We start from the raw sequence: 72,089 nt of genomic DNA on the forward strand, positions 1-72,089 counted from the left end.
TACTGGACAGGGTTTGATTTCTCTCCGTCTTTTGTTCTCCCCCTGTTAATACCAAATGTATTGAAGCTCTGGGTGTCTGGACAGTCTAATGGAATTGGTTCCCACAGCATCTTGGTCTCCGTGGTTGCTAGAGTGGGAGGAGGAGAATGGGCTGTGCCCACCCACAGGCTGTCTTTGACATGTCCTGGGGGGCCTCACAGGTAGGGTGGGCAGATATGTGAATTCCAGATAGATAAGGCATAATGTCTTCATATAGGTATGCTCCACACAAAATTCTAATATGCATTGCTTGACTTACAATGATGTCACTTCCTGATAAACTCATCATAAGTTGAAAATATCCTAAGTGGAAAGTGCGTTCAATACACCTACCTTACCAGCCATCCTAGCTTAGCCTGGCCCACCTTAAATGTTATCAGAACACTTACATTAGCCTACTATGGGCAGTCACCTAACACAAAGGCTATATTATAATGAAGTGTTGGTATCTCATGTAATTTATTGAATACTAAGTTGAAAGTGAAAAACAGAATGTTTGTATGACTACTCAAAGTATGGTTTCTATGGAATGCCATGCCGTTTTCGCACCATCTAAAGTCCAAAAATCTTAAGTGAAAGCTTCACAAGGCAGGGACATCTGTGTTCGACGAGGCAACCCTCCCCAGAGGCACACAGACCGACTTTCTCCACTCTTAGGAGATCAGCATTTACTCTTCTGTGCAAGGAAGGCCAATACCGTGTCTCCGGTCCCAGTCCTCCAGCAGACTGCTGATGGGACAGTCTCCACTGCACACAGACCCTGCTGCTCTCTTCTCTGCTCCAGAGGTTCCTATATTACCATTAACCTCTTGGGCACAGGATCTTAGCTCTCCATGTCAGTCCATTTCTCCTTCCACACCAGGGCCTTGGGGGTCTCCAAATCCCCCCAAATGGGATTTATCACAGTATTTTATTTTACAACAGGACAAGTAACCTGGAGATAAACCACCGTTTCCCCGGCAGCCTGCAGTGGGTGACCGTGGTTGTCTCACTTTTGTTTCAGTCTTCATCTCCCCTTGTCTCGTGTCAGACAGGATCATTAACGAAACACCTGTGAGTGCATGCACACACACACTCTTGAATGCACACACATGCACACATATGCATGCACACACACATGCACACATACACACATGTGCAGACACATACTCCAGACTTCCCCTTTAACTCTGAGCTTAACAGTCATTAGAAGCCGTAGGCCCACTCACAAAATCAAAGCTGTAGTTGGGCACCAGGACAGGCTCTGGGCAGCAGGAATGGTCTATTGGAGTGGGCGCTGCTGTTGCTATGACTAAACTCCAATCTAGGAACAGAGTTTGGTTGGGGGACACTGAACAAAAGCCCAGGCCTTAGGACAGTGTATTAGGCCATTCTTGCATTGCTACAAAGAAATATCTGAGACTGGGTAATGTATAAGAAAAGAGGTTTAATTGGCTCATGGTTCTGCAGGCTGTACAGGAAGCATAGCACAGGTATCGCTTCTGGGGAGACCTCAGGGAGCTTTTACCCCTGGCAGAAGGCAAAGCGAGAGCTTGCACATCACATCAGGAAGGCAGGAACAAGAGGGAGTGGGGAGATGCCACACACTTTTAAATGATCAGATCTTTCGAGAACTCACTATAGGGAACTCAGTATCAAGCCATAAGAGATCCAACCCCATGACTCACCCACCTCCCACCAGGCCCCACTTCCAGCACTGGGGATTACAATTCAACATCAGATTTGGGTGGGACATCCAAACTGTATCAGATGGTGTGAGGCTCCTCTAAGAGTGGCTTCCAACGTCATGGATGTGGAGGATCACGAGAAGAAATGCCAACATAAACAGCACCCGGCTCCTTCTGGGAGGTTATGCGTCATGACATCCTGTTCTGTTTGTTTGCTTGTTTGTTTCTTTGAGTCCCACAGTGAATTTTTATTATCTGAAAGTTTGGGAGAAATCGCTCCAGGGCTGAGGGTCTAGACAGACCATGATGGTGGTCATGATGAGGGCCGGCTCCCATCCTGGAATCTGCACTTTGTCCCTAGAGTGAAGGTGGCAGACAGCGGCTGCGGGGACCACGGCTGTGATCTACCCAGGGGTGGGGTTCAGGCCCATGACCAGCCTGGATTTCCAGTCGCAGCTATCTGGGGTTCCACATTGGGTTCTGGGAGCCGAGTGACATGAGGGCAGGCCGGGTTAGCCCAGGGAGGTCATCCCGCCCTCCATCTCCTCCCATTCCTCCCTCTAAAATAATAAAAACAGTGAGTGGAATGAAATCAACAACAACAACAAACAGCAGTGACAAAATCTGTCCCATCCACATGGCTCCTCCTGATTCGTTGGCGGAGAGGGCTGCATGGATCTCTGATGCTCTAGCAGATGGCTTTATGTAGCAAACAGTGGTTCCAGCTCCCTAGGCCGTGCCAGCGGCATGTAGCCTGCAGTGGGCTGAGCTGAGTTCCTCAAAAAGGCGAGTTCAAGTCCTAACTCCTAGTACCTGTGAATGTGACTTGACTTAGAAACGAGATTTTCACGGATGTGACCAAGTTAAGATGAAGTCATACTGGATTACAGCAGGCTCTGCCCCCAATGATGCGTGTCTTTACCAGGAGAGACTTGAAGACTCAGACGCACAAGAGAAGATGGCCATGTGAAGATAGGAAGAGAGGGGAGTGATGCTGACACAGCGAGCATGGAGGGGCTTGGAGAGGCAGGGAAGGGTCCTCCCCAGAGCCTTCAGGGGAGCATGGTCCTGCTGACACCTTGACTGCAGACGTCTGGCCTCCAGAGTATGACAGAGTGCATTTCGGTGAAGTCACCCAGTTTGTGGTAAGGTGCTACAGCAGTCACAGGAAACAAATACATGGCCCGTTGAAGCCAAGCAGTAATAACCAACTGGTAAATGAGGTCCGTCATCCGGCTGACCCAGAAAACGTAGGGCTAAAATGGGCAAATCTGATAGCGGGCACCTGGGAACTAAGCTTTGATTTAGACACATTATATCAGGCAGGATCTGACCCACTAGCCAGGCAGGAGGCTGCAACGACCATCTGGGTCTTACGGCAGAACACTCCTCTGGGTTCAGGAAAACAGAGTGCTCTATGTTACTGGTCCCGTGTGGCTTTGCCAGAGCCAGGTATCGGGCAACGTCCTGGGTTGCTTAAGGCTGGAGCCACTGGTGGATCATTGGAGCCCACTAGGAGAGGGTCTTGAGTGGGGAGGGGGATTTTTTTCCGTCAAGTGCTATGGAAGCCTTCAAGCAATGCGCCGGAGTGGGGAGGAGCAGAGGTTCCCTGGGGCAGCTCTGGGAATGAGGACATTGCACAATTAGAAACAAGGCAGAATGAGGCTAGCCACCTTGAAAAGCTGCTTGGAGGGTGATATTTTAAAAATCAATATTCAGAGCCATCTGTTTTATATTCTGAAGGACACACACTGATTTAACATGGTTCATCTAGAAAAGGGCCTTTGAATCATCTTTTCTTATAAAAAGGTGTTCTGTCTTTTGTTCACTCAGGGTTTCGTGCCCTGTATTTCAGTGGGTAGATATTGGTGGTCAGTGGCCCATGCTTGAAGAATGTGGATCACAGGACTCCATTGGATGCCTTCTCCTTGGTGTTTTACCAGGACCCATACCTGAGCAAGGATCATATATGATGCACAGTGAAGACAGAATCCTTTCCTGCCCATGCAGGAGATCCCTCGCACCACCAGAAAGGAGCAAAGAGGATGAGCTGGTCTTGCCCAGCATGACACGATGCTTACCTTGAACAGAGCTTCAGGAGGTGGCCAATCTAGATGAAGTGAGTGACAGTCCCTGGTCCCATCCAGGCATGGATCCACGTGGAGAAAACCCTCAGTGCTGTGTGCCATGGGTGGGGTCAGGGCTGTTTGTCAGTGTCACTAACCTGACCCCTGTGTGAGTTGGGTTCACATTCCACTCTGGGAGTCTTAAGGCGAGCAACAGCCAATAAATCCACATCCCATACCTCCCTGTCGACAACCATATCGCCACCATTTTTGCAAACTGCCCTTTTCCCACTCTTCTCTGAAATGTAGTATCCTAAATTCATGAGAACTTTTGATCCAGGTCCTGCAGTAAAGATTAAAAAAAAAGTGAATCCCTGTGTTTATAGAGATTATCTGTTCTGTTCTATTTTCCAAACTGGTAAAAATTGCCAGATCTGTTTATAAATATTGGAGTAAAATTAGTTGCTGGCTAATTCAGGAGGAGCTTTTAAGATTATTTAAACAGTAGGTGAAGATTTTGAGGCCAGATTACGGAAATAAAAAGACTTTTAGGTTAAAACGCCACCCCACTGCTTGTTCGTCTTTATAGTAAACGTGTTTGTAGCTACCAGCTCTGTCGCTTCCAGTTGTGTGAACACAAGCAAATTGTACTTGAACTTTTTAAGCCTTCATTTCTTCATAATTAAGTTGTGAATAATAATAATAATCAAACATGGTTATGGTAAGAAAAAATATCAGATGGCGTTATCACAGCTCTAGAAACCCAAGTTCCTTACCTCAAAAATATATTTATCCTCAAATCTCGAAAATTGTCTCTTCTTTTTTTTTTTTTTTTTTTCCATGAGTAAAAGATTTGTTTCATCTGTTATGGCATGTAATATTCAGACTTCTGTCTGTGAACAGCAGCTCGTCAGCTTGCACAAAGACCTGAGTCACGGGCTGCACGTGCTTGCCAGGGTCTGGATGACTCTGTTATACTTGTTTTATTGACAACTCTCGCTGTAAGTCACCATTACTGTTCTGGTCATGGGAGTTCCAAGTAGCCTACCTTCTCAGTGCTGCGTCCAATGTTGCCAAGTGCAGTGGATATTCTGTTAAAACATTGTTAGACTTCTCTTTTCTTCTTTATTTTCACAATCTGGATGCTCATCCATTCATGAGTTTAGTTACTTTCTATTTGATATTTTTCTTGATTCTATTTCCTCTAGAGTCCATTTTATGCATTGTTACGTATGCAATATATTATTATATATTTTATAAGAAGTATTAAATATATGCATATTTTAAATATTATGCAATATCTTACATCATCTCTTTAAAATGTTATGATCATGGCTCTTCCTGTTGCCCTTCAGCTTGGTATTCTGGTAGACGTGGCCAGTCTGGCCAGCCCTCTGCCTTCATTACACCAGCCTTGCATCAGTCTGCAATGCTTTTGGCTCAAGTGTCAGAGAAGCGTGGAACTAACTGCCTTTAGTAAGAGGGCAGCTTGCTATGTCATAGAACTTGGAGTCTGGAATGAGAAGGTACACATTTCTTTTGGGAATTCAACAATGGATGGAAGGTCCTTGGCTCCACCTTCTATCATTGTCTGCCTTAGCTGGCCACCACAAGAGTGGCTGCCCAGCTCTTAGCAAGCAGCTGACAGTTCCTTCCACCCACTGCTTCCCTATCCTGCACTCACTGTCATCTTTCTCAAAGACAGGCCTTTTGTGCTTTTACTTGACATAGAATCATCTCTCTATCTTTCTAGGCCACATACTCCTCCTTCAAGGCCAAATCATTGTCTCTACTAAGCCTTCCTGTATTCATTATAGTCTCTTATTTTCTGTAGTCTTAATGCTCTGGATTCAGGGGTCCTGCTGACTGGGGAGAGAATTTCTAGAGTCAGCTAATTCCTAGAGGTAGCAAACACTTCCCAAGAGTGTGCCTTTCGTATGCAAAAGAACCAATCTAGAGCCCAATCTTGCTCATACCCTCTAGCCAATCTTCTTCTGCCTTAGTTACCTGAAGATCAGGGACCAGACAACTCAAAACAGAGCCTATACCTGAAACCTGTTGAAATTATTCAAGCCAGATGATCCTAAATCTGCTTAGCCTGCTTACTTTGCCTTGTCCATTTCTTTCCACAACCACCACAATAAAAGCTCTTACCCACCTTTTCTCCTCACTCTCTCTGCCTCCTGACAGACCCCAGGCTTCCCCATGTGGTCCTGGTGGCATGGCGTGCCCCCACTTGGGATCTGTAAGTACAAAATACTATCTTTTTAATGCAAGTCATCTCTACATCTGTTGGCCTTGCCTTACCTGAATCATAATAAAACCTGTGTTTTAAAACACTTCCCAAGCTAGCTTTAGGATTTCTCTTTACCAGGGAAAGTTCTTGTCTTTATGTCTTGTGCAACCCTCCACCTAAAATAGGAAAGGAAGCTGATGGACACAGTGGCTGAGGAAGACAGAGAGCTGTGGAAGAAGGCCAGATGGTCAACAAGATGGCAGCATTATCCTGTCATGAGGAGGCCTGAAGAGAGAGAAAGGTGATGAAGAAGCCCACAGTTTGTTGCTAGGTAGAAGCTAAAATTAATAAGATGAGAAAAATTAATTCAACTTACACTCAAGAAATAAAATGAGAAGCTCCCCAGAAAGTCCATTCATCAGGCTTGAGAGGGAAGAGAGAAATGAGCAAATAACTTACTCTAATCTGATAATGTCAGCATGTGGTACCAGAAAGAGTGGCTCGGCCTTGGGAGTTGGATTTCCAAGATCCAGGCTCCTAGACGAGTGGCTTGTTGACTAACAGGGAATTAGATGTTAAATCTGTTACCCAGATGCTACAGGCGCCAGACTAATGGGGAGACCAGTATAACTTTGTATTTCAAGATTTTTACAAAAGCCAGTCACTCCTCTTTTTCCCCACCAAGAACTTTACCTCTGCTGAGGCACTGGCTCCAGGTTCCTGCCTCTGATAAGCTGTCTACCATGCCATGCCTTGTTCCTTCTCATCCTGAGAACCCCGGTGTCCACCGCCCCTTCTATTGGTTGCTATGCACAGATTTGATCCTACCAAGGCTAAAGCAGTTAGGATAGAGCTCAGGTGAGAATCAGAATGGCTGACATTATGGCAGCTTAAACCAGAGCTTCTCAGACTTTAATGTGCACAGGAAACACCCCATGATTGTGTTAAATGTAGATTTTATTACTGTGCACCTCAGCAGACTTGAGGAAGAGTGAGATTCTGAAACCTGAAAGGATCTGCTGATTCAAGGAACATACTATAAGGACATCAACAGCACAGACACTCAGTTCTCTTTCCCAGGAAAGGCCTGGTGTGGAGACGCTGCTCAGTGGAGTCCTTGGAGAGTCAGGTGACTTCCATATTATTGCTCCATCATGGGGCCTGCATTCCCAAAGTCACCTCAGAGTACAAAATGGCTGCTGGGGATCCCACCATTGTGTCCACATCCAGCCTGCAGAGAGGAAGAGGGATGAAGAGGCAGAGGCAAGGCTGCCACTCAGATGTCTTTTAAGAAAGGCTATAGTCAACTGTTCCTCGACACATAGAGTGTCAAAACTTTGCTCAGATCTGTCAAAGGAAGCAGGGAAGACTGCCCTCGTGATGGGGACTGTGTTCTCAGGTAATAGCTGGGGATTCTGTAACTATGTAGACTCAGTGGATGGATACCGAGAAAGCCAGGCTTTTGTGTGTGTTTGTGAGGGTTTAGGAAGGTGCCAGGCATTTATAAGAGGTGTATGACTATTTTGATGTAAATAAATCTAACAATAACAGCATCAATAACAGGTAACACTTACATAGTGGGTACTCTGTGCCAGGTAATGTTCTAAGTGCTTTACAATTTTTGATTGATGTGGTCCTCAAAATAACCATTTGGGAAAAGTGAGGCCGAAGAAGATGAAATGACTTGCTCAGGTCACACAGCCAGCAACTGACTGAGCTGGACCTTCAAGTGGCTGCTTCCAGACACTGTGCCCTTGACCCACTGGCTCACTGGTAGAAGTTTAATGACCTGCTCTCCAAACAAAAACGCCCTGGTTTGAAGCATTTGCCAAATCCTGTGATATAAATCCTTCAAGCTACCAATATGACATCACGGAGCGGAGTCTGGGAGAAATTCAGGTGCATTATGTTACTATATAACGCCTTATTATCCTGTTGTACAGTGTTTACCCAGACATACGCTATAGAGTTCAGTAACCTCAGAAGCATAGGTTTACAGTGTAGTGAAATTATTAGAAACTGATATGTTTTGAGTATTTATCTTCTTAAAAATGTGGTTTATTTCATTTAAAACTTCCATTATTTAATCTTGAATAATTGCTAGGTTTAACGACTCACCTGTAACATTCCTGACAAGTTAAAGTTGGCTCTTGTGACCCAGTACACGCTGGCTCCAGGCCTCACTGCCGCAACCAGGATGCTTTACAGAAAACTTAAAACTAAATCTTACACATATGTGCCCCTTAACAACTAATGACCTGTTGCCTCTTCAGTCAGCTGGAGCTTTGGCTTCCAGAACAATGTCCTATCTTTCTGCTCCAGTTCTGACTTCTGAGTTCCCAATATCTAAGAAGTAACAAATAAAATTGAACATACATGTTTTTTAAAAACCTCATGTTCCTAAGGAGAATAATTCCTCTCTTTGCTTTCCCATTTCTTGTTGACTCGCTCCCTCTCTGACTCACTGGCTGTGCATGTGAGTCAGAGTCACTAGCGGTGGAAATGGAGTCCCTTCCAAAAAGGCATTTTGATCCAGCTCTTAATGTTCCTCCTAGTGTTTTGGAGTGGTCCTTTTCAGGATGACTGGCGGTAGGAGTAATTTTCTTTAATTTATGGGGCCGTATCTCAGTCATGTAGACTCACGGTGAAGTGAGTGCATGTCTCATAGCACAAAGGGATGCCCTTGCACTGGGGCTGCCTTGGACAACAGAGGACGTGATGCTGCCAGAGTTAGGAGAAAACTTTGAACTGAGACTGTGAGTTTGACAAGGAGATTATTCCAAAGGGAAGGATGGTGTTCTTCAGCTCCACTCCTCACATTCCCAGAGCCTCTCCGTTGTACCTACTGGGTCTTCCAAGAAACTTGTGTTTGAAGCAATTGTTTTGCTTCCTTATTTTATGTACTTATTTATTTTGACACAGGTCTCACTCCCCTTGCTCAGGCTGGAGCGCAATGGCTTGATCATGGCTCACTATAGCCTCGACTTCCCTGGACTCAGGTGATTCTCCCACTTAGGCCTCACAAGTAACTGGGACTACAGGTGCGTGCCACCATGCCAGGCTGTTTTTTGTATTTTTTAGTAGAGACGGGTTTTTGTGAAGTTGTCCGGGCTGGTCTTGAACTCTTGGGCTCAAGTGATCCACCCACCTAGGCCTCCCAAAGTGCTGGGATTACAGATGTGAGTCACCAGGCCTGGCCTGTTCTGTTTCTTTAAAAAAATTATGTGAAAATCACTGATCTAGCAGATGAAAGGGTGTATTTCACAAATGCTGCTTTCTCTGCTCGAGACACCTCATCCTTCTGATGAGCAAAGCTCTATTCTTCACCCTTCAGTTCACTTCATCCTGGGAAGCTTCTTTGCTGCTGAAGTCAGGGACCCGCATCCCTCCTGGGCTGTCGCAGTGCTGAACATTCTTCTCTCATGGCCCTTATCTCATGCATCATAATTATCGTTTGTGTGTCTTTCTCACTAGACTATAAACTTTGTGATGGGCTGTGATTATGGACTTTATATCTCCTAAAAGGCCTGGCACCAAATGGGTGATCAGTCACTCATTATTTAACTAACTTGATGAATAGATACAATGCAGTGCATTATTTTATTAGCTATTACACTGGTGCAAAAGTAATTGCAGGTTTTGCCATTTGCCATTAATGGCAAAATCCGCAATTACTTTTGCACCAGCCTGATAATTATTAAAGCACAGGAGGGAAATCTTTCATAAAAACCAGAGTTGTCCGGAAGTCAAAAGTAAGTGGACCCTATTAGATTATAGAATTATGTTTCTTCTAGTCTGCTGTGGAAGGCAAGGTCAGGGTTAGCACAGGAAAGATTCCAGAAAGATAGTGCAATGCAACCTGTGCAAAAACCTTCCTCATTTTACGGTGTCATAAAATGCACAGCAGTGATTCTGGCAGCTTTGAAGTTTTATCCCCTATTTCTCTGTAAAAATACAAAGTGACATGTAATATATTTACAAACCCTTAGTTGGTGAATTGAGGAAAGGAAATCTCTGGATTCTGAGGGCAAGTGTTGAATTCAGGAGAATATGGTTGTGTTCCTCCAGAACCACACCTGACAGCAGATTCAATGCATGTAGTTTATTTGGGTCATGATCCTGGGATTGAAATACATAAACAGAATACATTTAGAGGAACTCTAAGAATAGAATTGGGGTCATGGTAGGCTTTTCCACCTTTTGTTCCTAGAGCCGGTGTTTACTCCCAGACTAACGGCAGAATGCCTGCTTAAAGAGGCTAGGGCTCCTAAAACAACAGAGGCCCTGAGATAGGGCCCAGTTTGGTATCCAATGCTTCAGTAGGCCTGCCTATTCCTCTTGTCATTGTTTAGACCCTCAAAGGAGCCACCAGGTGATGTATCTTACCTGTACTCAGACCTTGCAAGAAGCCCTCAGATCCCCGGGAAAGACTGAAAAATGAGAGTAATGGTAGAAGAAAACCTTGTGAACTCTCTGAATAAATCATCCATATGATTTATTTATAAACTCATATTGCAAGAAAAAAATCAAAGGAAAAAGAAAGAAAAAAACAGGGTCTAGGAGGGAGTGAATAGAATTGACCCCAGAAGAAACAAGGATAATCGGACGGGCATGGTGGCTCCTGCCTGTAATCCTGGCACTTTGGGAGGCCGAGGCTGAGGTCAGGAGTTCGAGACTGTCCTGGCCAACATGGTGAAATCCCGTCTCTACTAAAAATAAAAAATAAGCCAGGTGTGGTGGTGCACGCCTGTAATCCCGGCTACTCTGGAGGCTGAGAGAGGAGAATCACTTCAACCCAGGAGGCAGAGGTTGCAATGAGCCAAGATCGTGCCATCACTCCAGACTAGGCAGCAAGAAAGAAGCTTCGTCTCTAAAAAAAAAGAAAGAAAAAAGGAAAACAAAAGAAACAAAGATAATTCAGAAAACTAAGAGGTATTTTTTAAACCTCTTTCAGAGTTAGAAGAGAAGAAATTCCATCCACAATTTAAGAATAGACTACTCTTCAGAAGGTATGAAATCAGAACCTAGAATCAGTTCATGGGATTTAAAATATTGTACCTAAAGAAAACAATTCAATAGAACTAATTTAAAAAGTAGGAAATCTGTCAATACAAAGAGATGAGAAACATGAGAGAGAAAACTAGAGACATGGAACCCAGATTGCTCATTCAGAAATGCTATCTTCTATTAGGAGTCTACAAAAGTAAAAGAGAGAGAAAAAAAGGGGAGTATATTATGTTTTTTAAACAATGATAGAAAAAAGGAATATATACATATTCAACTAGATTTTCATTGAGGCACATCCTAAAGCAATTTCAGAAAACTAAGAATAAAACAAAGACACTAAAAGATTCTAAAAGCAACATGCATGTTACCTGCAATGGAAGAAGAAAAAGACTGGTAGAAAAGTTTCCATCAGTAACACTAGTTTTTAAAAGATGATGGAACAGTGTTTGAACGTAGTTAGGAAAATGACTGGGAACTTAAAATTCTATTCCCAGTCAAACGTAGATCAAATGTAATTGAAAAATTAAAAGAAAACACACTTTTAGACATTCAGGGAGGGATTAGAAAGTTAACTTTTCATCTGTGTACTTTTCTGAAGGTGCATAAAAATATTTTCTAAGATCTCTTGAAAATATACTGTTGCAAAAACAAACAAAAGGAGTGCAACCAAGAGAATACAAGGCATCTAATAAACAGGGGTCATAACCTAACGGCTCCTGAAAAGCATCCTCAGGAGGTTAGCTGGCACTCAGATCTGGAAAGAAGACAGCAAAAGGAGAAATGGGTTGTTTTTCCTCTTAATGGTCACAAACTAGGTAATTTCCCCAATATGATAATACTTATGCCGAGATTCTACACTCACAAAAGAAAACAAATAAACTTAATGGATATATACACACAGAATAGGTATAAAATTGTGCGTGGAAAGTATGCTCCCATCTTGATAGGGGTTACTTTGGGGAAATGGCATAGGAGGTGAGAGAATAAGGGAAGGTGAGGAGGTTAGGAGAGATGCTTTCGCAATATTTTCATTTCTTTTACGAAAAGATACTATGAGAATGTCCAGCGACATAATCTTGGCTGTGGTATAGACTGTTTTATAGCTTTGTGGAGATATAATTTGCAAACAATAACCTGCATGTTTTTAAAGTGTACACCTCGAAAAGTTCTGACATTTGTGTACAGCTGTGAAATTGTCACCACAATCAAAGTGAAGAACATGCCAATCTTTCCTAAAGTCTCCTTATGCTTACTCTTAATCCCTCCGCCCAACCCTCCTCCCCACCCCAAGCAGACACTAAGATACTTTCTGTCACTATACATTAGTTTGCATTTCCTAGAATTTTACATAAATGGAATTGCACCAGATGTATGCTTGTTGTTCCAGTGTAATTATGAATAGCATCCCTTTCCTGTTTGGACAGTACACTGTACTATAATCAACCTACTACTAGCAAGTAGCTAGTTGAAGCCTGTTCTTGAGTCCTGGTTGCCTTTTTCCAAGGAGAGACCACGCTGACGCTTGCTTTTCCTGTCTTTCCACTTGATGCTTTTACTCCCTTGTAGGTACTCTGGTTCCTGTCTGGTGAGAGTAGTGACTTGGGCTGGTCTAACCTGAACAAAAGGACCAGCATGGAGTGCTTTGAACATTTTGACAGATTCAACTTTCAATGTTGTGATGAGTAAACATAGCCTTGAGTATAACCAAAGTTAGAAGCTCAGAGACACTTGTAGTTAAAGTAAGCAATTTGGAACCTTTTTACCATGGAGAATAAAGTTGGAGGGTGGGCATAGTGGTTTGTGCCTGTAAACAGCTATTTGGGAGGTCCAGGCAGGAAAATTACTTGAGCTCAGGAGTTGAATACAAGGCTGGGCAACTTAGTGAGAACTGGTAAGCAAACAGACAGAGAGATAAATCAATAAATGTTGAAAAGAATTTTTAAAAATTAGCCCATATGGTGACTTACACCTGTAGTCCCAGCTACTCGGAAGGGTGGGGCAGAAGGATCACTTGAGCCCAGGAATTCGAGGCTGTAGTGAGCTATGATTGCACTGCTGCACTCCAGCCCCAGCGACAGAGCAAGTCCCCATCTCATAATAAAACTAATAAAACGGGGAGAAAGAACACAAATAAGAAACACTGTGAACTCTGTTCTACAGACTTTCATTAGTTCACCCCTGGGAGGTTTTCCCTCCTATGTTCATCTCTGCTCTCCCTGCATCTCACAAGTCAGACAGGGTGGAATTGATAGGGTTGGCCAGGTAACAACCACGGAGGAAATTTTCCTGGAAGAAATGTACGTTTCAGTTACCATGGATGCACACACGAAATGCTCCTACTTGATGGCATAAATGACCATTTGACTCTGCTTGCAGATTCTGTGGTTGGGAGTTCAGACACGTACTGCAGAGACAGCTCGTCTCTGTTCCACAATGTCTAGGGCTTCAGCTGGGACAATCTGAAACTTTGTGGTTTACTTGGCCAGCTAGAGGCTGGAACCATCTGGAAGCTTTCTCTCTCACATGTCTGGTGCCCAGAATGCAATGATTCAAAGGCTGGAATCAGCTAGGGCTCTGTGCCTGCACATAGCATCTCCATGTGGCTTGAGCTTCTCATAACCTGGAGGCTGAGCTCTGAAAAGGAAGGTTTCAAACAGGATCATCCAGACAGCAAGTGTCCCAAGAGAACCAGGCTGAGGTCTATGCTTTCTGACCAAGTTCCTGAGGCCAGCCCAGCTTCACCAGGGGGCCTTTAGTGGGGACTAGGATGGCCACATTGAAGAAGAGCATGGAGGATGGGATGTGTATGAATCTACTTGGGCTGCCATAACAAAATACTGTTGAGTTGGTAGCTTAAACAACAGAAATTTCTTTTTCACAGTTCTGGAGGTCAGAGGTCCAAGATCAAGGTTCTGGCCAATTTGGTTTCTAGTAAGGGCTCTCTTGTTGGTTTGCAGGTGACTGTTTTTTCACCATATCCTTACATGGGGTGGCAGCGGGGAGGAGAGAGAGCTTCCTCTTCTTACAAGAAGGACACCAATTCTATCACATCAGGCCTCCATCTTTATGATCTCATTTCCTCACTTAGCCTTAATTACTTGAGGCCCCACCTCCAAATAAAACCACATTGGAAATTAGGGCTCCAGCATATTAACTTCAGGGGACCCAAATGTTCCCTCATAACAGGATATTGTTGGGTCTGTCGTTGATAAGCACAGTCTTCCAAAGCCAGTGACATTAAAAGTAAAAAGGAGAAGAAGGAGAAGAAAGGACCAAAATCTTTTTTTTTTTTTTTTTTTTTTTGAGACGGAGTCTCACTCTGTCTTCCAGGCTGGAGTGGAGTGGAGTGATCTTGTATCACTGCAAGCCTGCCTCCTGGGTTCAAGCAATGCTCTGCCTCAGCTTCCCAAGTAGCTGGGTCTACAGGCGCCCACCACAACCCCCGGCTAATTGTTTGTATTTTTACTAGAGATGGGGTTTCACCACCTTGGCCAGGCTGGTCTTGAACTCCTGACCTCATGATCTGCCCGCCTCGTCCTCCCAAAGCCAAAATCTTATAGAATAATGTAGTCGTCCATTTTCTCGTGCTTATAACTGAATACCTGAAACTGGTAGTTGATACAGAAAAGGCATTTGCTTCTTATGGAGGCTGGGAAGTCAAGATCAAGAGGGAGCATCTGGTGAGTGCCTTCTTGCCGGTGGGGTCTCTCTGCAGAGTCCTGAGGCAGTGCAGGGCATCACATGGTGAGGGGGCAGAGTGTGCCAGCTGAGACCTCTCTTCCTCTTGTTGTAAATCTGCCAGTTCCCCTCCCACCAGAACCCATTGACCTATTAACCCATGAGTGGAATAATTATTTCATGAGGGAAGAGCTCTCATGACTCAGTCATCTCTTGAATGTCCCACCTCTCAGCACTGCCACATTGGGGATAAAGTTTCAACATGAATTTTGGAGGAGGCATTCAAACCACAGCAAATATACAGTGTTGAATTACCTTTGAATTACAAAAAGAAAAATGCAGCCAATGAAGAACAGTTCCCTGGGGAAAAGTTAGAGCCTGCTTTGGTGGGGGAAGAAAATCTCTGAATTAAGTCTCATTGGATTCCACCGGCTTCACTACTAATTGTGAGACATTCTGCAATCATTTGACAGAATTTTCTCATCTACAAAATAAAAGGTGCCTGGGCAATCACCATGAGTCCTCCTGTCTCCAAAATTATAGCTTCCTGCCTCCAACAGCCCGACTTCTTCTCTCATAGCTCATGTTATATTTCCCTATAATTCTCTGCTTCCTTCATCCTCCTGCCACAAAAATTAACCTTTATGCTTTCTTTTGACACCATTCAAATATCATGCTTTCAAGGAAAATGTTGATTTCCTTTATAAAATGTAATACAGCTTGTGCTTATACGTGCAGCACCCTTTATTTTAGGTAGCTGGTATTTTTCTCTGGACTCATGGTGATGGCATTTGGGTTAAAGGAAAGAAGCACCCTTTTTTTTTATTTTTATGTTTTGGTTAATAGTAAAAACAAAAACTTGTTTTTTACCCAAAATTCGAGTCTCTTCCAGTTTAACTAGTCTCTCACCAATAAAAAGAAAAAGACAATTTTAACTTACTTGTCAAAGCTATTGATTGCTTCTCTCCAAGTTTCCCATCTCTTTCCACCTTCCTAAGTGGCAAGAGAAGATTCCACAGCCCACAAGGTGAGCGCTAAATGACAGGAGCTTCTGGGTGACACCAGGGCTCTGGCCTGATAGAGCTGATGGTCTGGTCCCTGAGCAGATGGAGCAGACTACTGAGGTGTGATAAGACCATCTGCCTCTCTGGGTGCTGTGCTGGTCCCACTGATCAAGGGTATGGCCCCGGGGAAGCACCCCTCACTGTGAAGCATGAGCCCAAATCTCACCTGATTCTCACGTGCTCTTAGCTCTTTCTGGTCCCCTACCTACCACCCCAAGAGGTGAAACAAAAACCCCCTCAGGTAACCAGTTTATTGAATGAAGAGGACTCAGTCAGGAAAATCCCAGAGAAGCTTTATTGTGTCTAATCCCTGCATGCAAAATTCCCTCTGTGAACCTGTTTCTCTTCTGCTTACCTCTCAATTAACATCTTGGACAGGTACTGTGGCTTTCTGGTGCTTTTGGTTATAGGAACAGTCTCATCTCAGTAATTGCATTGGTCAGTCCAATGTAATGATCAAACTCCAATTACTATCACATTAAAATTGTTTTCTGGCTGGGCATGGGGTGGCTCTCGCCTGTAATCCCAGAACTTTGGGAGGCCGAGGCGGGCGGATCAGATCAAGACAATCCTGGACAACATGGCAAAACCCTGTCTCTACTAAAAATACAAAAATTAGCCGGGCATGGTGGTGTGCACCTGTAGTCCCAGCTACTCAGGAGGCTGAGGCAGGAGAATCGCTTGAATCCAGGAGGTGGAGGCTGCAGTGAGCTGAGATCGTGCCACTGCACTCCAGCCTGGGTGACAGAGCGAGACTCCGTCTCAAAAAAAAAAAAAAAAAGTTTTCTTTGCCAGCTTGGGCTTGTTTCAGGGCTAGAAAGTTGCAAGGGAATTGAGACCAGTGTGGGCGGGTCCTTTTTCTCGATGCAATGTCTCCTGCCGGCTAGTGAGGCCCGAAATCAGAAAAGGAGCAGTTTGCTCCAAAAGTTGCAGAGTCTCTACTCTTGTGAGCTGAGCATCATCAGCCACGGTCTCTGACTGCTGTGCTTTTTCCAGACAAGTCTCCGAAATCAGGTCTCATGGCTCTCAAGTTCCAAGACGGACAGCCAGTGTCTCTCGGTGGTGTCTGGAAGCCCCTTTGCTTGGTGGGAAGGGTGAGCGCCCTCCTCATCCTTATGGAGAGTGCACAGTGGCACAGTGACAGCTTCTGAAGAATTATGCTTTAGCCAGCCTTTTCCATCATTTAGACCCTGCAAGTGGGTGCAAGTTAGGCCGATCCTGACTATCTTAGTTTCAAATTCACAAACCTTAGGGGCTGTCCACAGTGAATGTAACTCTTTGCCTTAGTGTTTGGCATTGATTTCAATGTTCTAGACTGGTGACGACTGTGGTACCACTAGCCACATGTGGCTTTTCAAAACTTAACATGTGGTTAGTCCTAACTGAGCTGTACCGTCATTTAGAAAATAACCTACCAATTGTGATAATTTGGTGAGATAAAAATGTAAAAAATGTCATCGCCAATACATTTTAGATTGGTTTTGTGTTAAAATAACACTTTGCATATATTAGATTAAATAAAATATAGCATTAAAATTACTTTCACCAGTTTCTGCCTATATTTTTAAAATATGACCACTGGGAAATTTGAAACTACCTATGTGGTGTGTTTATACTTCCATCGTGTGGGCAACTGGTTTATCAGATCCAGCCAGAGTCCCACTTAAACAGGAAGTTTTATCATCCAACCACCTTGAGGATGAGGGGACTAGTTCACCCTATCAGATTAAAATGTCCATCAGTAGGCCGGGCATGGTAGTTCATGCCTGTAATCCCAGCACTTTGGGAAGCCTAGGTGGGCGGGTCACGAGGTCCGGAGTTTGAGACCAGCTTGACCAACACGGTGAAACCCTGTCTCTACTAAAAAAAATACAAAAAATAGCCAGGTGTGGAGGCAGGCGCCTGTCATCCCAGCTACTCAGGAAGCCAAGGCAGGAGAATCGCTTGAATCTGGGAGGCTGAGGTTGCAGTGAGCCGAGATTGCACCATTGCACTCCAGCCTGGCTGACAGAGTGATACAATGTCTCAAAAAAAAAAAAAAAAAAAAAAAAAAATTCAACTGTAGTTTCTAAACTACTCCCTGAGCTGACATCATGATGATGTAGCACCAAGTTGAACTTCTATAGATGCTTACAAGTTTCAGGAACTTGCAACAAGGAAGGACCTTGGTAAACGCCCTAGGTTTTGTGGGAACTCAGAAGTGTCCGCCTTAGGAGTGAGAATGCCCTGGAAACAGCCCTCTCCAAAGGTTCGGGTTCCTCAATTCCTGGTTCTCTAATTGGATGAAGGCAAGGCAGGAGTGCTGATGCTTCTTTTTCTAGCTTCTTGACAGAAGCAACATCTTCCTGCAGGAAGATTTTTATCCTCTAGAGACCAGAATGAGAACTACAATTTTCTATCACCAAGTTTCTCATTCAATCAAAAATAATTGGGCATTCAAGGAGAGAAAACCTGACCTGAACAGAAAAGAAAGTAAACAACAAAAAGAGATCCACAGAACATTCAGATGATGAAGTTATCAAGCAGGGACATTAAAACAAATATAATTAATATGTTGGAGGCATTAAAACACAGGATTGAATGCTTTAGCAGAGGACAAAAATATGAAAAAATAGAATAGACATACTGGAAATAAAAAATATAGCAGCTGAAACTGAGAGAAATTGGTGGATGAGTTTAACAGCCATTAGAGAGAGTGAAAGTGTGAGTTACTGAAGTAGAAGGGATATATATACATATATTTTTTTTCTCTGCCATTTCGTCGGAAAATGAAGCCATTACCAGAGATTTTTTTTTTTAAACTGGAAGCTTTATACTAAAATATGCTTTATACCAAAATATACCAAAAGAATATACTTTCTTCTCTCTGTTGTGTCACAAAAATTTTGTTTTTTCTCATAATAGGTCCTTGTACATGTGCTATTGTGTTCTAAGTATTTTTTGCTATTTGCTATCATGAATGGGACATTCTTAGTAAATTATTCTGAGTAAATTATTCTAAGATATATTCAGTTGATTCTCTTGAACTGTTAAAGTATAATCTTGGCTGCAAATCAGGGTACGTATGTTCTTTCCAACACATAACTGTTTCTTAATTTACAGATATGATCCCATTTCTAGATTAAACACTTGTGGTAACTATTTTTAAAAATAATTATTAAATTAGAAGTCTGCTGCAGATTTTGGTATATATATATTTTATGGGGTCCAGGGGTTTTATTTTATCCTGGACTTCCTTGTTTGATTGTTTCACAGTGAGAATCGATGTCAAATTTTACCCATTGCTCTCTTTTCGGGAAATTTATTAAGATGTTCTAATCTCTTAATATAGTGGATTTTATCAATACAATTTCTAATGATGAACCACTTTCTATTCCCAAGATAGTCCTTTAGGTCATGAGATATGATTGTTTCACTACACTGCCGTTTTTTTCTTGCAGTTGCATCTATGGTAGTATTATTGCATCTATTTTAAGAAGTAGAGTTTGTCTACAGGTTTTGTTTTGTGTGGTATTCTTGTCTACTTTTGATATTCCAATTATGATAGCCTCATAGAATAATGAACTTGAAATCTTTCCTCTCTCTGGAGAAAATCTGGAAGAAACAGAAGCCAACATTAAAATCATGTGTGCTGGATCTCTTTTAAAAAGCAGACCTTCCACATGACTCTCTTCTTCTTTTGCATTTTTCTATTTTAAAAATCCTCTCTAGCTTTCTGTAACTTCTTAAGGCTAATGTTGCCAATTTAGCCATCTTCAGGAAATAACTCATTTCATTTGAGTTTTCAAATATGTTGGCAAACACTTCAATATCCTTCCCCAGATTTGTAAGCATTATATATCTGTAATATAATGTGTGTGTGTGTGTGTTGAAAGATTAGATTTACTGAAATCTAAGTTGTTCTTGATTAAAAGATATATCATTATTTTATGAATTACAAAGAAACAATAAAAGCTGCTGGCTGCCAGTTTACCTATAACAAATGCATTTTTGATCATTTAGAATATTTACTTTAAAATAGTTGATAGAGATCTTTTACTTAGGCTTCTTTAGATGTGTAGAGTTCTGGTGCAATGGCGTGGTCATACACACATAAAAGGGACAATACGCTGGTTAAAATGTCCCTAAAGCACCCTTACAGCAGGGGCTTCTGCTCTGAATTACTTCTGGAGCTGCCTACTCCATTATCTCCCCAGCTCTTCTCTTGGCTCCACCCCTCCCTCCTCTGGAACTTCTCTCCGCCACTGGGCTTTTCTCAGAAGGACATCTGGTGCTGGGGTCCAGAGTCCCACAGGCACTGTGTCCCAGGGCAGATGTGCCGAGTACCAGGAGGAAAATGTCAAAGCTCCCTTTTTTATGTTTCCCTCCTATGAGGGCCTGGTTGCCAAAGTCACCAGCCCTACGCAAGCAGGTTGAAGACAGAACCTGTTACCTTAAGGGATTCTCACAGTGTCCTTTCAGGTTTGGTGTTTCCCCTGATAGGGAGGGAACCAGGAGTCAGGCTCCTTCAGAGGCTTTCACAAAGCCTCTCCTATGATAACCTTTGGTTTTATAGTAGCAACTTTGAATTGTAAAATGGTGGAGTTAAAATAACAAGCAACTTTAAAAGGCAATAAAATACCAAGATTATACTCTTAATGGAAGTGGCAGACCTAATTTTGAGGACGACTTTAAAAGAAGGGTTATTTTGTTCTTAACAAATAAGATGGAGACAGTGTAATATTTTCATAATGTGCAATGACTCAAATTTATTGCTGGAGAAAAAGCACCATCTTAAACATTGATCTGAAGCATCTTATCTCACATGCTGGAGGTCTTGGAGTTGTGTGACTTCTATTGTTCTATGTAATTACTGACATGGCTTGAGGGGAAAGTGGGACTGCTCTAGTGGGGAGAACAGATGCAGAGGCTCTGGAACATTTGAAGAATCTCACATACACTGAAGGTGCTGCTTTAGGAAAGTCCTGGCCAGGCACAGTGGCTCATGCCTGTAATTCCAACATTTTGGGAGGCTGAGGAGGGTGGATCATTTGCGGTCAGAGTTTGAGACCAGCCTGGTTACCATGGTGAAACCCTGTTTCTACTAAAAATATAAAAAATTAGCCAGGTGTGGTGGCAGGCGCCTGTAATCCTAGCTACTCAGGAGGCTGACGCAGGAGAGTTGCTTGAACCCGGGAGGCAGAGGCTGCAGTGAGCTCAGATAGCACTATAGTACTCCAGCCTGAGTGAGAAGAGTGAAATTCCACCTCAAAAATTAAAAAAGAAAAGAAAAGAAAGTCCTGTGCTGAATGCCAGGAAAAGGAGCCAGCACTGAGAAGTGCTAACATGAGCCATAGGAGGGAGTCAATGCCTAATGTTTCACTGCCAGTGAGGATAACAGCAGTACTGATTTTAGAGGATAATTTGGAGCATTAAATTAGGCTCATGTAAAAGTGTCAGCTTGTCTGTTTCAATATTTTCATGCTCTTCTCATGTTTTATCTTGGCTTATGCACTGATCATCCCCACGATGGGGGTGGGAATACACTACTGCCAGGTTATAAGGATGAAGGAAAGCTGAATACCATCTATGCCAATCTTACTAAGCTGAAAGTTTGTAGGATGGGGTGGGCCCATAGAGGAGAGCCTTAGGCATCATAAAACCATAGCCAATCACTTCTCCCCACACTATGAAGTGCTTAGCTATGGGAGAGGCACTGGGTAAAAGTCTAATACATGTTAGCTGCATTGCTGTGTTGTTATTGTCATGAATGTTTGCTAATGTATAACAGCTACATCTCTTTGATATCAGCTTATATTAAACCCACAATTACCCTAACAAGTTCTCACCTGTAGTTTTGGGAAGAGTATTAAACATCTGGTTCCAGGGACCTAAATAATATGATTATCTCCTCATCTTTATAAATGGAGACCAATAGTTTCTAAAGATTTTGTAACCCTCAAAGCAAATTCCTTCAGTTTTCTTAATGCAGATGAGTAAAGAAAACAATCTCTTAGGAGTTTAGAAACAGGGAGCTTATGTTTATTTATGTATTTATTTACTTATTTATTTTTTTGAGACAAGGTCTCACTCTGTTGCCCAGGTTGGAATGTAAGGGCATAATCATGGCTCACTGTAGCCTTGAACTCCTGGGCTCAACTGATTCTCCCATCTCAGCCTCCAGAGTAACTGGGATTACAAGTGCACACTACCATGCCCAGCTAATTTGTAAGCATTTTTCTTTTTGTAGAGATCAGATCTCGCTATATCAGTCGGGCTAGTTTTGAACTCCTGTCCTCAAGTGATCCTCCCACGTCAGCCTCCCAAAGTGCTGGGATGACAGGTGTGAGCCACCTCACCCAGCCAATCTTTATTTTTCATTTAGCTTTAAAAAATCAGCTCATGCTTGCTTGAATTTTGTTAACTTAAGATAAGTTGCCTCAAGCAGCAGCAGAGTGTAAAATGCACAGACAAACCCCGCGATGAAAATCTCTACTTGCAGAAGATTGTAACAGCTTGAACCTGGCAAACAGTAAATAAGACTGGGTCATTTTTATCCTTTTACACCGTCTGGTGGTGGTAGTTGGTTTTCTAAAAAGGTAGAGTACTCCGAAGTTTCTGTGGTCTGGGAAATTTTGGGTCTGTGGTTACACGACTGATTTTAATCACATCTCCACTCTGGGATACCCCAATACCTGAGGGTTAACTGTCCAGGTACCCAGTAATATCACTGCATCTTCAAATCCTGGACAGAAAACTCAGTTGAAGTGGTTAGTCACTGTGTCATGGCTGGACAGTTAATGGGTGCTTCATTCTAGCTGGGCTGAATCCAAGTCGAAGACCTAAACAAAAAGGTGAAGGCATAGTGGTAAGGGCCTTTTTTATTTTTTAATGAACTTCTCCTTTGACAGCAGAGGGCTCACAGCTTTCAGGGTGGGGAATTTCTAGGACCTTGCCTGGTAGAGCGGGGGAGACTTCTCAGCAGTAGGACAGGGAATCGTACTCTCTTCCTTCATAACCACCTTGGGGAGTTCACAATTGCTTTTCCCCTAGAGAAGAGGCGGACTATAATTACAGAATGAAACTAGAATCTTTTCTCTAACAGGGAAAATTATTTTTTCTCCTCCTCCTTTTTCACTTGACTTGCTTTTGGGCTAAACAAGGTTCCTGTGCTTCCCCCACAAAGTTATTTCTATACTGACACAGTGACTACTGGATCGTCCACCTTCCCAAGAGAAAGATGAAGGAAATTGGTGGTCTTTTAAAAAGGCAAATCAAAATGCATTCTTGCCAGGTTCTTTTATTTTTCCACATCATTTTCCCTAATATTAGAATATCCTCCCTAGCTACTCAGGTTCAGTTGAAAACAAAGCTGAAGTACAACAGTTTTGATCTCAGTGCTGGCTGAAGCCCTCCCTACTGCCAGGTCTCCTTTGGGGAAAGTGGGAGACAGAGGACATTGGTTTTCAGAGGCTGGGGTCCCTCTCACCTCCCCTATTACAGGGGGCCATGAAGATCCTGTCCCCCATTCCCCTCCTTCCTCTGCTTCTCTCCTCCTGAAGTCCTGAAACCCAAAGCCAATACATTTGCTTCTGTATTCAGCAAATGCCTAATATTATTTACATTTAGCAAAATGCTAATGAAGACCTAATTATAATTCCCCATTTAAAACCATCAGACCCTGAGATACTGTATTATTCACTCCCCTACTCCCCCAGTTGTTTCTTAAGTGTGGGGAAGAAAGGCAGAAAGAGGTTCTTTCCTAGTCTAGGTGGTTTAAGTAAAAGCCATCCTCAGGCCCAGAAACACAGAATTGCAAAGGCACTTAGGTTTCAGAATTTGAGCTGGAAGATGTAACCGCACAGTGGACCAGGAGCAAGGTGACTGAGGGAGGCGTTGGCTGGAAATCCATCCCACCTGCCCGGTGGTGCAGCTTGTGCAGAAGTGTTGGGGGTAGGCAGCCAGCAGCTTCTTCTTCACACAGAGGCCCCCCTCCCAGCTGCCTGGCTCTGCCCGCCTGAGTGTCCACCAGAGCATTGATATGGCTCTCGTGATTCACGGTGGCCTGAGCTCACTCTAACTGAGCAGGGCATTTGGGAAAGGAGGTTTAAAAACTCAACCGCTTCTTCCTTCTGAATGTCTGCAGCAGCCCAATTTTCATCTGGTCTAGAACATTCTGCCAGGCTCTTCCATAACAGTGAAACCAAAGGCCCCACCCTCTGAGATGAGCTGGCAGGGCAGTGAGAGGCAACTTCTGTCTGTTTGCACTCCGTCATCCACACGGTGCAGCATGTCTGACACCTGTGAAAGGAAAATAAGAGCTCAGGACCCCAGTTCACCGTGCCAAAAGGAGAACATGAGCAGAAACCTGAGGCATGCAAGAAGCTTCCTTTCATCTTGTTCCTAAGCAGACAGCTACAGGTCAAGGTTCAACATCTCCACAGGTAGCTGCTCTGTGTTCACCTTATCTTATGCAAAGTGCTAACTTACTGAGCCCAAGATTAATATGTCATGGACTATTCCTCTGCCGGCTCCTTTTCTCTTGTCACATGTGAATTCTGTTATGTGACCATATCCTCCCTCTTCCCCCTCCAGCCTGATTGTCTCATTTAAATACTCAAAAACCCTCAAAAGCATCTTTGGAAAAAGGCATAGACCAAAGTCTTTCTATGATTCCGTGTTTGTTTCTTCGAGGCGTGTTCTTAACATTGGCAAAACACACTTTTAAAGTGATAGGGAGCTGCCTCAGATACTTTTCTGGTTTACACACCCAACCTGTCAAGTGCCACCTGGCCAGCTATATGGGGAAGAAGTAGTCTCTATTGCTGATGTCATAAGGCCTCCATGGGTCCCTGGCATCTGGTTGGCCATGGCTGAGGGTGGTGTCCATTTCAAGGCTGCTAGGGGACACTGATGGGAGATGAGAGGAACAAGTAATGGGGTGGGTCTAGGTCTCTCTGGGACCAGCCACCCCAAAGAACACAGCCAGTGCATGCTGCAGGCTGATCTTGTCTTCTTTCAGACCCTGCAACTTCCATGTCTTCTTTAACCCAGGAAGCTTGTTACATTTGCAGAATCTCTGGGGAGAATATTATCATCATCTTTATTATTAGCAGGTGTTTGTGTGGAGGTGGTCTCAGCTGGAGGACTCCTGGAGTCTGCCCAAAGGGTGCCCTTGATCTCTGGGCTCCACTCACTTCACAAGCCTTGCCCCAGCTCCTCCCGGGCCTGAAGCTGTGTCTGGTGCCTCATGCCTTTCCAGGTGTTGTGAATGGCACAGTGATGTTGGAGATCCTTGGCCATCCACATTATGAACATCTTTGACTATTTAGCCAGGTATCAAAGCTCAAACCATAGTCTACAGAAATACCAGTTCCAGGACTGGGGGTCTTGCCAGGTGACGTTGAGCCAGCAAGGCTTTCTGGCCACAGCAATGACTGTGACATTGACAGGTGGGTCAGACTGCAGGATTCCATAACCCTCCAACACTTGGGTTTTGCTGAACTTGCTCCCAACACTGTTGGTGACACACAGGGACACTGTATAGAAAGAGTAGTCTCCCTCTGGCACTGCCACTGGCAGAGCTTCTGGGACTCCTGAGAATACTGGCACGGCTCCTGGAAGAGTTCTGCCTGACAGTTCTGAAACTTCCTCACCAATAGAACAGCTTTGACTCAGAACCTTGACTCCGAGGACTCTATTCACAATCAGTGTCACTGAGAGGGCTCTTCCAGAAGCAGGAGAGCTGGGGTTCCTAGGAGAAACATCCACCAGCAAAGCACAGACCTGCTGGGCAGCCAGCCCCGCAGCAAGAGTAGTTTCCAGAGTCACAGAGCTGCACCGACCTCAGAAGCAGCCTCCTTCCCACGCCAGCCCATCTGCTGGGGCGTGAGCCTGCGCCGGGAGTCCTGTGCAACCAGTGGACAGTGGCATGATTTTCAGGTTCTCCCTCTGGGCAGGTGAGGGGAATGCAGTATCCTGGTCAACACATCACTCACTACCTCCAGTGTAGGCTACCCTCCTGGGCCAGCACTGCCCGCAGTGTGGCCAGCAGCACTCAGTGGATGGCCGGAATTCTTCCTCCTTGGCTACTGCCCAGTGGTCCCAGAGAGGTGGATGGACTGGTGGGAACCAGGAGGCAGAAGCGGTGTGACAGGTGGGCAGGCGGGCTTAGGACAGGGGGCAGCCCCCATGCGGCTCCCTCGGGCCCTGCCCAGCCTGGCTCAGTAGGTCTCAGTGCGATTTCCCACTCCCATAACTTGGAGCAGTGGCGGGTACTGACAATGTAGGAAAACATCTTGAAATTCACTTTGTAAGGTGACTTGGCTAGACCAATTTATTTTCCCATCAATAGTGAAAAAGAGGACCTGTTTCTTCCCAGTCTTGGTCTATTAGTGAGATAGGAAATTTTGAATTTTTGCCAGTCTAACAGGTATAATTTTAATTTGCATTCTTTTATAATGATATTCTAGTATTTTCTGAACAATCTAAGTTCTTCATGTAATGAAGCAGACAATTTTAAATTTTTTATGAGTTTGTAAAACTTGAGTCTTGTTTAAAGAGCTTTCTCATCCCCAAGCTGATACAGATAACTTCCATCATCGTCTAATAGTTTATAATTTTGCCTTTTATAATTGCTTACAATAGTTTTATACTTTTTTACTTGCTTTTCAGTTAATATTCGAGGCTCCTCTCAATGTTCTCAACTCTTCACACAAGTGTTCTTTCTGGAAAAGGTATTATTCTATTTTAAAGTTTATCGGTTTCCTGCCTGCAGTTGAGAATACCATGCCGGGTGCTCTGCCTGATGACGTCAATGTGTATTATACTCTTTAGCACAGCTATAAGATCATCGCATAGCAAAGACATGCTTTGCCTTCTAATCTCGTAACAAAATGATCTACACTCCACTCTGCCTTGAAAGTGTGACTTTTGGAGTCCGCTTTTCTCATCCTTTCTTGGCGGATGTAAGAAGATGCACTGAAATTAAATGAATAAAATGCCATAGTATGGCATTGCAAGCAGCGCTGGAAGGCCGTCCCTGCAATTTGTAGTGCAGCAGAGTGCAAGGCAAGGAGAACGCACATCTGGTGTTGGCCACACCTGCTCAGCCCTGTTGTTGTTGCCATTGCCCTGGGAGAGCAGCCATGAACAGTACACAAGTGAATGAACAAGACTCTGTGTGCTAATAAAACTTTACTTACTGACACTACATTTGAATTCCACGTAATTCTCACATATCATAAAATGCTATTCTCATTTAGATTTTTTTGAAAAAAAAAAAACATTGGAAAATGCACAAACGGTTCTTCGCTAGCGAGGATACAAAAGCAGGCAATGGCGCTATAGTTTGCCAACCTCTGCTGTAGGATATCTTTTCCTACAAGAGATTTGTGTAATTATGCCAGCATCAATTATAAAGTACATTATGCTTTTTATACTAAGTGCAGCTTCATTAATTCATTGGATAAAAATGTGTTCAGTGCCTGGCAAGCGACAAGGGACAGACCAGGCGTAGGGATATTGCAGGAGTGAGGCGCTCAGCATGGCTGCCTTCACAAGGCTTTCAGTCCACGCTCAGTGCCATTTATGCATAAAGTTCTGGAAATAAATGATGTATCGTTGGACTTCCACTGAAATTGGTCGGTAAAATCAACAAATAGCCATTTCCAAAATGATACGATAAGTATTGAGATCGAGGTAAGCACCACACCTTATATAAGCACATGAGAAAAATTCTAACTTAGAATGAGATAGTAGAACCATGACCATTTTTCCTAGAACTGAATATTGAGCTGCCTCTTGAAGTATAAGAAATATGTGTCAAACAATGGAGGAAGGAGCATGGTGGGAAGTAGCATTTGTAAAGTGAGATCAAACAGATAACAACATCAACCTAAATATGGGATTGTAGCATCCATTTTCTTATGGGATTCTTCAGGATCAAGCTCAAGTTCAATCAAAACCCCAGTCTCTGGTTACATTTCTTTTCCAAGGAGGTGGGGCGGCTTTGAAGACAGATGATTTTAGACCATACAGTAGGACAAATATCTGAGACTTATTAGGAAGACTAGAAATAAAATAATGTGTTTTGGGTGTGGGGTTGGAGGTTCTGATTATCTTTCTTTTTTTTTTTCTTTTTGAGACAGAGTCTCGCTCTGTTGCCCAGTGCAATGGCAAAACCTCGGCTCACTGCAACCTCTGCCTGCCGGGTTGAAGCGATTCTCCTGCCTCAGTCTCCCAAGTATCTCCCAAGTAGCTGGGATTACAGCGCCACCACACCTGGCTAATTTTTGTATTTTTGTAAAGACAGGGTTTTACCACGTTTGGCAGGCTGGTCTTGAACTCCTGACCTCAAGTGATCCACCCACCTCGGCCTTACAAAGTGCTGGGATTACAGGCGTGGGCCACCGCGCCCGGCCGGTTCAGATTATCTTAAGCACCGTCCTGCCTCCTGCTGCTCTCTAACCTCAACAAGCCACCTCATTGCTGACAGATGGTGACAGAGCAGTTTGGATTATAGAACAAGTGGTAATCGAGGGCAGTTTGTAGCAAGTAGAGTTGTGTATAGCAAGTACAGTGAGTTGTATGGAACTCATTTTCAAAATAGCTCTCAGACTACTGATGAGAAAATGTACATCAATTTTGATACCTAAGAGTCACAAAATAATCAAATTATTTACAAATTTAAGCCACCTTATTATTTTAGTTAATCTGGAATGTCAAATGGTTTGCTGAGGGTAAATATTAGCATTCCTACTGACTGTATGTTTGGAGTTTTTTCACTATGAAATTTGAGACATTCTTCCAAAGTGAATCCATGCATTTGTTATTATTTAGGATTAAAATGATGAAGGGCAGTGATTTCTTGGTGTAATTACTCTGAGTAAATAATTGATAAAATAGCAAATATCTTGAAGGATATTAAGGAAAATGCCCTCCAGATGCTATTTTCATAATGGCTAAAATATTGGTAAATGCAAGGACCTCCCAATAAGTGAGTTGTAAAGTTGAGACTCAAATGTTAAAACATTGCACAATGCTTAAGAATACCACAAATATTTTGAAAGAGATATATTTGAAGAATGATCTCCAAATCTAGCAATTCTCACAATTGTTTTATATGACTCTCTTTTCAGACTGAAGTTTATTAGACCTTCCTCTGGTCTAGTTATAAAGGCCATAGGCTGCTAGGAATACAGTGGACACAAATGAGTTGCAGGCATGGTGAGCTGGAAACAGCTGTCCCTTGCATACCGGAAGTACCTTGTGTGCATGCACTGTGCTTCTCAAGGGTCTTCCTGCCCCACAGTGGCCCACGTCCTGGGCTTTCCTTTATCGAATAGGCAATGCACGCTACCTTATGTGGAATTTGCACTGCCATTGGCTGTTCGTGGTGGAGATAAGAGGTTTAACAACAGGGCTGGGTGATCTGACCCTAGCATTTTTGTTTCCAGTGTCTCAAACAGTTTTTGCATGTGCTGTGTTTACTAACTCCAATTTTATTTTGCCCAGATTATTTTCCTCTTAGTCTTTTCAATCCATCTGTGTTTTATGAGCAAGTGGTTTTTGTTTGTTTCTCCTTAACATTTGTCAAAGTGTGGGTTTGGTATCTGTGCAGTGTTTGATGTTTGAGAGCACCCTGGAACCCTTCGCTAACACTAAGAATTCACATGTTGATGAGGGTAAGCCAGGTCACTAAGGAAGTGTTTTTGCATTTTGTGCTGATTTCAGCCAAGCTTCCTCTTGCCTTGCCGCTTTGCACACACAGCAAGCACACTATTGCTCAACGGCCCAGCAGGACCCAGTCATGCATTCTGTGATGGGCTCCTGTGCTTCATCTCTCTTTACCCCATAAGTCATTCTAGCCCATATGGTACTGGGGTGGCAGCCTGGCCCAGCGCGGTGTGCCTCCTCATCCTGTCTCTAGAGTCCTCAGTCAGGCTGGGAAGGGTGGTCTTTAGAGAGCAAAGCCTTTCATTAGCTGTCCTGGGTAAAGAAAAGTAATTAATTTTCAACTAAATTAATTAGGCTGATTTTCTTATTGTGGTATGCTATAATTAGAGGGCTGTCTCTTGTCTTAGAAAAGAAAGGAGACCAAAATTAATCATTCAGATTTAGAGTTATGTTCTTTGAACCCAGAGGATTCAACATTGCTTATGTAAGAGTCAGTTCTAGGAGGTTGTCAGAGAGCAATAAACTGACCTACTTGATTAACACATTCACGCACACACACACCCCCCACATATATTTCCTTGTTATGAAAGGCAAGACTGGCTGGGCACGATGGACACCTGTAATCCCAGCACTTTGGGAGATGGAGGCAAGTAGATCACATGAAGCCAGGAGATCGAGACCAGCCTGGGCCAATTTTTAGTAGAAACCTTGTTTCTACTAAAAATACAAAAATTAGTGGGACATGGTGAGGCAAGCCTGTAATCCTAGCTACTTGGGAGGCTAGGGCAACAGAATTGTTTGAACTCAGGAGGCAGAGGTTGCAGTGAGGTAAGATTGAGCTACTGCCCTCCAGCCTGGGCAACAGAGCAAGACTGCATCTCAGAAAAGGAAGAGAGAAAGAAAGAGAAAGAGAGGGAGGAAGGAAGGAAGAAGGAAGGAAGGAAGGGAGGGAGGGAGGGAGGGAGGAAGGAAGGAGAGACAAACAAAGAAAAGGAGGGAAGGAAGAAAGGAAGGAAAGAAAGAAGGAAGAAAGGAAGGAAGGAAGGAAGGGAAGGAGGGAGGGAGGGAGGGAGGAAAAAAGGAAGGAAGGAAGGTAGGAAGGTAGGAAGGAAAGGAGGGAGGGAGGGCTCTTGGCATCATATGGAAAGATTTTATAAATGTTCTGCCAACTTTCATCTTGGGCTTACTGAGAAATTCTAAAGAGAGTACTTGCATTAACTCACCTCTATTTTTGTGCATACTGTGCAGTGTGTGTGAACAAGTTGAGATACCATGGGCTAGATGGAGTCTGTAATACTCATTAATTTTCTACTTAAAACTTCACTGAGTCCTATCATTGGTTCCTAAAATTATACCTGAGATACCAGGAGAAAAGCCCCAGAAGTTACCATTGTTCAACCCCACTGGCTAATAGGTGAGAAAATGAGACCTAGAAAAGTCGAGGTCTTTATCCAGAGACACAGTTTGCAGTAAAGCTCAAACCAGAGCCAGGTCTCCTGTGTTCCTGCAGCTTTTCCATTACAGATATGATGTCAATGACTGTTTACACTTTGTATGGGCTCAACTCATACAACTATTCATTCCGTATTCTTTTGGGAGGAAGAGGAAAGAGGGACTGGAGGGAATCTAGATAAATCCTAGAATCACCACTGAATTTTTTTTTTTTCTTTTTTGAGACAGAGTCTGGCTCTGTTGCTCAGGCTGGAGTGCAGCGGCGCGATCTTGGCTCACTGTGACCTCTGCCTCCTGGGTTCAAGCTATTCTGCTGCCTCAGCATCCTGAGTAGCTGGGACTACAGGCGGGTGCCACCACACCCAGTTAATTTTTTGTATTTTTGGTAGAGACGGGGTTTCACCATGTTAGCCAAGATGGTCTCAATCTCCTGACCTTGGGATCCACCTGCCTCGACCTCCAAAAGTGTTGGGATTACAGATGTGATCCACCGCGCCCGGCCTACCAATGGATCTTTTTTCAGGTCATCAGAGCTATCTCTTCCCTTCCCAACCCAGACTGCCCTCCTGTGCCCCTGTAGACTTCTACAAGGTTATTTCTACATGAAATTCATGTAGATGAAACAGATGGTCAAACTTAAAACAATGCTTATGTCAAGATGGCAGCCGTCCTCTCCTGCAGTTTGGTTTTTGTCTTGATGAGTAAGGGCGTCTCTCTACTAGCCAGCAGGGTGCATCTGCTACTTGCTGGGGTTGGATTGCTTGGCCTGAGATGTGAAGATGAAATCAGAAGGAAAAAAACCTGAAGACACCAAGACTAAACTGAAGACCCCAACAGCAGTTTCAGGAGTCCACAACCATCCCGTTTTGATCTGTATCCAGCTCAAGTTGACAGATGCCTCCAGTCGGACCTGATTCTTTTCCAGCCAAGAAAATGTCTACAGATCACATTTGTCCTACTGAAACTCACTACTGTGGAGGGGGCCGTGGTCCAGCCCTGATTCAGCTTTGTGGTGGAAAGAAACTTGTCCCTCTGCCCTCATTTTCTCTCATCCATCACCAGAGGGACAGTTGTCAGCCTTTGTCACGGAGCCACAGAGAAGGGGTCAGGCCGGCCTGGTCTCACAGAGGAGCATCTGGAACCAGTCTTCGGGCTTTCTCGTGCGAAAGTCCGGCTACATGCAAGCAATTACTTTTTATTACTTGTCAAAACCTCTGTAAGGCCAGTGGTTCCTTCTCTTTTTAGGTAGCTTTTTTGTTTTGAAATAATTTCAAATTTACAAAAGTGTTACAAGGTAGTGCCGAGAATTTCTGGTCCTTCCCCAGGCTCCCTCTAATGTCAATATCTCAGAAAACCATGGTGCACTCATCATTGGTACAACACAATTCACTAAACTACAGACTATTCAGATTTCACCAGATTTTCACTCTGGCCTTTTCCTCTTCCAGGTTCCCATCCAGAATATTACACCATATTTAGTCGTCATGTCTCTTTAGTCACTTGGAATTGGTGACAGTCCCTCAGGGTTTGTTATGACCTTGATACTTTTGAATAATACTCATCAAGTATTTTGTAGAATTTCCCTCATATTGGGGTTGTCTGTTGTTTTCTCCTGGTGCCACAGAAGTTGTGAATCTTGAGGGAGAATTCCATAGGGGGGCTGTGTCTGCCTCATTTCGTCACAGATGAGGAGGGGAGTGATATCAACCATCTGTGATGTTAATATCATGTTCACCCCTTCACTTGTTTGCCTGTTCACCCTCATAACTTGGTTAAGGTGGTGTCAGTCAGTTTTCTCCACTGAAAAGTCACTATTTTTCCCATACCATGCTTTGTTGCTCAGGAGAGGGCAACTAAGTTTCAGTTCCAGGAAAGAAGAATGCTAAAGTATTTGTGGAAATAGTTTTAAACTACCACAGTAATTAGGAAATATTTGGGGGTAAATGCTTTGAGACTATGGAAATATCAAGCATTTATCAGTGGGTCTTGCCTGCAGCAGTTATTGCTGTGGGATTCTCACGGTGATTTCCATTTCTCTCAGTCCTCTTGCATTTATTAATTGGAATCATTCAACAGGAAAAATGTGTTTCTTCTCTCCTATCTTATTTATGTAGTCATTTATTTATATCAACATGAACTCATGGCTATTTATTTTATTCTTTAGGTTACAATCAAATACAATAGTCATTTCTTTTTTTTTTATTATTATACTTTAAGTTCTAGGGTACATGTGCATAACGTGCAGGTTTGTTACATATGTATACTTGTGCCATGTTGCTGTGCTGCACCCATCAACTCGTCAGCTCTTGCTAAAGTTGTTGCAGCTATGACCATTGGTAGCTCCTTCAGTTTTGTTCCTTTTGAAATACTCTTATGACCACCTCCAACCTCCAATTGTTTTTAAATCACTTTCTCACTTTCTGGCACAATAAGAGGCTCCAAGCTCACCTTCTGTTTTCCCTTCCCCAGCCCTAGCATCAGACATTGTCTGTGGAGTCCTGGTTCTTTTTATTGGAGAATGATTTTAGACACCAAATTCTAGGTGCTGGTGTGTGTGCTTATTGCTACTAGGATGTCACAGTTTCTAGGTCCTCTCAGCAGGCAGAAATAGAAAAAAAAAAGTGTATGTGTATTAACCCATGTGTAAACATACATATGTGTTTATTTCTGCATATTCCTTTGTGCACACATTAAAATAAATAGAATTCATATTGATATCTCCAACTACAAACCAGAAGAATAGAGTCTATTCTAGCATTTTTTTCCCCTCTTGCTTACTTGTAACTTCTTTCTCTGTGGGTGAGAATCCTGGGTCTCATCATCTATCATTTATTTGCTGATCTGTTTAATTCTAGTACACAGGTAAAGTTGTTTCAGAATTGCTAATCTCTACTCCCGTGAGAAACAAATGTATTCACTAGAGTACAGTCCTTATGTAATGAAAACCTCTTGTCTTTAGCCTCACAGTATCCAGTCAAAATAGACCCTTTAAAAATAATAACCTCCAAATAACCGCCTCATTCTACCACCCTATCTTCCCATTCTTAATTCCCTTTAACTTCCTCAATGTTTTTCATTAACGTTACCACCTTTTGGTGTACTGTGTACATTTTGCATAGATATTAAACTCTATCTCCCTGACTAGGATGCAGACAGGGATATTTGTGGGAACATCATGGTTCTCAACACACATTCATTAAATCAAGTGACCATGGGTAACTGAGGGTGAATATCCATGTAAATTCAGAAGTGGATTCCCAAAGGAGACATTAATACTTCCACAAGTAATCTGGAGAACCGGTCGGAATTTCTCTGTTTTACTTATTTGCAGCATATCAGTTTCTTCAAGGCAAGCCTCCTCAACTCCACTGAAGCCCCAATGGAAACCCGCTGACCTCTCATGGCTGTGAAATCACCTGAGGCACTAGCTCCCCATCTGGGCTGTACAGCGGAGCCTGGTACCTGGGATCTGTTTCCAGGAATCCAATTAATCTGGGGTAGGGACTAAACATTAGGTTTTCAAAAATTGTGGTAAAATAAACATAACATAAAATTTGCCATTTTAACTATTTTTAGGTGCACAGTTCAGTGACTTTAAGTGCGTTCATATTGTTGTGAAACTGTCAGCACAATCCGTCTCTGGAACAATTTTTATCTTGCAAAACTAAACTCTATACCCATTGGACAGTCTATACCCATTAAACCACAAATGCTGATCTTCCTCTCCCCCTAGACCCTGGCAGCCTCCATTATACCTTCTGTCTCTGTAGATTTGATTGCTTTAGGTAGCTCATGAGTAAAATCACACAGTATTTGTCTCTTTGTGACTGGTTTATTTCATTTAGCACCATGTCCTCAAGGATCATCCATGTTGTAGGATGTGTCAGCATTTCCTTCCTTTTTAAGGTTGACTAACTTTTGATCGTATGGACAGAGCACGTTTTGTTTATCCATTCATTGATCTATGGACACCTGAGTCGTATTCACCTTTTGTTCATTGTAAATAATGCTGCTATGAACATGGGTGTACAAATATTTGTTCAAGTCCCTGCTTTCAATTATTTAGGGCAGGCTGAGCACAGTGGCTCACGCCTGTAATCCCAGCACTTTGGGAGGCCAAGGCAGGCAGATCACCTGAGTTCAGGAGTTTGAGACCAGCCTGACCAATGGTGGTGAAACCCCGTCTCTACCAAAACTACGAAAATTAGCCAGGCGTGGTGGTGGGTGCCTATAACCCCAGCTACTCGGGAGGCTGAGGCAGGAGAATCACTAGAACCTGGGAAGCAGAGGTTGCAGTGGGCCGAGATAGTGACATTGTGCTCCAGCCTGGGCGACATGTGCAAAACTCCATCTCAAAAAAAAATTATTTAGGACAATATCCAGAGGTAAGATTACCTAAACATTGGGAATTTTAGGTGGCTTTCTAGGTGGTTCTGATGTACCACCAAGACTGTAAGCCCATGTCCTAATGTTTTCATCACACTGCTAAAGAGGGAGGTTGCTGGAATTACAAGGCTTAACACCACTCCATTCATATTTTTGGAATGGATGAATTCACAATGAAGTGTTCGTGGGTGCCATACAAAAAAATTAAGATTTTTTTTTTTTTTTGAGATGGAGCCTCACTCTGTCGCCCAGGCTGGAGTGCAGTGGTGAGATCTTGGCTCACCACAAGCTCCGCCTCCCAGGTTCACTCCGTTCTCCTGCCTCAACTTCCCAAGTAGCTGGGACTACAGGCGCTCGCCATGGTGCCTGGCTAGTTTTTTGTATTTTTAGTAGAGACAGGGTTTCACCGTGTTAGCCAGGATGGTCTCCATCTCCTGACCTCATGATCTGCCCGCCTTGGCCTCCCAAAGTGCTGGGATTACAGGTGTGAGCCACCGCGCCCGGCCAGATTAATTTTTAAAGATAAAAGTGGAGTTGAATGTTTAAACTGAAGGAATTTTGACAATGGGGTGTCAGAAAGTAGTCATAATATCAGTGTGTCACCTGCAGCCCCGAAAGCGAAGTTTGGTTTTAGCTTAACTCCCATCTCAAAGTCTAAGTCAATTGCTAGTTTAGCTAACATATACTCTGATGGGATGAGAAAAGGAAAATGCAAGTTGTAAGATGTGACTCTAACTTATTCAGACCATTTTTTAAATGCTTAATGTAAGTTCATCACAGTTTAGCAAGTTTCTTCCCAAAATATTTCTAAGAATGCCTTTGCAATGAAAATTTATTGGGTAAGATCTTTTGTCTTCAGATAAACATCAGTTTATTTCTTTTGAACTCCAACTGCCAAAAGAAAAAAACAGAATAAAAGGAAAAGGAAAGCGAGATATGTATTTCCCCATCTGTCCAGACATCCTGCTTCCCCCAGGCTTCTGGTAGAAGGGAGAAACCCCAAGCGCCTGAAAAGCATCGCCCTGGAGGGGAGAGGAACATCTTAGCAGGTCTCCTGCCACCATCTTCAAGGTGCTAGGTTTCCACAGCAGTCGTAAAACACAGCTTGCCCTGAGCTGCGAGCAAGGGGCTACAGAAGCAGCTGCTTAGCTGCTCACCTGGATGATGTCTTGCCTGGCAGCCCAGCCCAGGGGAGCTGGCCAAAGTCAGGCACCAGCTGCATTCTCTGGAAAGCAGGCTTCCCTTCCAGCATCTCAGGCCAGATAGATGGTCCTAGTTCTCAGGAGTAAGGCCTGGGAAGTTGCACCATGGACCAGCAGCGGAGGAGCAGGGAGGGAGCTTCTGCCTAAATGACCATGGTCTGTTCATGGCTCCAAGCCCAACTGACTCCACCGTACCACCGGGAGAGGGATGACTTCCCGGGAAGTGAAGAGGAGGGAGTGGCAGCTCCTGCAGTATGTCCGTGCTGGACGGCTGCCGGCCCACCAAGAGGAGGGTGGGACATGTATTAAATCTTTGTGGCCCCTGCTCCCAGGAGTCAAGGTCATTGTTCAGTGGAATGAGGGCCAGTGTGCTGTGACAGCTGGGCCTGCGTCCCCAGCTGTGCAGGGCTGGGGTGGGGGAGGGACTGAAGCCACCACCCGGGGCAGTCACTATTTCTGACAGTGTTGGCAACAGAGGGTCTTCAGTTAATTAGATGGGCTCTTGTCCCTGCAGCCCAGTGACCCTTCATCTCAGGCTATCACCCAGCCATTCATTCCCATTTTGGTCTGTTCAGGTCACTCATATTCGCTTTTTCTTCAAATATTAAGACAGGTGATGCAGCACTAGTTGACAATTCCCCATGCAGTCCTAGCTAAGAATTCCCTGGCCTCCTTCATACACTCACACCTCTCACATGTCTCTCTCTCTCTCTCTCTCTCTCTCTCACACACACACACACACACACACACACACACACACACACACACTCACACAGCACTACTTCCTGATGTCTTCTGAGTTTTAGACTCTTTTCTAACTACCTGCATGATAGAACATTATGGCAAGAAAGTAAGTAAGGCGGGTACCCCAGTCCCTCTTCTTTATCCATGAGCAGTCCACTAGCACTCCCAGTTCCTCGCTCTGGGGCCTCCTGTGGTCCCACTGGCCCTTCAGGGGCTGGTTGAGTACATGTGGTGTGCTGGCCCACCACTTCCCTTCCATAGAGCTGAGAAGCAGCCACGCCACATGCTAAGGTAGTGATCTACACCCTGACCCAACGAAGATGACTCCTCCCTCCGTTTCACTGTATCCACCATTAACACTGATGCCAGAGGGACAGAGGTGGTCGCCCTGACTTTCTAAGGGACAGATGAAAGGACAAAGAAGGAAGGAGGAAAGAGACAGATATTTATTGTCCACCTAATACAATATTTTTCCATTTTTTGGGTCTACAACCCCAAGTAAGAAATACATTTGTGTCTGAGATACAACAGAAACAAAAGTGTCGTGAAAAGCGTACCCTCACTATGTATGATAAAGAAAAACTATAACAAAGTTAACATCAAATATGACTCAGAAGATTTAAATACAAACCTCCAGTAAATCATTTAGAATCAACAACAAGTCAATTCGAACCATCACTGACTGGATTGATTTTCCTTTCCACTAATGGGTGGCAACCCACATTCTCAAAACTGCAGCATCAGCCTGGGCCAGATGCTACCTGCAGCACGTCTCATTTAACACCTGCAAAATGTATTTGAAAGCGGTATTAATAGCTCCATTTTACAGAAGAAGAAACTAAAAGCTCAGTCAGTGTAAGTGACTTGGAGAAACACTTAACCTAATAAAAGCCAATTTGGCATATAGCGCCATGTCATTCTTGTCCCCCTCTCGACTTCCAAGGCAGTGGGCATGTCCCCTGCTTGGGGTGGGGTCGTGCGGCAGGGGGGCGGGTAGCACGAGCTTCCTGATGCTGGGTTGGCTCAGGGTCTCCACTAGACCCTGACATAAGTAAGGGAAAAGGCCAGGTTCACTTGGAAGCAGCCAAGAAGCATTGCAGAACAAGGCAGTCCCCTCTTTCAAGCCTTGGTTTTCTGTCCAGCTAATGGGGACATGCTGCATTCCCAGAGCTAAACCAAAGCCTGTGCCTGAGAATGGCCTGCAGCCTCTGCAACAGCCTCTGCAGGACTCCGATGCTGCAGGGTTGGTGATGAAAGTCTCACCAATCCAACCTGGAGCACTGATTCTGCAACGATTTCTTCAGTAACTATTTGGGTTTTTTGGTTTGTTTTCTGTCTGTGTGTGTGTGTGTGTGTGTGTTTTCCTTTGCTCCCCTTTTCTAATTAGCAAGATCCATAGCACTGTAGGTTTAATCTTGTTTTATTAATAAAAGGAATATTCCCAAATTCAAGACTGAGCTGAAGTTAGTCCTTTATTTCTCTCCAGAATCTGCTCTTCCAGGAGTCTTGCAGGGGCAGGTGCTGGTCCTGCTCCTGAGTGTGGAAAATAACCTTCATCACCAGATGTTCTCTTTCTGGAATTTAGTACAATGTTTCCATCTGAAACAAGGTTGAGGAGTGAAGCTGAAATGACTTGCAGAGTCCCTTTCCTCCCACAGCCCCTCCAAAAATTCCACTTGGATCACTTTTTGTGTCCAGCAATACACTGGGCCTAAGAAATCACGGTGGAAAGGAGGAAATCACACACTTCTGGTCCTTATGTGGATAATGAGCTTGTTCGGTGTTTCTGAAACCTCAGCTCGTCTGGGAATCCTCTGAGAGGTTTGCTCCAACACAGATTGAGGGACCTACCCGAGTTGCCCACCCACCAGGCATGGAGTGGCTAGAATTCACATATCTGACCAGTTTCCTGGGGCTGCTCCCCATCTGGGGACCCACTTGGAGAACCATCGATCTAGTGGAGAGTTTTCCCCTCATGAAATGACTTGAGACTGATCTGAAGCCGAGCCTGGGGCTCCAGGAGCTCCTGCAAGGTTAGGGGATCACTGTGGGCCATGGCCAACCTGTGTGGAACTGTGCTTCTGCAGCTAACCTTGCCTTCTCCCGGGCTTGTTCCCTCCCAGAAGCTGGAAGTCAGTGATTGACAAGTCCAAGTGCACCCCCACCCTTGCCGAGGCCAGCCCATCTGTTGGAGCATATGCTCTGAAACCCACAGGCTTCTACCAGGAGCTCATTATCTACAAATTACTAAGCTAGCAAGCCGTGAACAGCTCCTCTCTGCCCGCGACAGTAAACCGCGCCGGCTGCCGCTCTGTCGCCGCTGAGACACAAGTCTGACAGGTGCTACCCAGCACCTGCCCCGAGGTCTTCCTCCCCAGCTCTGTCCCACTGCCTGTGGACACTCGCAGAGAAGTGTTGCACAAAGACAATTCTGATCTTAGTAAACTCTCAGGAAATGTGGCACTGACACCTCTCTCTGTTTTGGTAGCAATTATTACTGACAGTGAGGACTACATTCTGCACACCGTTGGTTTTCTTATGTGGAGCCTGTTTAACATTGAACAGGGATGTCTCCGAAAAAGTCAAACCTGCAGATGCCCTCCAAACCTTGGATAGGTGGGAGCTCCCCAGGGCGGCTGTGACTCAGGACGCTGCTGCCTCGCTGAGTCAGAGGACGTCCTGGAGCAGCCCTGGGGAAGGCAGCAGTTGCTCGGCCGGCGAGCTTGGGGTACACCTGTCCACCTTTCTGCCCTTTGCTTGAGTTTGTTTGCTGGAGTTAGGTCACACAAACACCATTACTATTAATATATTATTATTGTTTGAATGTGTAGGAAAAAAACTGAACAAGAGGGGAAGAAAACTATCTTTTTCTGTTCAACATGCAAACAAGTTCAGTGTGATTAGTTCCAAAGAGCTCACACGGTTTACAAACCGGCCTGTGTGTGCACTGGGGCCACACAGTTACCTACACCCCAGGAAACACACCTCAGAGGAGAGAAATTCTCCTGCACCTCATTTTATATCAACCATGGCTCCAAACAGGTGCAGTGCCTTCCAGACGATTGCTTTTCCCTGGTCGAGCAGGGAAGACGGCATGGTCTGCGCCGGAGAGTTGTATGGTTGAAGATAGCACTTGGAGGAGATGCGAATCCCTCCAGCGATGCAAACCCAGGTAGTTTTTCCAGAAGTCTAGATGCCTTGTTGGTCTCCTGAACTTGAAGTTATGGGAACTGTTCTTTGGCTCCTGACGGGGTGGAGAAGTTGAGTAACCACAGTTCTGTAGACAGGTGTCTGTCTTGAAAAGAAACCCTGGCGGCACACCCGAATGTCTTGGCATGCCCGGCAGCCCCTCAGAGGGCGACGAGAAGTCAAGAGCTGCCTTTCTGGGAGAACAAGTTATCTTTAGTGATAAATAGTGTCTAGAGTCTAACAAACGCGTTCAGTGTATCTATATGTGTCCAAGCCAAGGCATCTCACCTGCAGCCTGACCCTGCAGTAAGAGGAAACCAGATATGTATAGATTGTGACACAAATAAGTAAGGAAAAAGGTCAGGTTCACTAGGGAGCAGCCAAGAAGCATTGCAGAGTAAGGCGGTTCCCTCTTTCAAGCCTTGGTTTTGTGTCCAGCTAATGGGGACGTGCTGCGTCCCCAGGGCTAAACCAAAGGAACACTGGCACCAGCAGGCTTGTTCCGAGGTGAAGGGTAACATTGGTACAATGTGCCCAGGCCCAGAATGTGGGTGAACGAGCCCAGCGCTTGCTGTCTCCCAGGCTCCAAAATAAACAAATGCACACCAGGGATGGAACCGAGAGGCCACCCAGGGCAAATTTCTCAGTGTTCCTATTAGAATAGTTAAGTGTTGACACCCCAGCTCTGCAGAGCCGCCACAGCTTATGCTGTCTCACTTTCCACAAGGCCAAGGGGCCAAGCCAGCAGCCAGGAGCCTGCAGAATAACTCCTGCAAGACGGGGCGATGGAGTGGGGGGCCGCTGGCATAGGGCGCTGGCGGGGGGTGGGCGCTCATGCACTGTGCCTTCCAACTGGCAGAAATGCCAGATTCCCTGCGTTGCAGGCTGAGCTCTGAGGGGCTGTTGGAAGGCGAGGAGGAAAGAGCAGGCTTCAGCCCAGATGAGGGGATGCTGGAGCAGCGGTGGTTCCCAGAGAACACTGTCCATGCCAGCAGCATCAGCAGACACCACACCCACGGCTTTAGCTTACAAAGTCTTCCCAGACACATGATCTCACTTAATTCTCCTAACGCTCTTGGGATATGTAAGGCAATGTGGCCATTTTATAGAGGAGGAAGTGGGGCTCCCAGAAACCCATACAGCAGTAAGCAAAGTGCTCTGGGGCACTGTAACCCCTCCAGGCCACAAGGGCACCTAGGCGTTTGTGGGTGTGTCCTCCCTTTCTTCCAACACCTTGTTTGTTCGTAAACCGCATTTTTATCTGGAAGAACTTCATTATCAACCTCTCCCAGAACCTTCTTATCAGATGCCCCAGGCTAAAGGATTGGGGCCAGATTTTTCCATTGTCCTTTCCAAAGAAGTGATACCAGCACAGTAATAATTACCCCCCACCACCAGCAGAGAGGTTACATCAGGGCCGCTGGCAGTGGAGCCCTGAAAGAGTGCGGCTGCACGCTCACCTGTCCACAGGTGAGAGGGGAGAGCGGTGCCACTTACTCAGCTGGCTTCCCCCAATCAATGGGAGTTCATAAAAACAGACTTAAAAGGCAATGCACATTGCTTTCTCGCTGGCCAGTGACAATGACAGAAAGCACAGGAGTTTAGAGGAGAAAGGCCCTCTAGCCCCGCGAGGAGCTTCCATAGAAACACGCTCCGGCCCAGCTCCTCTTCATTTGATGGTGACCCAGATGGGAAGTTTGGAAGTGAAAGACTGGGCGGCGATGATGCCAGGCAACTGTTGCTGCCGAGGGTTCGGGCCTCTGTGTGCTGTTGCTGAGAAGCATGCGCCCTGGTCTCCAGGGGCCGGACTCACTGAGGGCTGAGCCTGCTATTGTCACTTGAGTGCCCAGGCCGGGCAGGCACTGCTTCCTAAGCCAGCAGCTCCTCTCCTCCCAGTGGCGTCTGGGGGGCAAGCGCTCCCCAGAACACCTGTGCTTCACACACACACATACCACATCACACACAGCACACACTACATTACACCGCATATCACACACACTCCACATACCCCACATCACAACACACACCGCATACCCCACATCACACCATACACCACACCCCCACATCACACCACACGCCACACTCACACACCACATCACACCACACACCCCACATACATGCACCACACATACCACAGCACACCACACACTCCACATACATGAACCACACACACCACATCACACATATCACACCACACACCCCCCCGTACGTGCACCACACACACATCACACCACCCACCACACACACACCACATCACAGCACACACCACATACACACCCTATATCCCACACACCACATACACATCACATACCATCATACACCACACCATACCACACACACAAACCACATCCTACACACACACACACCACACCACACATAACACACCACACCCTGTTGTATGCAAGTCTGCATGTGTATGTACACCACATACATACTTGGCATACACACATACACTTGTATGTGGTGTATATATACACAAGTATGTATACATACTTGCACACAACACAAATCAAACACATGACGTCACACACATGCACCACAGACATACACCACATACATGCACCATATACCACACAAACAACACACACCACACACATCAAACACATCATACCATACATATAGGTACCACACACACCAAAACACACAGCACACACACACACACACACGACATACTGCACTACACACACTACACACATACACACACAACACACCACACACCACAAACCACTCATTTAAAGAGAGGCATTTCAACCGTGAGTTTCCACTGCCACCTATGGGCTCCAATGTGGGAGAGCCAGTTCAAAGGAAAACAACCTCAGACCCAGATTGTCTGACTTTGAATGTGGCCCAACACAAATTCATAAACTTTCTTTAAACTTTACCAAATTCTTTTGCGATTTTTTTGTGTAACTCATCAGCTGTCATTAGTGTTAGTGTATTTTATGTGTGACCCAAGAAAATTCTTCAAATGTGGTCCAGGGAAGCCAAAAGATTGTACACCCCTGCTTTAGATCTTAAAATAAATATGATCTGGGTCAAAGAACAACTGCGTATTTTTCTTTCTTTCTTTTTTTTTTTTTAGATGGAGTCTCGCTCTGTTGCCCAGGCTGGAGTGCAGTGGCCGGATCTCAGCTCACTGCAAGCTCCGCCTCCTGGGTTCACGCCATTCTCCTGCCTCAGCCTCCCGAGTAGCTGGGACTACAGGCGCTGCCACCTCGCCTGGCTAGTTTTTTGTATTTTTTAGTAGAGATGGGGTTTCACCGTGTTAGCCAGGATGGTCTCGATCTCCTGACCTCGTGATCCGCCCGTCTCGGCCTCCCAAAGTGCTGGGATTACAGGCTTGAGCCACCGCGCCCGGCCTAACTGCATATTTTTCAAGCTCAAGGGCCCACGAGGATTCAATGAGGGGAAGGAGATGTGTGTAATTTGGATAAGAAACTCATCGTCTTAACTTAATAGAATCCTCTTTCCACTTTGTTGAGCTCCAGAGATCACACAAGCGGTGTGTGTGTAAATATATGTGCATGCGTGTTTATATGTGCACATGTGTGTATGTGTGCACATGTGCATGTTTGAGAGACGGTGTGTGTTTTGAGTGTGCACATCTTTGCACATCTTTCGGAGCAAGGTGGGCAGCAACGGGTGTTCCCTGAGAAGGCACTGTTGTAGTAAGAATCCCACAAAGGAAATATTCAGAAGTCAAGGGTGGAGGGAAGAGGGCCGAGGCGAGGGCTGGGCAACTTGAAGCTACACTTACTCATCTGGTTCTCCAGACAAGTGGCCTGTTCTGCTGGGGCCGCTTAGATCCAACTGCAGGCCAGTGCTGCCCTCCACAGGGCAACCGATCAACTTTCATGGGCTTCCAGATCAAAACTGACCAGTTAGTATAAAACTCTCTGAAAGGCCTGCCCATCAGTTCTTTTAAATACTCTCAGAATGATTGCATTGTCCAGCCAGGGTTGAGGCCCAAGGTCTATAACAGGGGTCATCCAATGTTTTTCCATAAAAGCTCTGATAGCAAATATCTTCAGGTTTGTAGGCCATATGGTCTCTGTCACAACTATGCTACTGTGCCCTTATAGTCTGAAACAGCCATAGATAATCTGCAAAGAAATAAACATGGCTGAGTCCCAACAAAACTTTAAGGATACTGAAATTTGAATGTCATTTATTTTTCATTCGTCATAAAGTATACTTGTTCTTTCCATGTGTTTTCATTCACTGAAAATCCAGAGAGCATCTTGGCTCACAGGCTGTACACAAGTAGACTGTGTTGGATTTGGATGTGGGGGCTAGAGCTTGCCTCCCTTGACCTTGATCACTGACTGGCATGTAGCTCAATGTCTACTGTAAGGTCAGGCTGGATTTGTAACCACCATTGGACATGAGTGTCCTGTAATATTATCAATAAGGTTATTGATATCTTATCATAGATATTTTACATGTATGCAGGATCCATTCTTATTCTTGATAGCATATCTAATGGGTAACTATTTACGTATTTATTTTTTCACCACGGAGCATAGGGAAGCTAGCAATCTGAAGTTTGATTTTAAGCTTTTTTGATGATCTCATCCCTAATTTGAAGCCATAGACCTCCAGACAGCAGCAACCTTTAATCTGACAGTCAGAGAAGGGATTAGAGTGACAGTTTGAAGATGGGTTACTTGTGGTCTTGGTTTTTTTTCTTTTTGTAGTAGAGCATTGTTGCTTTGAAGATTTATTGGTCAAGAATGTAGTAGAGACAGTCATACGCTGCTATCTGCCTATAGGTAAAGTGAGAGTCAAATTTAGTGGTTGATATGCCTGGCTGCCAGAGACAAATATGTGAGTGCTTGCTTAAGTTTGGGGCTTAAGAACCATGCTAGTTTCATTTTTTTCTCTAGGTATTTTAGGATTTTCAGTTTTGAGTATCTTAGTCAACTTTTTATGATGATAGCTAATTGCACATTTCATACATCCAACTCAAAAGTGTGGAAATAAGCAGATGATCTTTAAAATATAGTTTTCCCTGTTTATCTCGGTGAATTCTTTTTTTTTTTTTTTTTTTTCTCTGAGGCAGAGTCTTGCTCTGTTGCCCAGGCTGGAGTCCAGTGGTGCGATCTCGGCTCACTGCAAGCTCTGCCTCCTGGGTTCAAGCCATTCTCCTGCCTCAACCTCCCGAGTAACTGGGACTACAGGCGCCCGCCACCACACCCGGCTAATTTTTTGTATTTTTAGTACAGACAGGGTTTCACCGTGTTAGCCAGGATGGTCTCGATCTCCTGATCTCATGATCCACCCGCCTTGGCCTCCCAAAGTGCTGTGATTACAGGCACGAGCCAGCGCGCAGGCCAATTCTAATTTTTTTTTTATTTTTTATTTTTTTTGAGACGGAGTCTCCCTCTGTCGCCCAGGCTGGAGTGCAGTGGCTGGATCTCAGCTCACTGCAAGCTCTGCCTCCCAGGTTTACGCCATTCTCCTGCCTCAGCCTCCCGAGTAGGTGGGACTACTGGCGACTGCCACCTCGCCCGGCTAGTTTTTTGTATTTTTTTAGTAGAGATGGGGTTTCACTGGGTTAGCCAGGATGGTCTCGAACTCCTGACCTTGTGATCTGCTAACTTTTTAAATGACAGACACATTGTTTGCCCTTTGCTTGTAACATTTTGAATGGTTAATTTGTATATCCCTCATTGGTCTTCACTACACCTCAATATGAGTACACTGGAGAAGGAGCCAGGTTTCCATTTTCAGATAGAATAAGCGAAGTTTGAGAAGCTACTATGTAGCTTTATGAGGCAGGTTACCTGTTTTACAAGATGTCTTCAGAGTTTTTTCTATCTCTAATTTTTTTTTAAGTTTTACATTTTTTTCTACTGTGATTCTGAATTTTAAAAATGGAACTAACTTCACATTTTAAATTTGCATTTTTGTCATGCTAAGATATATTCCCCTTCATGTGACTTTTCCTTTAATAGCACAAATTACAGCAACACTAGCTGGTATTCTTTTGAAATCGTTTAGAGAGGATCTTTGCGATTCTTCGACAGTTCAGTCCTGCAGACACATCTCCATCTTTGGAGGCTCCCTATCTTTTCCCAAGGGTCAAGTACATGGTGACCTTTTCAAACTGTTCCCTGCTAGGTGTCTGAGTTTGGCTCTGAAAGAAATAATTTCCTTTAAGAGCTCGCTCCAAAGCAAAACCTTTACACACATACCATCTTCTTGGCCACGTGCATCACTCTGCATATAAACAGCCTGGTCGGCGGGGGCTGCTTGGATCCATCTGTAGGCCAGCGCTGCCCTCCAAGGGACAACCGGTCAACCTTCATGGGCATCAGAATTACCTGAGAAGTTCCGCCAAAAAGACATGCCTGAAGGAGCAGGTGCAGGTCGGTCTGGAACCCTGGCCTCTGAATGTCACCAAGTGTCCAGGGATTCTTGAAACTTATCAGGGGACTTTTCTCTGTGGTGCGTTGGGCTGTACGGACTGCTGATGCCTCCTCTGAGAGGGTTTACAACCCCAGGCACATAAGAATCATGTGGGAGAACTTTAAACAGTGACAATCCCAGACTACACCCACAAAGATCCTGATTCTGGAAGTCTGGAGTGGGTGTGGGTCCGGCTTATGAAGCTCCTGGAGGCTTGAAGGCTCTGTTAGGTGTGAGCATCCCAGGCTCTGCCTGGGTCGTTCTAAACCCTGGTTGCACTTCAGTATTGCATAGGGAGACCTGTGGTGAGCTGAATAAAGTCCCCAAAGATGTCCACTTCCTCATGCCTGGAGCCTATGAATATGTTACTGCTGTGGTCTAAATATCTGTGTCCCCCCAAAAACTGTAGTTTGAAAACCTAATCACCAGTGTCACGGTATCAGGAGGTGGGGTCTTTGGGAGGTAATTCAGGCAGACTCTTTCCTCATGAATGGGATGCGTACCATTGTCAGAGAGGCCCCAGAGAGGCGCCTTGCTGCTTCCACCCTGTGAGAGGCCCCAGAGAGGCGCCTTGCTCCTTCCACCCTGTGAAGCTGCAGGAAGAAGGCACACAAGTGAACCAGGAAGTGGTTCCTGTGAACCAGGAAGCGGGTCCTGAGCAGACACCAAATCTCCAGGTACCTTGATTTTGGACTTCCTAGCTTCAAGAACTGTGAGAAATAATTGTGTGTGTGTGTGTGTGTGTGTGTGTGTAAGACAAAGTCTCGCTCTGTCGCCCAGGCTGGAAAGCAGTGGCGTCATCTCAGGGTACTGCAACCTCCGCCCACACCCCACCCCAATACCCCCCTTCCCCGCCCCCACCCCAGGTCCAGGCAATTCTCCTGCCTCAGCCTCCTGAGTAGCTGGGACTACAGGCATGTGCCACTAATGCCTGGCTAATTTTCATATTTTTCGTAGAAACGGGCTTCGCCATGATAACCAGGCTGGTCTTGAAATCCTGGCCTCAAATGATCCGCCCACCTCGGCCTCCCAAAGTGCTGGGATTACAGGCATGAGCCACCGCGCCTGGCTGAAATTTTGTTTTTTATAAGCACTCAGCTTATGATCGTTTGTTGTAACAGCCCAAATGGATTAAGACAATTACATGGTTAAAAGGACTTTGCAGATGTGATTCGTTTAAGGATCTTGTGAAGGGGCGGTTATCCTGATCACCTGGTGGGTACTAAATAAAATCACAAGGATCCTTATAAGAGGGAGGCAGGCAGTTAAGAGCCTGTGAAGATGGAAGCAGAGATCAGAGTCATGTGAGGTCTGAGTCAAGGAATGTAGACGACCTCTAAAAACTGAGAAAAGCAAAGACATTGATTCTTCTCTAGATCCTCCAGAAGTAATGCAGCCTGCTAACACTTTGATTTTAGTTCCCTGAAACTATTTTGAACTTCTGACCTTCAGAACTGCAAGATCATAAATCTGTTATTTTAAACCACTAAGTTTATGGTAATTTGTTACAGTGGCAACAGGAAATGAATACAACTGAGACCTCAGCACAGACCATGCAGACCAGAATCTCTGGTGCGCTTTCCTCCCTGCTGCTCCCGTTAAGAAACATCTTAGTTTGTGACAGTCTAGTTTGAGTAAACACCAAATAAATTTCACGGGCATACAAAAACTTTGCTTCTATGATCTTTAGTCCTCCCTCCCACCTTCATGCTGCTATTGTTACAGATTACATCTTTATACATTGTGTGCCCATCACTCAAGATTTATAATTAACGTTTTATGTAGTGGTCTTTTAAATCAGATAGAAAAAAAGAAAGAAGTGGCTGGACGCGGTGGCTCATGCCTATAATCCCAGCACTCTCAGAGGCTAAGGCAGGTGGATCACCTGCAGTCAGGAGTTCAAGGCCAGCCTGGCTAACATGGCCAAACCCTGTCTCTACTAAAAATACAAAAACTAGCTGGGCACACTGGTGTGTGCCTGTAATCCCAGCTACTCAAGAGGCTGAGGCACAAGAATCACTTGAACCCAGGAGGCAGAGGTTGCAGTGAGCCAAGATTGCACCACTGCACTCCAAACTGGGCAACAGAGCGAGATTCCATCTCAAAAAAAAAAAAAAAAAAAAGGAAAAAGAAATTATGAACAAAAAGTACATTTATACTGTTTTTTACTTTTACCTATGTTGTTACATTAACAGGGTCTTTTATTTCTTAGTGTGGATTTGAGTTACTACCTAGTTTCCTTCCATTTCAACATGACATGTTCCCTTCAGCATTTCTTGGGGAGAAGGTCAGCTAGTGACAAATTCTCTCAGGTCACCTTTTCTTTTTAAAATTATAGCATGTCTTAATGTCTCCTTTGAGGGATGGATTTGCTGGATGTAGAATTCGCCATTGACAGTTTTTTCTTTCTTTCCACACTTTGAGTATGCCAGCTCGCCTCCACAGTTAGGAGTAGTCAGCCATTAGGCTTATTGAGGCTCCTTTGTGTGTGGGGACTCATCTCTCAGTGAGGCGTGAAATCGCCAGCATTTCTTTATTTCTCACCCCTGAGTTTGCAGGTGGGCTGTGGCAGGTCTACTGCAGGCCACAGGTGGGAAGGGCAGAGATCTGATTCTCCTGCATTTCCAGGCGGAAGACACAACCACTCTCTGGGACGCATGGCTCTGATGCGATAAGAGCGCACAGAGTGAGCCCAAAGCAGCATGTGTGTTTGGCTCTTAGCTTGGACAGGGAAATCCGCATCCACTCACATTCCAACAAGCCAAAGCAAGTCAGCCAGCCTGTTGCTTCTGGGACAAGGATGTACATTCCTCCTGGGCAGGGGGTGCGGGTATGGCAAGGGGAATAAATTTTTCCTGAGCTACGATACAGTCTCTCACCAAAAGTCATATAGCCATTTAGTTAACAACTTTTCTTCAATAGTTCAGTTATCATCAATGATCCACATATTGATAAACATGACTCGACAATAATAACCATGTTAGTATTTTACACTACTTTCTAGAAGCTTCACTAAGCTCCATTTATTCTCAGAAATTCTCTCTAGGGTGAGCTTCATGGGCAGAAAAAAGAATGAGTGAAAGCAGCAGTCTTACAGGAAAAAGGGCTGGAATAAATGGGACAAATCATCATCATTTTCTATATCCTTATTTCATCTGTGTGAACAAATTTGCTCTCTGATTTGTAACCAGAACATGTGGCCAAAGTAAAAACTGTCTATCGTCTTAGCTCCAGAAAGCTACTGTCATCTTACTGCATCCCAGGTGGCTTCTTTTGCAGGATTACTGGAAGGATGATGTTAGCTCTGCTGTTTTCACTGGGAGAGTGACTTCATTGGGCCAGCCGTGTGTCCTTCCCACAAATGTGGTTTAGGATTTCATCCAACATAGTTCTTTACTGTGGTGCTGCCCCTAATTTGGGTTTACCATTACCCCATTGGAAGGGAAGAAATACTTACTGTATTTATATTTAGCACTTGAATCAGAGTGTGATGATATCAAAGTCCATGTAAACTGTTGAAAAGAACTTTAAAACAGCATCCTGAATCAGAATGCATGCCCTATTTTGTTGTTGTATGAGTTGCTTTTCATTTATGAAAAGGTAATTTGAAAAAGGACCGCAACTTCCTCCTTCTCTTCTAGGCCATGCCACTGCAGCATCTCTGTTTTCACTGTCTAGATTTTGTGTCTAAACATTCCTTTGTAATTTATCAGATTGTTGAGCTCAGATCTTCACTTCTGTGACCTTAGTCCCAGAAACTGCTGTCATCCATAAAGGTGTTATAAGACCCCCTTACATCACTCTTTTAAGACAGACACTTTCAACTGAAATGCACTGCATGTGATTTCCTCATTTCAATGACTAATTGAATGGTGAATATATTTATGTAGAATAAAGTGAAAGGTTCTTAATGTAGTTCTATTTAATATGTTACTTCTTCATTAAAGAGCTTCCTCCGAGGAAGTTACCTGCTTTTGGTAAAATGGGTGTTTTGAGTGGCAGAACTGGCATAAGCAGCATATCAGTGCAAATGCACTAACACTGTGAATTAAAAGGGAAAGGAAAAAGGTCCTGCATTTGATCAAATCTTTATCTATTAAGGCAGAAATTCTCCTTGGAAGCCCGGATGGTGCTATTGCTTTTAACAGTAATGAAAAGAAAGAAGCAAACCTATCAGAGAATCTCCAAATTCCAAGCAACTGTGATCCCAGAAGCCGGGTTCTCTTCCCAGCTTGCTTTTATTCCGTTAAGTGCCTTTGTGGCCAAGTCACAGTCCTGGCAGCTAATGGCATGACTCATGCAATGAACACACCTGCTCCGGCTGGATTCAAATCAGGAAATGTTGGACACTCTCCTTGGAACTATATTTATAGCAAATGGAAGCTGTCAAAATAAAGCTGTTTATTAGCAACATAGCATGGGTCTCCCAGTAAACAAATGTAAAAGCAGTGCTCCTCAGGCCTCTGTTTCTCTTGAGGTAAGAATAACTTCATTCTCAACCAACATGACAAAGATTTCCATGATAGCACTGGCTTGTCTGATACACCATGCTTATTTTTTCCAGTTAACATGTTATTTTTTCCAGTTAACATGTACATCTCTGTACTCAGCCAAGGAGCTGTAATAACAGAGTTACATTTGACAACAGAGCTGTCAGTGTGAATACCTTTTGCTTTCTTCTTCTGTCATTTCAGACTCTGGGACTTTGTACATAGCCAGGATTTCAGTTACCATGGGCTATTTCCAAATTTAATCTCCAGCCGAAGTGTGGATATTTATGAATATTTCATAAATCAGATAGCTTACTAGAGGTAACTATTTGGTTTTAACACAGATACCTATGTCTAAAACTTAATTTGTTTTTAAATTTCTTTAAACTTGCTTCTTTATCCGTAGTCTCTAGTTTGGTTAGAAATAGCACTACCTAATTAAGCAAGACTTTTAATAATCACCCTTTCTTCCTCATTGTCATTCTCATTTCCACATGCCCACTAGTTGCACTCTTCCATGCAGACACCTCCTAAACCCTTTGGCACTGGTTTCCCTGCCTTCCTTTCCCAGGCCTGCCATCCCACTAGATGCTACGCTGTCTCTCACTGGACAGTTACAACAACCTACTGCAGTGACTCAGCCCTCAGAACATGGACTCTGGGATGGTTGGTTTGTGTATAAAAAACCCACTCCCAGGAGAGTCTTTGCTTGTCCTTTTTCCAGCTGATCTTGTACTCAGGAAAACTGTTATATGTGTATGACCACTTGGCTGGTTTTTGTTGTTGTTGTTGTTGATGATGACCCATTTTTGCTCAGGCAGGAAGTCCATCTAGGGAAGCCACTGTCTTTGTGAAAACTTCCCACTGCAGCATATGGGACCAGGATCCTGGACACAGTAAATGTCAACCCCAACCCCCGTATCCCCCAGATCTGTATTTCCGGCATAAACACAGGCTGGTTGGAGGAAACAGGCTGCATTTAGACACATCAAAGGAACTTGAATGCCAGAAAGAAAATAGAGTCCTATGGCTATTAGAGAGGGAAGACATCCAAGGAAATTGTCATCAGAGACTGCATCCAGTTGAGCAAACTTGTCTTTCAACTTAGTAAGGGTAATTACTGTGCAAGTGTGTGTACTTACCAATAATAAAATCTCCAGGGACACAGAGGAGACATTCTGGGTCTCTTGCCCTGGCCCCCTATGGCTCTTTGCACTGTGTCTTCTGTGTTAAAATGTACCTGAAGTTTGTCTTAAGCAGGTTTCGTAGGGCAAACAACACAGAAATAATTGATATGGAGGAAGAATTTTTTGCTCACAGTTCCCTAGAAATAGGAAGCACTCTATGCTGGGCCGCATGGGGAGGCACCAGCCTTGGCCAGGAGGCAGAGAGGGGCAGAGGGAAAAACATGGGAAAGTGCTTTTATTGTGGTTTTCACAGGAAGAAATGGGCAAGGCAGAGTAAGCAGCTTGGAATTTTCTAGTTAAATTCCCATGAACTCTGAGCATAAGGGATGTCTCTACTTGTCTCCTGCTGGCCCTGGGATGACTAGGGCAGAGGAACATTGCCTCCTATAATGTAAGAGTCAGACAGAGGAGATGGTATAGGTTGGTTCAACAGAGTCTGCTGTCTGTGAGAACTGATTGGCCCTGGGAGCAGCAATCTCTCCCTAGTCATGAGCCCCTATCTTAGTCTGTTTTGTGTTGCTATAACAGAATACCACACACAGTGTAATTTATAAGGAATAGAGGTTCACTTAGCTCATAATTCTGGAGGCTGGGAAGTCCAAGAATGGGCAGCTGCATCTGCTAAGGGCCTTCTTGCTGCATTATCCCATGGTATCCCATGGTGGAAGGGTGGATGGGCAAATGAGCACTTGCAAAAGAGAACCAGGCTGAACTCATTTGATAACAACCCACTCTTGACTAACTCACCACTCCTAAGATTAACCATTCATGAGAGCAGAGCCCTCATAACCCAGTCACCTCTAATTAGGCCTCACCTCCAACACTGTTGCACTGTGGATTAAATTTCTGACACATGAGCTTTTGGGGAACACATTCAAACCATAGCAGTCCCCACCCGTCAAAGTACGATAAAGAAGAAAATAAACAACAGCATTTCCAGGCTTATCTTGGGCTGCTCTGACCAGCCCCAGAGAATGCTCTGTGAATACACTTGCCTTGTTTGCATGTCAGTGGCTCACATTTTGTAGCAGAATCTGCTCTTGCCCTTCCCAAATTTTTCAGGCCTTATTATTTAGAATGCTCCACTGACTTCTGACTGCCAGTATCTGTGTATTTGGACCTTTAGTAATTCTCCAAAGCCAAGTTAAAAACTATACTGCCCTTCTAATAAAAGGCCAGGTATGAGCAATGCCAGTGGGCTGTAGTATATGACTGTATAAATACCCCAGCTCCCTCACCTCTAGAGGTGTGCTCTTCACCATTTCCCAGTTTCCCCGTGAAATTAGGCTCCAACTGCTCACTTTGCTTGCTAACTTTATGCTATATATTTTCTGGGTGAGCACAAACTGAGTCATGCCCTCCTTTCCCTCTTCCTAGAATGTTGCTGCTTTCTTCTTGGCCTGAGGAACTGCTAGAGAGCTTTCAAATTGTATCTGAAAGTGTGAAATCTTTAGGAAGTCTCACCTGTCACTTGATGCTGGCTTTCCCACTCCTTTGTCTGTATTCTTACAGCATTTTCTGTATATTACCACTTAGTAAGTTGTGATTTTGTACATACATTTTTTCTCCCTTCTAGGACCAGAAGTTCCATGAAGGACAGAGATTGTCTAATTCTTTTCCTTTGCGCCCAGAAGAGCCTGGCACATGGTAAGTGACATAGAAACTCTGGGTAAATGACAGAATCTCTAAAATCAAGTATCCATTTTTGCACTTTTCAGAGATTTAATTCTGTCTTAATATCTGCCATAATTTGCCTCTCCCTGCACCTTACTCTGATTATTTTTATTGTAAAAAGATATGTTTGGGCACCAAGAGACAAAAATCACCATTATATATTTTTAAATGTTGTCTCCTTATTGCCTGCTAACACATTGCCAAATGGTATGCAAATACTGCCTGTTTTTTGGTTACAACCCTTGCCAAAAGGTGACAATCTTCAATTGTCCAGTGGTCCCGGGCCCTTGATCTGGCTGTCTTTACTACTTTGGGGATGTGCTGTGGCTTAAATGCATGTGTCACTCCAAAATTCATATGTTGGAACTTAATTCACAAGGCGATAATATTAATAGGTGGGGTCCTTGGAGGTGGTAAGACCCTGAGGGCTCCATCCTTGTGGATGGAATTAGTGCACTTATAAAAGGGCTTGAGAGAGTATTTGTCCCTTTTCTTGATCTGTCCCTCTACCAGGGGAGACCAACTATGCACCATCTTGAAGTAGTATCCCTCAGCAGACATCAAACTGCTGGTATCTTGACGTTGGACCCCCCAGCCTCCAGAACTGAGAAATCAATCTATCGTTTATAAATTATCCCATCTAAGGTGTTTTTACTGTAACAGCAAGAAGGGACCAAGGGTAGATGAAAGAGCCTATGCTAAAAGTCTTAACACTATAACTTCATTGAGGACTCTAAGAATTGGTTTTATGAAAACATATAAAAGCAAGCAAGTATCATTTCAAGAGAAAGCAGAACCTCTAGCAAAGAATTTGCAAATATTCCATGTCTTATCATCTGTTGTTTATATAAGAACCAGACTTTTGATGTTCCTTTTTCATTCCCAGCAGCTGGTCAATGTGCTGAGGAGAGGGAAAGATAGTCTTTCAGGCCTATACAGAGAATTTCCTCAAGGGTCTTGCAGGAGTGAAAGGCTCCCAGCTTCAGGAAAGAATTTTCTATGGTAGTTTCATGACACACTTTTTACTACCAAATCCTCAGATACTCATAAACAATAAAAATTAAAGCTCATTCTAATTTTTTTTATTTTTCTAAAATTAAAAACACTATGCAGTGCCCTTAACTCTCTCCTTGCGTCTGGAGGAACCATTGGTTTACTAGGACTTGAGACTGGGCCACATGTGATGCAATGGCCGCAAGCCTGAGACGGGGGTGGGAGAACAGGGATGGGGCCAGGCTCTGAGGATGTGGCCTCCTCTCTGCTGAAGCTGAAGCCACACATCGGGCAGAGGATTCTTTATTTGGGGCCAGGAGCAGGGGTCCCAACGATGCCTAGAAGAGCTCAATGAGAATCTGAATGGCCACCCCAGAACTACACAGGGCTGCTGTGTGGACACACAGGTGTTTCCAGGTGCCTTTTACAAGGCTGGTGCAGACTTACCTTAGAATGTCAATATTTTAATCCATCCGTTTAAAAAGTATAACACATGTCCCATGTTTTTGCCCTTGTTTCATGAGTAACATCTTTTAAAATGCTTGTATCTTAGCTATTTCGAGAAGTCGATCCTGACAGCTCTTTTGCTTCCACAAACAGTAAGTGCTTCTTTCCTTATCTTGGTTGTGTTTGTTGGACAGGCTGTTAGTATCACAGTCTTGACAAAATCCAGATTTGTGTTTTTCAAAGCGTGTCTCAGGGAACCTTATTCCCTTCTAGATATTTCATTTAAAAACCTAATAAAAGGTCTCCATAGCTAAGTGAATTTGGATAATTTTGTATGTACCATGTCAATCTATTGGAGATTCACAAAGTTCTCAATGAAGTAATCTATTTTAATTTCATGGAACCTGACATTTCTCAACCTGTTTAACCATTGCACACTTTTCTTGGTAACATCTACTGACATCACTCAGGGTAGAGGAACCTACTTTGAGAATTGCTCCTATTGATAGTGCCAGAAGGACACTCCCAAGGTCTCCATCTTCTCCCCATTCTCTGGCAGGAAACACAGTAAAACTGCCTTAGGGGAATAAATGACCTGAGAGAATGTTCCCCATCTCTTCACTGTGCCTCCAGACCTGGGTGCTGCTAGGACATTTTTTGTCTTCAGTAGCTTTTGCTGTTTTGATTCAAAGTGAGATCTAAATGTATTGACAACAAATGCTTTTTTTTTTTTTTTTTGGCAGAAAATAAAAACAACAAGCAAACAAGTAAAACTCCTATGTATATATCATCCATTAAATTTAATGCAAATTTCTTCTAGGAATTGCATATTTGTTTAGTTACAAAGAGAGACATTACTTTCAGGGTCTTCTCCTCAGGTTTGGACTAATTTCCAAGTGCGGAAGAGGTGGCTTTCCAGACACTATATTTCTCTGTAAAGCTGAGGTAGAGCTTCGGCATATGCTCAGTGTTTCTCCAATCATTGTAAAGTGTACGGCGCTCCAAGTCTTAGTCATCATGGAAATAACATAAGTGATGAAACCCTGAGTGTGTGTGTGATAGCATCCGGATGAGATGCCTTTGTGCTAAGCAATACAGTTAGAAACAAGAGAATGCTATGTTGGAGATATCATTTCTATCTTGAGTTTGGACATCACAGATGCTTGACCAATAAATTAACACCCTTAGTTGGCTATCAGGACTTTTATGTCAAGACATCTTGTTATTACTAACAGATCCAACCTCCTGAGTATGGCAAAAGGAGTTGGGAATTCTCTTTTCTTAACTTGCTGTTGCAGATAAGAGTGATCCCGTGTATTATCTCATCTGAATGCCCCAGTCCAGCATAGTTTTGAAGCCATATCAGAGTAATACAGCAAGTAACTAACCAATCTTACAGAACACCATCCCTGAGCAGAGAAACACGTGTTGAACGTCCCCTCTGTCACTGTAGAACCTTTTCCACTCTCTGAGTACCAGGGTCTCCTCCGTCTTCTGGCTGCAGTCAGCTGTGGCCATGGGGAGTTGCTCTGAGAAACTCCAGTGGCTGGAGCTGAGTTTCTCACTTCTGGGTTGCTGCAGGCTGGCAAATCCCCCTCCTGGAGGCCACAAGCCCTGTCTGACAGTCTTCTCCAAACAGCCACCATCATTGGGGTACCAGTTGATGGTAGGTGCTCCCTCCTGTTGCCTCTTCAGGCTGGGGCTGACAGCCCAAGGGTGCTCCACTCTTCTGTGCTGATTTTTCAAAACCATGCCCGCATATTTGTTGAAAGCACTTTATCAAATTTTACAAAATTACTCCTTGAGAATGCCACCTCTTTTCAGCCTAGATCCTAACAGATACAGACAGCAACACCCCTTTCTCTGACACATTCTCAATTGTTTCCTTTGTCACCTGGTGCCAAAAGAGGCTTGCGTAGTTTCTGGTATAACCGTCGATCACCAAGAATACACCCATGCTTATGTGAGTCCACATGCATGACGTATGCATGCATGTGTGTATGTTAAAAGAAAGAAAGAGAGAGGGAGAGAGAAATTTCTGTATACATATTCCACTGAAGCTGACATCAAGATCGGAGACACTGATGCTAACAGATTAAAGAGAAATTTTAACACCTCATGAATCTGCATCATCCAAGATAATTATTAGCATTTTCACTAAATAAATGACACCTCCCTAAATCCAGTGAAAGCATTAGACAAGAAAGCATAAACACTGTAAGATATTTGTGGGAGAACAAAGAATAAGAAGGCTGACATACATCTTTCTAAATAAAGATGCCAACTGTAAGCAAGATAAATCCAGCAAATGTTCAGCAACCCCATTGATTTGTTATGCATTTGCAGTATTTTCAGGGAATAAGCAAAATAATAGCTAAAAATCACGGGGCATAAGTTTTGCTTGGCATCCCGCAGTTAAGAGAATCATGAGCACTTCCACTAGGCCAGCAGACGTGCCTGGAGCCCTCTCAATGGTTGGATCTGCTCTCTGTATGTGCAGGTCTCAGAAAGGACAGCTTCCAAGTGACCTTTTACATCATTAATAAGCACAGAGAAAGTAGAAAATAGTAGAGATGTTCCCTGTTAGCTGACTCAACTGGAAATGGGGAATGAGGCCTTTAAAATGGACAATTAACATTGATGTATTGTCTTTGGCCAAGCAGTCTTGGAACAATTAGCACTTTGTTTTCAGAGATCACTGCAAAGGCCCTGATTTCTTTTCCCCCCAAGTGGAAAAGAGATTGGACGACTGGTCCTCCCTTGTCCATGGTTTTGCTTTCTGTGGTTTCAGTTACCAACAGTCAACCAAAGTCCAGAAACATGAAATAGAAAATTCCAGAAATGAACAATTTATAAGTTTTAAATTGCATGCTATTCTAAGCAGCATGATGAATTTCACGTCAACCTGCTCTATCCTGCCTGGGACATGAATCATCCCTTTGTGTAGTGTTTCAATGCTGTCTATATAACCCACCCATTAGTCACTTTGTAGCTATCTCAGTTATCAGATCAAAGAAACATTATACACACACACACACACACACACACATGGGCCAGCACCACCCTAGGTTTCAGTGTCTTGGAACAATCCCTCATGTATAAAGGGGGACTACTGTGTTAAATTTTTTGACTTACCAGTTTCCTGGAACAGAAAATATATGTTTAGAGAAGGCTGAATTGATAAATGTGTGCATGATTTCTTGTGCATAAGTAGTTTAGATCAGTGGTTCAAAATGTAGTCTGAAGTACAACACTGGTCCTGAGTGTTCCACCAGCAAGTGTCCCTTAGCTTGGCTATTTGAAACTTGGCCAAACCTACCCTCTATTCATTCCATGAATTGTTCATTTGTTGGCCTTGAGTTTAATAAACCCAGACATTTCAGACATTGCATGCCTATGGGTTCAGCCAGGATTATCTTGGGGTTCCCATTAATTCTGGTCATCCATCATGTCCTAAGAGTGATTGACAGGGGTCTCGGCTTGAGAGAGAGCCACTATCATTAAGATGATTATTTTAGGGGTGGAGCATGATTCATGGCTCTGATACACTTTAAAGGAGAGCTGAGGACAGAAGACCTCAGGGCTAGCTGTGTCCCCCAGGGGGAAGAAAGATTGCCCCATTGCAAATTCCAAACATTCGACACTCAGAGACTTTACATTAGACTCTGAGGAAGATGTATCATAGAGAATGCACCATGCAAATGCATACTTTGTATCACAAGCTGGGCATTTCTGCTCACTGAGTCAGCTGAACTGGAGTTTCTGTGGACCCCAGACCATCCTTGGTCCCTTTAGCTTAGGACTCAGTCTAGAGGCATAGGACCCAGTTTAGAAACATTGCAGAATGTTCTCTCTTTACCTCCCCAACATAGCCTCCACCTTGGTTGTCATTCATTCCCAGTTCCTCCTCTGGCCACAGTACTGCCCACCATATGGTCTAATTTCACAAAAGAAGCCACAATTGGAACTGCTGATCCACATACACCCAACAGATTAGTCTTATTAGTTCTGTGATGCTCTGTAGCCCTGGACACCTCAGCCACCATCCCTAGACCAACATTGCAATGGTCAGGGGCCTCGCTCATTCCCCAGACTCTTCCATGCCTGCAGAAACCACAGACATGAAGCCTCAACCTCTTCTCTAAGTGGGTCTCTCACTAACTAACTAACTGAAAACTGTTTCTTCCTTAAGGGCTTTGCTTTTCCTGTGATCATCTCAAGTGGTGGTTATTTCCCTCACACTTCATTTTCCCTGGGCCCAGAAGTGGAAAATGTGTCTATTCTTCTTCAGTAAGACTTCATGACTATCGTCACTCCTCCCTCACTACCCACCTTCTGACTTTGAAGCCCATGCCATAGGACTCCAGAGCCTTCTGGCCCTTATTTTGGTAATTATTAGCATATTGCTCCCTGTTATTCCTTAAAGAGCTCAGCTGGCTTTCTATCTTCTCTCTATCATGCTGTCATTATAACTGGTGACTTCAGCATTCATGTAAACAAAAGCATCTTACACTCACACCCCTTCATTTCTGCAACTTCTCCCTTGTGATGCTCTTTCCTGCCACCTCATCTCAGAAACACAGTCCCATGGTTAAAGTTTAGACCTGATTATTGTCAATAGCAGCATTTCCTCCAAACTATTAAATGTGAGCTTCTTACCTTTGACTACAACCTCTCAGTTTTCCAGACCACTTTCTCTAGTTCAACCACTGCAAACAATTTTTCTCCATGGAACCCACCAAGCAATTGACCATTATTGATCTATTATCCTGCTCATGTATACACTTTCCTGGCTCAATGTTCTGGGGCCACACAATAATCCTTCCTTTTAAAATAATCTGAATGCTCTTGCCTCTTTCTGCCTGTGGTATACTTGTCCATGAAATCCCCAGCACTGGTTAAACTGTGACAGGATCCCATGAGATGAACATGGTAGAAGCAAGCACACAGCCATGACATTTAGCCACATTTTAACTTCGTGTTCACCTACATCAAGTGGATTTCTCAGCACTACCTGGCTAGGCTGCCTGAAATTCTTTATCTGTCTTCTCTCTCTCTCAGATAACTCATCCTTCTTACTCCCCAAATCTGCAAAACTCCCTGGTATGGTTTGAATGTGTCTCCTCCAAAACTCAGGTATTGACAATGTGATAGTGTTAAGACAAAGGGCCTTTAAGAGATGATTACACCATGAGGGCTCCTCTCTTATAATGGATTAGGTGCCCTTATAAAAGGGCTTCTGTGAGGGATTTTGTCTGCTCTTGGGCCTTGCCACCTTCTACTATGTAAGAATGCAGCAAGAAGGGCCACACAAGACGCCAGCACCTTGATTGTGGACTTCTCACCCTCCAGAACTGTGAGAAAATAGATTTCTGTTCTTTTTCAATTATTCAGTCTTAGGTATTTTGTTAAAGAACACAAAACAGATGAGAACACTCCGCTTCCCGCTCTCTAAGTTTCCTTATTTTATCTCTCTAAAAAAAAAGAAGTAAAATCATACCTACTTTTGGACACAGAAACATGTTATAATATATCCTATCAAATTAATTAATAAATATAGACCCCCAGAAAGCCCAATTTCCTTTCTACTCTCCTAGCTACTTCTCCAGTTACCACCTCTTGATTATAAAAATGAAGTAGAAAAAGTTGTTCTTTTTTTAACCCTGTACAGTCAGATTTGTTTGTTAAATCACCATCCCATAAGAATTGCTCTTGTTAAGTTCAAAATCTAGTTCCCATATTATGAATTCCAAAGGTTATTGTTCAGTCATCACCTGATGATCTCTTAGCAACATTTGGCTCATCTGGTCAACCCCTCCTTTATGAAACGCTGCAGTCTGAGGTCCTCACCCTTCTGGATTTGCTCCTGCATTCCTGAAAAAGCCTTTCCAGTCTCTTGTTACTAATTTTTCCTTTTGGAATCTTCCAAATTTTGGAGTTCCCTGGGCTTGGATTTTAGCCTTTTTCTTATCTCTATTTTCACTCATTCTCTAGAATATTTGTTTTCCAACTTTTTGTAACACAGTACTTCCATTAAGTAATGGTACATTTATGACACACTGAAAAAATGGTCAAAGATGCATTTAGTGGAGGCAACTGGCCAAGGGTCTCGTGCAGTCATAGGCTTCATCTAGCAGCCACAGAGGTTAAAGTCATCAATATTTCTCAAACCTATTGCGTAGGCAATTGTAGGAATGTATCATTTAATATGGGGACATTTTTGACATTGAAAGAGATGAGTTCAATGCTAAACAAGAAGAGAGATGTGGTCACCCTAGCTATCATCCTTTTGTGGTTCTTGATATCTTGTCCTCTACCCAGCTCTTCCCAAATTTATATCTTGAGTCCTAACTTTACCTGGAACTCTTTTGTGAGTTCCAGACACACACATAGATCTGCCTATTTGACAAATCCACCTGGATGTCTGTTAGACACTAAGAGAATATGTCAAACTTAACATGTTAAAAGCAGATTCCTTGCCCCTTCCCACTCTTAATTCACCCTTTCTGCATCTGAGTAAATGGCTCCACCATTCATTGCATTGACCAGACCAAAATGTAGGATTAATTTTGATTCTTCTCTTTTCCTCACCTTAAAATCTACTGTCAGAATATTCTACTGACTTTACTTTCAGAATCTATGAAAAAAATCTATCCATTTCTTACCATCTTTTGCACCCATCCTAGTTGATATCATTTCTCAGCTAGATAGTTATTTTGTTACTTTCTAACAGGTTCCAGCTCTGATTATTGCTCTAGTATAATCTATTTTCTACCTAGTAGAGTGATCTTTGAAAATACACATTACCTACAATGACATGGTTGTAGGTCATAAGGTAGGCATACGTTTTGCTTGATAGCTATTGACAGTGTCTCAGAGTGTTTATAACAATTTCCTCTCCCACCAGCAGTTCTTGAGATTTCCAGTTGTTGGACAGTTTTTTTTTCTGTTTAAAAATTTTGGCCATTCTGCTGAGTGGATAATAGTATCTTATTGAGGTTTTAATTTGCATTTGTCTAATAACTATGGTGTTAAGTATGTTTTCCTTTGCTTAACTATTTTTTTTTTTTTTTTTTTTTTAAAGACAGAGTCTTGCTCTGTCGCCCAGGCTGGAGTGCAGTGGCATGATCTCGGCTCACTGTAAGCTCTGCCTCCCGGGTTCACGCCATTCTCCTGCCTCAGCCTCCCGAGTAGCTGGGACTACAGGTAACCGCCACCACGCCTGGCCAATTTTTTTGTATTTTTAGTAGAGACAGGGTTTCACTGTGTTAGCCAGGATGGTCTCGATCTCCTGACCTCGTGATCTGCCCGACTCGGCCTCCCAAAGTGCTGGGATTACAGGCGTGGGCCACCGCACCCGGCCAACTATTTAAATATTCTCTTTTAAAAGTGTCTTTTTAGGCTTTTGCCAATTTTGGGGGATTGCTTGTCTTTTGTGTATTGATTTGGGAGAGTTTAAAAATATATTCTACATAAATTATTTGTCAGATACATGTATCCTTAATATCCTCTCCCACTCTGTAGCTTGCCTTTTTCACTTTCTTAATTTCTCTTAATTCCAGCAATGCTACTTCTAGGTAATCAAGAGAAATTAGTGCATATCTTCATACACACAAAATGTCCAAGTCTGTTCATAGCAGTTTTATTTATGATAGCTGAAAACCAGAAAAAACATGAATGTCTATTTATATTAGAATGGATCAATTAGTTGTGGCATATTACAATGTAATACGACCGAGTAATAAAAAGATTGGACTGTTGATATGTACAATAGCATGAATGATCCTCACAGACGTAATGAGGAGTGGGAAATCAAAGTCACATACTTATGGCTCCATTTCTATGAAGTTCCAGAACAAGCAGAATTCATTGATGGTGACAAAGGTCTAAATTGTAGTTGCCTCCCTGAGTTGTAGTTGCTCAGGGACTCGCAGAGATGTTAGGGACATCTTATATGTTGACTTGAGATGTGTGCATAGGTAAAAATCCATTGAAATATCATCCACACTTCTTCCAGAGCCTGCAAGGCTCCACATCTAGCCTCTGCCTCCCTGTCTGACCTCATTTACTATCAATTTCTGGCTTACCTTGCTGGGGTGCTGGTGACTAATTGCTGTTGTATGAACATTGCAAACCTGCTTCTTCCTCAAAGCCAATATCCTTGCTGTTTTCTGTACCCAAACAGTTCTTCTCCTAGACACCCACTTGGTTTATAGCTTTGTGTCAATTATGCCTGTTCAAGTGTCACCTCCAAAGCTTCCCCTAACTGCCTTGTCCAAAATTTGCTCATCCTTCACCCACCATCCTCTCACTCTGCTTCCCTCACCATGTAACATTTATTACCATTAGAGATTATAATAAATATTTACTTATTTATCATTTATCAGCTGACTTTCAAATATGTGAGAATATAAACTCCATGGAAACAACCTTTGATTTACACCAGTATGCACTGTGCCTAGTTGACAGTAGATACTCAATAAATATTTTTTGAGAAAATAAATGAACAAGTATAGGAAGCTCAATTTTGATATCATTTATTTCTAAATACTCTATTATTTCTATTGCAGTTTCCTTTTTATTTCCTGATTTCCTTAAATACTTATTATCTAAGTATAGAATTTTTAAAAGGCTATTTTTGTATTGTTAATTTCTGATTTTATTGCATTATAATCTGCAAGATAGCAATTCTTTGAAATTTAGTGCAATTTCCTTTGTAAACTAGTTCATGGCCACTTTTGGCAAATATTTCATGTTGAAAAGATAAGTATTCTCCATGAGATAAGGGCAGATTTCTACATGTTTATATATTCTCCATGAATACATATCAGATTTATTATTTGTGTTGATATAGCTTACCTCTTTATAAAATATAATGTATTTGATCTATCAGCTTATGATTTATTTGAACTAACCTCTCCTTTGATGACTTGGATTTATTAAATTCTCCTTGCAGTTCTGTTTTTCTTTTTGTATTCTGAAACTTTGTTTGATGAATACCAGTTATTCTTTGTATATTTTGATGAATTTATTTTTGTTTGCTTTTGTGTACTGTCCCTTTTAAATAATTTGGGCCTTTAATTTTATATTGTGTGATATAAATATATGCACAACAACTTTATTTCTATAAAAATTTGCTGACATTTTGCTTTTTTAAAAATATTCAATTATCTGGGCTAGGTGCGATGGCTCACGCCTGTAATCCCAGCCCTTTGGGAGGCCAAGGTGGGCAGATCACGAGGTCAAGAGATGAGACCATGCTGGCTAACACAGTGAAACCCCGTCTCTACTACAAAAACACAAAAAATTAGTTGGGCATGGTGGCACGCGCCTGTAGTACCAGCTACTCAGGAGGCTGAGGCAGGAGAATGTCTTGAACCCGTGGCTTGCAATGAGGCAAGATCACGCCACTGTGCTCCCTCCTGGGTGACAGAGCAAGACTCCATCTCAAAAAAAAATAAAAATAATTTTAAAAATTCAATTATCTGTGTCACTATATCCAGTCTAAGAGTAACTGTCCTGTCTTAAAGTAGATTAATCTAATCTTCTTAGCTTTATTGTGATCACTGATAATATTTTTATATTTAAAACATTTTTCACTTTCGTTTTGCTTTTCTTCATTTTCTTCCTTGCCTTCCATTGGATATATAAAGTCTTCTTTATTCTGTTTTTTATTTTTATTTTTATTTTGGTTTGGAAGTTATCAAATATAATTCTTGTGTATGTGTGATTATCTTTAAAATTTTAACTTGCACTCCAGCACCCAGACTGGAGTTCAGTGGTGCGACCTCAGCTCACTGGAGCTTCCTCCTCCCAGGTTCAAGGAATTCTCATGGCTCAGCCTCCCACGTAGCTGCGACTACTTTGTATGGACATCTCCCACTCATATTAGTAAGACAAAACCAAATGTACTTTATGAAACTGCTGACTATGAACCTAGTTCCATTATTTTTCTGAACATTGACACATTATACTAGTTTTCTGTTTGCTTTTGTAACAGATTATTACAAACTTGGTGGTTTAAATAATATAAATTTACCATCTTACAGTCTGGAATGCAGCAGTATAAACCGAGTTTCAGTGGGTTAAATCCAGGGTGTTGACAGGACTGTGTTTCCTTCTAGAGTCCCTGGAAGAGAACATTTTCTTGACTTTTCCAGCTTCTGGAGGCCACCCACGTGGCTTGGCTCATGGCTTCGTCTTCCTTCATTTCCTGCACTACTGTCTTCTTTTGTGTTTAGCTACATTTTTTCTTGTAGTGAATTAAATTTACTTCTCGTTTGCTTTTGTGTATGTTCTTTAAACAATTTTTCGGTTATCGTGTGACTACATTTAACATCCTAAAGTTATAATACTCTAATTTGATCTAATTTGAACTTATACTATCTTAAGTTCAATAATGTACAAAAATATGTTCTTTTAACAGCTTTGTCGACACTCTTTTCAGTTGTTGATGTCACAAAATTACTACTTTATACATTGTCTAAAATCATAAATTAGTAATTTTTATGCATTAGTTTCTGAAATTATTTAGAGAACAATGTGAAGTTACAAATCAAGGCGGCTCTGATACTATCTTTTAGGCTAATAATTATTTTTTAATATATTAGTCTTCTAAATCATGTAGAAAGCAAAAAGTGGAGTTAAACAATTAGCTTTTGTAATTGCCCTTGCACTTACCTTTACTGAGAGCTTTATTTATTTATTTATTTTGGGGCGGAGTCTCACTCTGTTGCCCAGGCTGGAGTGCAGTGGCGTGATCTGGTCTCACTGCAAGCTCTGCCTCCCTGGTTCACGCCATTGCCCTGCCTCAGCCTCCTGAGTAGCTTGGACTATAGGTGCCTGCCACCATGCCCAGCTAATTTTTTGTATTTTTAGTACAGACAGGGTTTCATCGTGTTGGCCAGGATGGTCTCAATCTCCTGACTGTGTGATCTGCCTGCCTCAGCCGCCCAAAAGTGCTGGGATTAGAGGCGTGAGCCACCGCACCCGACCAAGAACTTTGCTTCTTTATATGGCTTTAAGCTACTATTCAGTGTCCTTTCATTTCAGCCTCTGGGACTCCCTGTATCATTTCTTTTAGAGCTGGTATAGTCATAACAAACTCTCAGCTTTTGGTTTTTTTGCAACTTCTTGGTTTTTCCATTATTCTTATTCTTATTGTTTTATTTTGTTTTTATTTTTTGTGTAAGAGTCTCGCTATGTCACCCAGGCTGGAGTTCAGTGGTGCAATCTCGGCTCACCACAACTTCCACCTCCCAGGTTCAAGTGATGCTCACACCTCAGCCTCCCGAGTAGCTGAGACTACAGGTGCACACAACCACACCTGGCTAATTTTTGTATTTTTAGTAGAGACAGAGTTTCACCATGTTGGCCAGACTGATCTCGAACTCTTGGCCTCAGGTGACCCACTTGCCTCTGCCTTCCCAAATTCTGGAATTACAGGCACGAGCCACTGCACCTGACCAGTTTTTCCTTTGTTTTTGAAGGACAGTTTTGCCGGATATACAATTCCTAGTTGACAGCTTTTTTGGGGTTTTGTTGCTGTTGTTCATTTCAGCACTTTAAATATACTAGTCCATTGTTTACTGTCTAGCAAAGCTTCTGATGTACAATATGATGGTGTTATTGGGGGCCGCTTATGTGTAATGAGTCACCTTTCTTGCCACTTTCAAAATTCTCTTTGTCTTTGTGTTTTGGTGATTTGATTACAATGTGTCCAGGTGTGGGTTCTTTGAGTTCATGCAGTTTGTGTTTTCTGAGCTTCTTAGATATTTATATAAATGTCTTTCATCAAATTTGGAAAGATATGGACCATTATTTTTTCAAATATTCTCTCTGACACTTTCTCTCTCTTTTCCCCTTCTAGGCTTCCCACTACGCATATGGGGTCCACTTGATGGTATCCTACAGGTTCTTTAGGCTTCATTCATTTTTCTTGAATATTCTCTTTCTGTTTCTCAGACTGGATAATTTCCCTTGTTCTGTCTTTATGTTCACAGATTCTTTCCTTACCTGCTCAATTCTGCCCTCTAGTAAATTTTTTATCTGAGTTATTACACTTTTCAGCTCTGAATTTCTTTTTGGCTTCTTTATAGGTTTTCAATCTCTGTATTAATATTTCCATTTTGCTCATACATTGTTTTCTTAACCATCATACGTCCTACGTTAGTTCTTTGAGACTCTCTAGTACAAATGTTTTGAAGTCTTTCTTGTAGCTCTGCCATCAAGTCTTTTTCAGGGACAATTTCTGTTGGCTCACTTATTTTTTTTAAATCTTTGAGTGGACCATATTATCCTGCTTCTTTGTATACTTTGTGATTTTTTTTGTCAAAAATTGCATATTTGAATCTAATAATGTGTTAACTTTGAAAATCAGATTCTTACCCTTCCCCAGGCTTTACTACTTTAAAAAATTGATGTAGCTTGTATCTTTGCTAAGGATTATCCTGACATATAAACTTAAGGTCTTCTTGGGTCTTTTCTGAGCCTTCATCTTCCTCTGGAGATTTATGGTGATTCCTTAATTTCCCTCATATAAGTGGAGACTTTTGAATTTCCTAATCTTCAGTATCTGTCTTCCAAAAGAGGGAATAAAGAAGTACAAGGGGACTTGGCCTTTTAAATTCCCAGAAAGTCACTTCAGCCATAGGAAAAAATGACCCAAACCATGAAGGTGCAACAACCATGGCCACTGGACTCTTTGTCTGCACTTTGGTAATCAGAAGCAGCAACTAGTGATCAGACCATAGATTCTTAGTATTAATATTTGGAGGACAGGGTCCCTTTTGATCATACTGGCTTCTGCAAGCTGTGTGCAAATTGGTAGAGAAACACTTGGACAGCTGTTGGGTGGAGGATGGGTAGCTGCTACAGTGCTAAGAGCTACAGTCGACATAAATTAACTGCAAGTTACCATCCAAGCCTTCCCCTGGAAGCTGCAAGCCTTTAATAGATTCCAGAGTTGCAAGATAGTTACATCAGACAGATTCTGCCAGTGAAATTGTTGTCTAGTGAGAAGACAGATTTCTGGCACTTCCTACTCTTTCATCGCCTCCAAATTTTCCTTTTCATTGTTTCTATTCGGTAAAAGTATAAGATGCTACACATCAATTAAAACCACTAGTGAATGTCCTAAAGCAAAGTGCATACACAAACACACACACACACATCCAATAAATAATGAAGTTGGCGTCAAGATGCAAAATTGTTAAAGTATTGCTTTTGGATTACTAATTAATATGATGATTAGCAAACAGCTGCTTCGAATTCAGTATTATGTCTTTGTTTGGCATTTGCAACATCTCTAGTGCACATTGAAGAGTTTTGTAAATGGCTTAAGGTGACTATCATGTTAGACCAATTGTATTTGGAAGGGAACCCAAGGCTTTTGTTATATATCATTTTGGTTAATATACTGTGTTGAATTTAGGGAATCTAAATACAAATTTTATTCATATAAACATTAACCAAAGTATGAGATATATATCTATATAAATATAGATAGATATTCATTCTATGAAATTTAAATGTTCTACCTAGAAAACAGTCACCAATGAGATTTTAAGGCGTGCCTAAATGGGGAAACATATTTTGATTTTAGATCCTTGATCCTTCTTCTGAACAAACAAGGAACTTTATGTGCTTCTACTATCCACTAAATCTTCTGTTCCCATCTTTCTTATTACTTCACAAAATTTTAATTTTACTGTTTCTTCGAAACAAAATCGCTTTTACTACTATTTTTAAAACTATGATGAGCTCATTCGATGTCATAAAAAGGTTTACAAAATCTTTTCTCTCTTGTGTTACCTATATTTCCACTCATTTCTCTGGAACTCTCTACCCTCTCTTTAGGAAGGTTTTCTGGATGTTAATCTACTTTGTATCTTTCTATGTTTGAAAATGTTTATACTTCATCCTCATTCTTGAAAGATCGTTTACATAGGTATAGGGTTAACAATGACACTCTCTACTTCCGTATTTCTTGACAAAGCCTGACCCTAGGATATAATTCAAACAACAGGCTACTTGCCTTGCTCTAAATCCCCCACAAAGCCCCAGGAGAGAAGCAGCTGAATTTTCCTGTCGTTGAGCCCTGAAGTTTCTTTCTAAACCTGACGCAAGTGAGCAAGCACTGAGAATCAATTACCCCTTTTGCCACATACATTATACAATTTCCTTATGATCTCCTTCTGGGTCTACGATATGAACGTCTTCCAAATTTAACTCCAGACCTTTTTCCAGAGTGCTGCTTCATTCCCAAGTATTGTTTGGTTCATTTTCATGTGGATATGCTTATTATAATGCTTTTATAATAAGGTGCAGGGTCAAGTTACAAGGTCAGAAAGAGCATGAATATGTAATAAAGCTTCATGAGATGCTGTATGTTGTTGGGGACCATCACTATAGTGATTAACAGAATGAGAGGCACTCTTCAGTTTCGCCTATTTTCTCTCCTTGCTTTTTCTCTCCCTTTCCAAAATTAGCTTACCTTGAATTTATGTATTTTAATTCTCGGTTTCTCTTCTCTAATCCTGATGCATTTCCCTTCTCCTGTTCAACAGATTTTTCTCTGGTTAATGCTTTCTATTCAACATACAGAATTCTGGATTGGAAGTGGTGATTTTAAGATTGAAATGATTTTATTGTCTTCTAGTATCTATTGCTACTAACGACAAATCTGCTAATTGTCAGTCCTTTGTGGGTCTTTTCTCTCTGGTAGTTTTAACAACTTTTTTTTTTTCTTTAATAGTCTTTTGCTTTACCCCAATATGACTAGGCTAATTTTTCTTTATCTTGTTATTCATTTCTTCCTCCAGTCTGAAAAATTCTCAGTGAGTTTTTCAAACATGAGTTTATATCTTCAACTGTTTTCTCTTTCTGTGCTGTGTTCTAGGTAGAAATTATTTAGTTTATCTTCTTATTTACTGACTTTTCTTTCCTTCCTTCCTCCCTCCCTCCCTCCTTTCTCTTTCTTTCTTTCTCTCTTTCTCTTTCTTTCTTTCTTTTCTTTTCTTTCTTTTTTCTTTCTTTCCTTCTTTCTTTCTTTCTTTCTTTCTTTCTCTTTCTCTTTCTTTCTTTCTTTCTTTCTTTCTTTCTTTTTTTCTTTCTCTTTCTCTCTTTCTCTCTCTCCCTCCCTCCCTCCCTCCCTCTCTCCCTTCCTCCCTTCCTCCCTTCCTCCCTTCCTCCCTTCCTCCCTTCCTCCCTTCCTCCCTTCCTTCCTTCCCTCCTTTCCTTCCTTTCCTTCCTTTCCTTCCTTTCCTTCCTTTCCTTCCTTTCCTGCTCTGTTGCCCAGGCTGGAGGGCAGTAGTGCAATCTCAGCTCACTGTAAGCTCCGCTTCCTGGGTTCATGCCATTCTCCTGCCTCAGCCTCCTGAGTAGCTGGGACTACAGGCGCCCGCTAATTTTTTGAATTTTTAGTGGAGACGGGGTTTCACCATGTTAGCAAGGATGGTCTCCATCTCCTGACCTTGTGATCCACCCGCCTTGGATTCTTTCTTTTAAAGAGAAAAATGGTAGGATAATGTTTATACTATCTTTCAAGAGTTTTTAAAATTTCAATAACTGTATTTGCCATTTCTAACATTTCTAACTGATTACTTTTTAGGTACACATGTTCCCCGTGCTTTCCTTCATAATGTTTTTCAATGCAGATATATCTTTCATTTGTCTTTCAGAAGATATGAAAAAATTATATTACAGCTGTGTTGGGCTACTTCACTAGTCTTGAGTGAATACTCTGCTGTATTAGCTGCTTTGTTAGTATCGGTTTCTGCTGTGTGGTCAGAATTTTATTTTGCAAATGCATCTTGCAGAAGAAGTTTTAGTTTTTTCTCTATAATCATCCCAGATGTTTTAATAGCTTCATTATTGCTCTCATCATCTTATCCTTACGGCTTCATAAAGGCCACAGTTCCTGTATGGACAGCCTGGGCTTCTTGTCCTGGAGTGACACTCATTACATCTGATATCAAGTTCTTGGGGCAACAGTGGTTTGGCCAGGTCCTGGCACCATGCATGTGTCTGCTGAGCAGCCTGTGCCTTCCATCCCCTGCGTATGGCCTGTGTCACAGGCGCTAGCTTCGGCAGCCTTATGCAGTACTCCTGGTTTCCATCCTCCACACAAACAGTGTGCTTTCAGTGTGGCTGTCTTGGGAGTGTAAGAGATCCCACCTCTGTCTCTTTCCACTTCTGAAGGCTATGAGGCTGCGGCTTGAGTCTCAGGCCCCAAGCTTCCCTTTGTGTTTCTGACCCATTTCTGATCCATGAAACTGTGTGTGCCTGTTTTTACCTTATTTTTTGTGTTACCGATTATTTCTATGTGGGGGAGGGAGGTAGGATTAAAAGCTGGATCTCACAGTGCCACTCTGAGGTTATCGGCCCCTCGTTTCTGAATGAGTTTAGCAGCCTCCCCACCCCGCAACACACATGAAAGGAGGGGGCTCGGAGGGTCCCTTGGGTCCTCAATGCCAAGGGTTTGGGTGTGAAGAAGTACATG

General features: G+C 43.1%; 1 pseudogene; it reads right to left on the reverse strand.

Moving 5' to 3' along the window:
* Nucleotides 1-24,533: 24,533 nt before the first annotated feature.
* On the reverse strand, nt 24,534-57,106 carry LOC112607763 (annotated as a pseudogene).
* Between the last annotated feature and the right edge of the window lie 14,983 nt (nt 57,107-72,089).

This window comes from Theropithecus gelada, chromosome 15 (genome assembly GCF_003255815.1).
Source record: "Theropithecus gelada isolate Dixy chromosome 15, Tgel_1.0, whole genome shotgun sequence".
In the NCBI taxonomy this organism is placed as follows: domain Eukaryota; kingdom Metazoa; phylum Chordata; class Mammalia; order Primates; family Cercopithecidae; genus Theropithecus; species Theropithecus gelada.